The sequence below is a fragment of the Arachis hypogaea genome, chromosome 2, assembly GCF_003086295.3.
Source record: "Arachis hypogaea cultivar Tifrunner chromosome 2, arahy.Tifrunner.gnm2.J5K5, whole genome shotgun sequence".
NCBI lineage: Eukaryota > Viridiplantae > Streptophyta > Magnoliopsida > Fabales > Fabaceae > Arachis > Arachis hypogaea.
In genome coordinates, this window is record NC_092037.1 from 33,071,683 (window position 1) to 33,143,771 (window position 72,089).

A 72,089-nucleotide genomic window follows, 5' to 3' on the forward strand; every position below is an offset into this window, starting at 1 on the left:
AGTTTCTAGAGAGAGAAGCTCTCACTTCTCTCTAGAATTAGGATTAGGTTTAGGTTAATCTCTCTTCTTAGATCTAGGTTTAATTCATGCTTTGATTCAATTCTCCTCTATCAATTCTTAATCTTCTCATCTCTCTCTTTCTAGTTATGTGCTCTCGTAATTGTAATTTTCCATTTTGTTTGGATAGATTGTTGTTCCTTTGTTTCCTTTCAATAATGCAATTTGAGGTAATTCATGATAATTGTGATTTCCTCGATTGTTGTCGATTAATTCTTTGCAATAATTGTTGTTAAATTCTATTCTTGTTATGAATTTACTAAGCTTTTCTTATATGCCTCCAAGTGTTTGATGAAATGCTTGGTTGGATTTTAGTGTAGGCTTTGTTCCTCTTGGCCTTGGTAGAGTAGTTAGTAACTCTTGAGTTATCCAATTCCCTTGTTGGTTGACCCTTAGAAATTGCTAATTGATTTGAATGCCTCTAAAGCTAGTCTTTCCTTTAGAAGTTGATTAGAACTTGAGGAATCAAATTGATTCATCCACTTGACGTTCCTCCATGGTTAGAGGTTAACTAAGTGGGAGAAATGAACAATTCTCATCACAATTGAGAAGGATAACTAGGATAGGACTTCTAATTTTCATACCTTGCCAAGAGTCTTTTATAGTTGTTAGTTTATTTTCATTGCCATTTACTTTCATGCCTCTTATCAAAACCCCAAAACAACTCAAACCAATAACAAGACACTTTATTGTAATTCCTAGGGACAATGACCCGAGGTTTGAATACTTCGGTTTATAAATTTTAGGGGTTTGTACTAGTGACAAACAACTTTTTGTATGAAAGGATTATTGATTGGTTTAGAAACTATACTTGCAACGAGAATTCATTTGTGAAATTCTATACCATCAAAAATCTAATCGTCAAAATGGCGCCGTTGCCGGGGAGTTGCAATGGTGTTATGTTATTGGTTATTGTACATATGTGAATAGTGTGAATATTTTGCTTTTTGCTTCATTTGCTAGTGTAGAATTTTATTTTCTCTTTCCACCATGAATTCTCACTTTGGCTATGAGTTTGGTTCTAATTATGTTGTAGGTAATGAGAGCTTCAATGAGGATGTGTATCAAGGACGGAACAACCAAGGGTGGGAGGAGCCATATGCATATGATCAAGCCTCATGGCAACAACCTCCACCAATGCACTACGAAGAAGAGCCATTCTATGATGCATATCAATCCAATGGCTATGGTGATTCACCTTGTGACTTCCAAGCACCACCACCATATGCTTATGAACCATACCTACAACATAACTCTCAACCACTCTCACAAGCCTCTCCATATCAAGCACCTTCCTATGATCCATATCCATCATATAACCAATCATCCATACCATATGCTTATGACCATTATGAGCAAGAACCCTTAGAACCACCACAACCCTATCTAGATTACTACCAAAAACCACCTCAATACACACAATCTCCACAACCGTACCAAGAAGAACCACCTTCCCATTATGAACCCTCTCTCCAAAATAATGATCAAGCCCCACTAGATGATCCTCTCACTTTGTTACTTCAAGGACAAGAAGCCATGAAGCGGGATACACTTGAGTTTGTGACCAATTTGACCAAGGTAGTGTCTACCTTAGCCTACCAATGCTTGAACACTCAAGGTGCTTCCGTAGCCCCATGTGAAAAGTCAAAAGAAGAGCAAAGTATGAAGGAGAACTTGGAAAATTCAGTGGAGAAGGAGGAATCGAATTTTGTGTTAAAACAATTGGAGGAGCCTATGATTATTGAAGAAAGGGAAGAAGTGGTTGAAGATTTAGGAGATGTTGAAAGTCCATGGGAATGTAGCATCATGGAGCCATCTTTCAAGAAGCTTGATATTGATGTTGAAGAGGGTGCGCAACCTCCAAGGCATATCATCGTTGGAGACTTGGAAGAGGCTTATCAAAAGATGGATTCAATCATGGATGAATTTCTCTCTATAATGGAATCCTCTCCCATTGGACATGACGTTGAAACTATAAAAGAGTGTACACAACCTTCCAAGGAAAGCGAAAATGGCATGGTGTATATTGAAATTGAAGAATATGAAGAGGTTGATCAAGAGATGAACTCATTCATCAATGAATTTCTATCCCAAATTGAATTACCTCTCATTAGACAAGATGAAGTTCTTGAAGACAACACCAAGCCAGGTAGAAAAAGGGAAAAGGTTGCAATTGAAAAAGCTTGTGAAGAGGTGGAAACAATCAAAGAGGAGCACAAGGGAGTGGACCTTGCATTGTCTAAGTGTGGGGAAGCCTCCCTTCCCAAGTTACCATCCAACACAACATTAAAGTGGGTAAAATCTCTATCTCTAAGCTTTAATTTCTCACTTAAATATGGTTTGCTTGAAAATGATGGTCAACTTAGAACTCTTTGTGGAATTAAAAGTGGAAATGAGTTGTGTAGTGGTTGGAAAGTAGGTGTTAAGCTCATTAAGGTCACATGCATGTTGTGTTTAGTAGTAGATGAATAATATCAAAAATTGTATTCTTGTGAATGGTATGATGGTTGAGTGAATAAGAGCTGTGAACACTAAGGGAAGCACCCAGCAATTTGTTTTCTAAAAAAAATAATAATTGTGTGGACGCGCGCTCACCATGTACGCGCACGCGTCCCTGTGTGGATGCACCACGAGCCACACTCCCGAGAGTTGGGCCTCCCTTGGGCAAACATTATGCCTTGAGCCCAACACGATCCACGCGGACGCGCACAACGTGCGTGCGCGCCGTTTTTTTAAGAACATGGACGTTCACGCGGACGCGCACATGCCGCGTCCGCGCCGATTTGCTGCTGCAATAATTGAGCCAAACCCCAGAGAGTTGAGCCATTTATGGGCTAGCCTTAAGCCCCAGGCCCAACTCGATCTGCGCGAGCGCACGCATCACGCTAACGCACCATTTCACAACTCGACAATGTACGCGGATGCGCACTTGCTGCGCGCGCGTCCCTTGCGTGCTACCACCAATTTAGGCCACAAACCCGAGAGTTGGGCATGCCTCGGGCCCATTCTAAGCCTCAGGCCCAAATCTCATGTATGCGTGCGCGCACCGTACGCGCACGCGCCCTTACCTATTCTGCCATCCCACGCTAGAGCGCACTGCACGCTCATGCGTGGACCTCCAAATTTTCTCACTGCGCGCGGATGCGTACATACCGCGTGCGCGCCGATCTGATAGCGCGACTTCCAGGCCATTCTCCAGAGAGTTAGGCCTGCGTTGGGCCAACTCTAAGCCCCTAGCCCAACCCCATGCACGCGTGCGCGCGCTGTACGCGCACGCGTCCTTTCCTATTTTGCTCATCCACGCTTAAGCGCACTGTACGCGCACGCGTAGGGCCCACATTCTCTCAATCGACGCGGACGCGCAAGGTGCGCGCGCGCGCCGATTCAAAAATAAGGATAACCCTAATGCGCGACGCACACTACGCAGTCGCGCACTTCCCCCCAACCTCCATTTTCGTTTCTTCTTCTTCTTTCCCCCATAACCACCACCTCTGCTCTGCCGTCCACCGCGGCCGCCACTGTTCACCGCCTCACTCTCTCTCCCTCATTCATTCACCTCGTTCTCTCTCATCCACTCCCCCTCCCCTCTTTCTCTTGGCTGAACCTCCATCACCGCAGTCACCCGCCTTTCCGGCCACCGTCCACGGCGGTGCGGATTTCTGCCTCACCCATCGATTCCGATCTACTCCCCAGTTTCCTTTCCATTCTTAGTTCTTCTCTGCTCCCAGGTTCCTGCTCCATTTCTGTTATCTTTTTCTTTTTTTTTTCTTTTTTTTTCCTTTTTAGTATTCGTTTATGTTAATTTCTGCAATTGCTTGTTAGTTAGTTAGAATTAAGATTTTGTCTGTTAGGTTAGATAGATATACTTGCTGTTAGGTAGCTAGGGCTGGATAGAGGATTCTAGGTCTGATAAGTGCTCCGTTCGTGCATAATTTGCTGTCTGCTTATCTGGATGATTGTATGCTGATTTTGGACTGTTTTTGTGCATTTCCTGTTGCCTGAATGCTATACCACTGTCACTTTGCCTGATTGATGTTGTTTTCCATGCTAATTGTGCTAACTTGCTATCCGGGAACGTCCAATTTTAAGCCGGAATGCTGCCCGATTTTCAAGGAAATTAGTTTCCTTTGGGTCTTTAATTCAATTTTGGGCAAATTTCCGTTTCTTTTTGATTTCCCGGATTTGCATCATTCACTGTGAACATGAACCACAACTTTTCTTTTCATTGCGCATATATATCATCATATCACTAACCTACTTTTCTAACTTCCTAATTTCTTTAACCATTTCACTTCCACTCACCTTTAACCATCTTTAACAAACTCTTTCAAGTATATGATGATAGTATTGCCTTTTGAATATGAGTTGCTGACCTTAATGAAGTTTGCATTTTCTTTGATTTACTTGTTCGCTTTTGCATATTCATTGCAACATCATGATTGTTTTTGTTCATTATATCCTGAACATGCCTTCTTTGTTACATGCTAAATGTTCCATATATTCTACCATATTTTTCAGGATGTTGGATAAAGGCAAACCCATAGCCACTGCCTCCAAGAAGAGAAAACTCTCTACACCCTCGATTCCTGCCATCTACAAGCATTATGCCAAGAACCCTTTGAATGATGAGGAAAAGGAAAACCAGTTATTGCCTTCCACCAACCCAGACAAATTTCCCAACCTCTACTGTGAGCTTCGGTTTTCTAGATATCGAACAACAAAGCTGAATACTGAGAAGAAGTTGCTCCTACCTAATGATGTGAGACGGTCCATTACCGGTCGGATCCTTGACTTGGGTATCGACTTTGTTGACCGCGAGTTGGGGGATATCAATATATCTTGGGTGAAGGAATTCTACTGCAATTTCTTCCGCCCGACGTTGGATTCGGTTCAGGTGAGGGGTAGAGAGGTCATGGTTACTGAGACTGCTATTGAGGAGGCGCTACAGTGCCGGCATGTCCCTGATGAGCTGTGTGCCCATCAGCAGGCTGAGTTGGCCATACACAGCATGACTTTTGATTATGAGGCACTCAGGAGTGTCATTGGGTTACCAAATGCCACATGGGTTTTGGATGCAAATAATACTAAGCCGAAAGGGATGCTCTTTACTCATCTGACTCGTGAGGCCAAGACTTGGCAGATGATATTCGCATGCTATGTCCTACCCACCACCCACTTCTCTGAGATCCCCATGGAGATGCTCCTACTGATTGGATGTGTCATGGAGGGGAAGGATGTCTCTTTCCCTAGACTTATCAGACAGTGCATGTGGCGGGCGCATATTCGTGGCCTACTCCCTTTTCCTACATTGGTCACGAGTATGGCGGCCCTAGCTGAGGTCCCATGGCTGGACGATGATGTGCGACCACCGCCCCCTGATGCTGATGACAGGGAGGTTACTATCCCCTGGGGTGGTTGGGTGCATGAGAGACCACCTGCTAGACGCCGCTCTCGGGCTAGAGCTGTCATGGGGACACTTTCACCGTCAGCCCCTACAGCTGCCCCATCATCCTCTACAGCCGCAGCTCCTTCATCGTCTACAGATCCACCAGCAGCCCCTGAGCCGACCTATCTCCTGGTCCAGCGTCTTTTCCGGTTCTTAGAGCGCGAGAGACGCCATGTCAGACGCCGTTTAGACCGGATGGACCAGGCACTTATTTCTTTGGGTGCTGAGCTACCTCCGCTTCCCGCCTCTCCGGCCTCTGATGAGCAGGATCATCAGGAGGAGGATGCGGAGGCACCAGTTCAGCAGGATACCCCTGGCACTACAGAGCCACCACAGACTCATGAGGATCCGGTCCAACAGCCAGAGCCAGAGCCAGAGCCAGAGCCTATCGTTGTACCTCCCACTGATCCTCCGGTTTAGCATCGAGGACGATGCTTGGTTCGAAGTGTGGGGAGGGCACCGGTAGCATTATTTGGGGAACCGGTGAACTTTTCGGCCTAGTTATCTTATTTTGCACATCTTTGTATATATTTTGGTGCATTTTTAGTCTACTTTGGATACTTTTATTACTTATTTTGGATTTTAGATATTTTGATGCTTTTGGATATTTTTCTTTTAGATGATTTGGATGATAGATTCCGTACCTTTAGTTGGATTTTTCTTTATACATTTTTGTTTATCTTTATTTTTAGTTGTCGTTATGATTAGAAAGCATACTTTGAATTGCAAATATTTAGTCACCCTTTTTGCATAAGAAATTGATTTTAAGTGAGAAAAGGAAAAGGTGAACTAAGAAAATTTTTGGATTTTTCAATCACAACAATGCTTAGTCAAATATTGAGATCTTTCCAAGGAGTTTAAATATAGGGCATTAACCCAATTGATTGAAAGAAATTTTTTTGGTGAAACTTGCTTGAATTTCATACCTTGTGAAGCATGTATTGAATTAAGAACACAAGCTTGTGAGACTCGAGCCCATTGATGTGGTTACATTTTATAACCACTTATCTTCCATTCTTGTGTGAAATTGCTCTCTTTCTATGATTGTAATTCTCAATTTGCCTGATTCTATCTGTCCATTTATCTCTTGTATTTATGCATTCATATGATTGAGGCCATTACTTCAATAGCCACTTGCCCAAATAGCCAACCTTTTATTCTCCAATGTTAGCCAATTTTGAGCCTATGCTTAACCAACTTGTTATTTTAGCACATTACAAGCCAAGGCGGAAAACCAATGAAAAGTCCTTGTTTGGATCTTTGATTAGCCTAGGCTAGTGAGAGTGTTTATTATTCAAAGTTGGTGAGGCTTGGGAACATTGGATGGGAAAAAGGGGTAGTACACTTTCATGTTAGGAATTGGGTACATATTCATGTATTGATTAAATGTAGAGACCTTATGCAATGATGTTCTTGTATATAGTTTGAAAGAAGAAAAAAAGAAAAAAAAGAATATATAAAGAAAAAAAAATGATGATGAAAAAGAAAAAAAAAAATATATATATATATATATATATAATAAAGAGGGGACAAAATACCCCAAAGTGAGTTCAATAAAAGGGAATCAATGCATAAGTGTTGTGAATCAAATAAGAATGCATGAGTATATGAGAAAAAGTGAAGAATGGGTAGTTAGAATAGTTTGAACTTGTATAGGTCATTATATAGTTAGGTGGGGAAGTCTATGCTAATCAAAGATTCAAATCCTAGCCCACTTAACCATAAATGATCCTACCTTGACCCTAACCCCATTACAACCTAAATGAAAGACCTCATGATAAATGTATACATGCATTGAGTAAATGTTGATTGTTAGAAGAAAATCAAATTTTGGAAAGCTTGAATAGAAGAGAATTGAGTGGATTGACCCTTAAACACTTGAGTGAATAGAGCGGATACACATCTGGTGAGGGTTCAAAAGTTCAATCATATGTGCTCACCCATATTATCTATATTCTTGCAAGTTTGAACTCTTTTTAATAATTCAATACAATTGTGGTTTGGAATTAATTCCTATTGCCTAGCCCTTGTGCTTACACATGCTCTCTTGGCAATTTGAGATGTTTGAATTAAGCATTTACATTTACTTTAGGTAGTTGCATTTAGATAGGATTCATATAGTTTAGTTGCATTCAATAAATGTCATAACCTTTAGTTCCTTCTATTTTTAGCATGAGGACATGCTAAGGCTTAAGTGTGGGGAGGTTGACAAACCCCAATTTGACGGTTTATTTTCTATTGAGTTTAGAGTGTTTTGATAACCTTTTGTCACATTTAGCCTATGAATTAGCATGGTTTTGTTATCTCTCCCATATTTGTGCTTAAGTGTAAAAACATGCTTTTTAAGCCTTATTTTGATGAATTCTAGTTTCTCTTTGATTCCATAAGATGCCTTGATGTGTTTGCTAGTAATTACAGGATTGAAATAGGCTAGGCATGGATCAAAAGGAAGCAAGGAAGGAAGCATACAAGTGGAGAGAAGCATAAAAAGTCAAAGAAGCAAAGTCAGTCATGCACGCGCACGCGCACAAGGCGCTCGCGCGCACGGTGCGAAACAGGCCAAGGACGCGCACGCGTACCGTGCGCGCACGCGCCGATGATGGCACATGACCTCTCTAATGCAACACGTGCCTAGTGATTTAAGAGGGTTTCTGAACCCATTTTGGCGCCAAATGCTAAGGAGGAGGAATATAAGGATGAAGGATTAATAGGGAAAGAAGGAGGCAATAATATACTACTCACTAGGATTAGTTTTAGAGTTAGTTTCTAGAGAGAGAAGCTCTCACTTCTCTCTAGAATTAGGATTAGGTTTAGGTTAATCTCTCTTCTTAGATCTAGGTTTAATTCATGCTTTGATTCAATTCTCCTCTATCAATTCTTAATCTTCTCATCTCTCTCTTTTTAGTTATGTGCTCTCGTAATTGTAATTCTCCATTTTGTTTGGATAGATTGTTGTTCCTTTGTTTCCTTTCAATAATGCAATTTGAGGTAATTCATGATAATTATGATTTCCTCGATTGTTGTCGATTAATTCTTTGCAATAATTGTTGTTAAATTCTATTCTTGTTATGAATTTACTATGCTTTTCTTATATGCCTTCCAAGTGTTTGATGAAATGCTTGGTTGGATTTTAGTGTAGGCTTTGTTCCTCTTGGCCTAGGTAGAGTAGTTAGTAACTCTTGAGTTATCCAATTCCCTTGTTGGTTAACCCTTAGAAATTGCTAATTGATTTGAATGCCTCTAAAGCTAGTCTTTCCTTTAGGAGTTGATTAGAACTTGAGGAATCAAATTGATTCATCCACTTGACTTTCCTCCATGGTTAGAGGTTAACTAAGTGGGAGCAATGAACAATTCTCATCACAATTGAGAAGGATAACTAGGATAGGACTTCTAATTTTCATACCTTGCCAAGAGTCTTTTATAGTTGTTAGTTTATTTTCATTGCCATTTACTTTCATGCCTCTTATCAAAACCCCAAAACAACTCAAACCAATAACAAGACACTTTATTGTAATTCCTAGGGAGAACGACCCGAGGTTTGAATACTTCGGTTTATAAATTTTAGGGGTTTGTACTAGTGACAAACAACTTTTTGTATGAAAGGATTATTGATTGGTTTAGAAACTATACTTGCAACGAGAATTCATTTGTGAAATTCTATACCATCAAAAATCTAATCGTCAACCCCTTATACTTTCTATCTTATCCTTTGTATCTTTTTTCATATCTTTGATGATTAAACAAATTTTAAAACTTATCTTTTTTTATTTTTTTACCAAAGTGTGAATCATATCTTCTTTATCTTTTATCTAATTAAATTTTGAAAACCCACCCTACCCCTCCCTATATATATCATTCGCCCCAGACAATCCCCCTTGCTTATCCATCTACCATTTGAATTCTTCTCCTCCTTTTAGTCTTCTTTCTTTTATTTTTGCTCAAGGACGAGCAAATCTTTTAAGTTTTGTGTGGAAAGAGCCTTGCCTTCTCATTCCACTCAAATTCCATGGCTCCAAAAAGTGGAAAACCCATGCAAGAAGCAAGAAAGAAGATAACCCAACAACTATTTTCAAACCTTTCAGATTCTACAGCAAGCAGCATGAAGAACATTATTACAAAATAATGTGCAAGAGGGAAGTGATCCCGGAAGCCAAATTCGAATTAAAAGAAGATGAGTAGCCGGAGATCCGAAAGTAGATTCGAAAAGAGGCTGGGAAGCCCTGGCCGACCCTGTGACCAATGTTGGAATAACAATAGTCCATTAATTTTATACAAATATATGGACGACAGATAAGCAAAAGAAAGATGGACAAGGGTTCCATAGTTTTTGCACCATGGTCCAGGAAAAGACTCTTTATTTTCATCTTGATAAGGTGAGAGAGATCTTTAAATTACCTCCACAAAAGGATGATCCAAAATCCTTTAATAGGAGGGTGGTAGCTAATCTCTAGCTGGATCAGATTCTAGAAGACATATGTCTACCTGGAACTCAGTGGATAAATAAAACAAAAGGTCAACCAAACCAACTAAAAAAATTGGATCTCAAACCAGTTGTTAGGGGTTGGTTGGATTTCATTGGGCGTTTCATACTCCCCACTAGCAACCGCTCTGAAGTCACCATCAGAAGGGCTGTGATGATTCACTACATAATGATGGGGAATGAGGTGGAGGTCCACCAATTAATTCCCATTGAGTTGTACAAGGTGGCAAATAGGATGTCAACTCAAGCCAAGTTGGCTTATCTAAACCTTATCTTTCGCTTGTGTAAAGAGGCTAGAGTCCTGATTAATAGAGATTCATGCATCCTAGCAGATAGCCCAATCACCAAGCAATTGGTGGAAAGCGCCAGATTACCAGATGATCATTCTAAAAGGAAGACACCTGATCCTCTTCAAACACAAGAGATCCCTCCCATTGAATATTAGACCCAGCTGGAGGCATCTGTTACACAATTGCAAACCACCTTGGATCAATTAAGAGAGGAGCAAAAAGACCAGACTAGCATGCTTTGCAAACTAGTCAAGGAACAAGAGAAGCAGAGGCATGAACTAGAAGAGCTTAAGCATAAGAAATTATCCCCTGAAGAGCCTAATGCCAACCATGATTAAGGTGGTTGAGTTCCACCTCCCAATTCCTGTGCCTATTTTAGTTGTTGTTTATTATGTTTAGATTTACATGATCACTAGTAGCATTTAAGCTTTCATTTAAGTTTCTGTCTTTTAATTTAAGAATTGCATAAGCAATATTAGGATTTAAGATTCTGTTTTCCATTTTTTTTCAATTAGGTATAAAATATTCCTCTTCCCATCTCATTGAACTTGAATAAAATTTTGATTTTTTTTGAAGCAGTAAGGTGGTGCACGAAATTGTGATCATACTTTTCACAACTCCGCACAACTAACCAGCAAGTGCACTGGGTCATCCAAGTAATACCTTACGCGAGTAAGGGTCGATTCCATAGAGATTGTCCGCTTGAAGCAAGCTATGGTCATCCTGTAAATCTTAGTCAGGCAGATTCAAATGGTTTTGAGGTTTTGATAATCAAAAGATAAATAAACAGAAAATAACATAGAGATACTCATGTAATTCATTGGTGGGAATTTCAGATAAGCGTTTGCAGATGCTTTGTTGCTTCTGAACCTCTGCTTTCCTATTGTCTTCATCCAATCATGCATCCTCCCTTCCATTGCAAGCTGTATGATCCTCTTAGTGAAAATGGTTCGGCTACAGTTTTTGTACGGCTAATTAACTGTCAAATTTCTCGTCTCGGATGAAAAATACCAGGCACAGCTACCGTATGGCAAATCATCTGTCGGTTCCCACTTGTGTTGGAATAGGATCTCTCTATCCTTTTGCACACTGTCACTGTGCCCAACAGTCACGAGTTTGAAGCTCGTCACAGTCATCCCATCCCAGATCCTACTCGGAATACCACAGACAAGGTTTAGACTTTTCGAATCTCAGGAATGCTGCCAATTGTTTCTAGCCTATACCACGAAGGTTCTAACCTCACGGACTCGGTCCGCAGATCAGAGACCCAAGAGATGATACTCTAGCTGTCGTCCAATGACTATGTTGAACATTATGTAGACCGCTTGTGGTTGTCACGCACGCGAATCTTGGCTAAGTGAGTAATGAAGATAGTGGGTGATTGTCACGGGTCACCCCTTTCATTCTGACTTAACTGAATTAAGTACGAGAGTATATCTTGGAGAAGAAGTAGGCGTGAATTGAAAGAGAAACAATAATACTTGCATTAGTTCATGAAGAACAGTAGAGCTCCTCACCTTAATATATGAGGTGTAGAAACTCCACCGTAGAAAATACATAAGAGAAGAAGGCCTAGGCATGGCCGAATGGCCAGCCTCTCAAGTGGCATAAGATAATTCTCAAAAGCTGGTAGCCCCCAAATACAATAGTAAAAAGTCTACTTTCTAACGCAATTGAGAGGGCGCCAATTGGGCTTTTGTAGCTCAAGAAAATCTACTTCGAGTGCAAGAGGGTCAGAATCCAACAGCATCTGCAGTCCTTTCTCAGGCTCTGAATCAGATTTTTGCTCAGGTCCCTCAATTTCAGCCAGAAAATACCTGAAATCACAGAAAAACACACAAACTCATAGTAAAGTCCAAAAATGTGGTTTTTGCATAAAAACTAATAAAAATATACTAAAAAATAACTAAAACATACTAAAAACTACCTAAAAACAATGCCAAAATGCGTATAAATTATCCGCTCATCACAACACCAAACTTAAATTGTTGCTTGTCCCCAAGCAACTAAAAACAAAAAAGGATAAAAAGAAGAGAATATACAATAAATCTCAAAATATCAATGAAGCTTAGTTCTAATTAGATGAGCGGAGTTAGTAACTTTTTGCTTCTGAACAGTTTTGGCATCTCACTTTATCCTTTGAAGTTCAGAATGATTGGCATCCATAGGAACTCAAAATTCAGATAGTGTTATTGACTCTCCTAGTTTAGTATGTTGATTCTTGAACACAGCTACTTATGAGTCTTTGCCGTGACCCTAAGCATCTTATTTTCCAGTATTACCACCAGATACATAAATGCCACAGACACATAACTAGGTGAACCTTTTCAGATTGTGACTCAGCTTTGCTCGAGTCCCCAGTTAGAGGTGCCCAGAGTTCTTAAGCACACTCTTTTGCTTTGGATCACAACTTTAACCACTCAGTCCCAAGTTTTTCACTTGGACCTTCATGACACAAGCACATGGTTAGGGACAACTTGATTAAGCTGCTTAGGCCAGGATTTTATTCCTTTGAGCCCTCCTATCCACAGATGCTCAAAGCCTTGGATCCTCTTTACCTTTTTCTTTTGGTTTAAAGGGCTATTGGCTTTTTCTGCTTGCTTTTTCTTTTTCTTTCTTTTTCTTTATTTTTTTGCCCCCTTTTTTTTGCAAGCTTTGTGTTTTTCACTGCTTTTTCTTGCTTCAAGAATTAATTTTATGATTTTTCAGATTATCAATAACATTTCTCTTTTTTCATTATTCTTTCAAGAGCCAACAATTTTAACATTCATAAACTTCACTATAAAAAATATGCATTGTTTAAGCATTCATTCAGAAAAAAAAAGTATTGCCCCACATCAAAATATATAAACTAATTTCAAGATAGAATTTGAAATTCATGTACTTCTTGTTCTTTTGCAAATAGAAACATTTTTCTTTTAAGAAAGGTGAAGGATTCATAGAACATTCATAGCCTTAAGACATAAACACTAGGCACTAATGATCATGTAATAAAAACACAAACATAGACAAAACATAAATCATAAAAACCAAAAAACATGAAAAAATAAGAACAAGGAAATTAAAGAACGGGTCCACCTTAGTGACGGTGGCTAGTTCTTCCTCTTGAAGATCATATGGAGTGCTTGAGCTCCTCAATATCTCTTCCTTGCCTTTGTTGCTCCTCCCTCATGGCCTTTTGGTCCTCTCTGATTTCATGGAGGATAATGGAGTGCTTTGGTGCTCCATCCTTAGTTACTCCATGTTGGAACTCAAATCTCCTAAAGAGGTGTTGAGTTGCTCCCAATAGTTGTGTAGAAGAGAATGCATCCCTTGAGGCATCTCAGGGATTTCTTGATACGGAATTTCCTCATGCTCTTGTTGAGGTCCATGAGTGGGCTCTCTTGTCTGCTCCATCCTCTTTTTAGTGATGGGCTTGTCCTCTTCAATGAGGATGTCTTCCTCTATGACAATTCCAGCTGAATTGCATAGGTGACAGATGAGATGAGAAAAGGCTAACCTTTCCAAAGTGGAGGGCTTGTCAGCCACCTTGTATAGTTCTAGAGGTATGTCTCATGAACTACCACTTCCTCTCTACTCATGATACCATGGATCATGATAGCCCGATCCACCGTTACTTCAGATCGGTTGCTAGTAGGAATGATAGAGTGTTGGATGAACTCCAACCATCCTCTACCCATGGGTTTGAGGTCAGGCCTTCTTAGTTGAACCGGCTTGCCTTTGGAGTCTCTCTTCTATTGGGCTCCTTCCACACAGATATCCATGAGGACTTGGTCCAACCTCTAATCAAAGTTGACCCTTCTTATGAAAGGATGAAGATCTTCTTGCATCATTAGCAAGTTGAATGCCAACCTCACGGTTTCTTAACTAAAATCTAAGTATTTCCCCCGAACCACTGTGAGCCATTTCTTTGGGTTCGGGTTTACACTTTGATCATGGTTCTTAGTGATCCATGTATTAGCATAGAACTCTTAAACCATTAAGATTTCGACTTGTTGGATAGGGTTGGTGAGAGATTCCCAACCTCTTCTCCGAACCTCTCGTCGGATCTCTGGATGTTCGCTCTTTTTGAGCTTGAAGGGGACCTCGGGGATCACCTTTTCCTTGGCCACAACTTCATAGAAGTGGTCTTGATGGACCTTTGAGATGAATCTCTCCATCTCTCATGACTCAGAGGTGGAAGTAATTGCCTTCCCTTTCCTTTTTCTAGAGGTTTCTCCGGTCTTAGGTGCTATTAATGGTTATGGAAAAACAAAATAGTAATGCTTTTTCCCACACCAAACTTAAAAGGTTTGCTTATCCTCGAGCAAAAGAAGAAAGAAAGGAGGAGAAGAAGAAGAAATGGAGGAAATGGAGGTGTGTGAAGGGTTCGGCCAAGGGGGTAGGAAGTGTTGGAGATGTGTGAAAATGAAGGAGTGAAGAGGGGTATTTATAGGGTAAGGGAGAGAGGGAATCCATGTGAGAAGGGGTGGGTTTGGGAGGGAATTGGTTTTCAATTTGAATAGTAAGGTAAGTGGGGTTTATTTTGGGAAATAGTGGATGGATGTGAGTGGTGGAGAGATTATGGGGAAGATGGTAGGATTTAATAGGTGAATGGTATTTGGGAAAGAGTGTTATGAAAAGGTGTAAAGAAGGGAGAGAGTGAGTTGGGGTGGGTAGGGATCTTGTGGGGTCCACAGATCCTAAGGTGTCAAGGATTTATCATCCCTGCACCTTTCTGGCGTTTAAACGCCCACTGTGTGCCATTTCTGGTGTTAAACGTCAGTTTGCTGCCTTTCTTGGCATTAAATGCCAGTCTGGCTGCCAATTGTGTTGTTTAACGCCCAGAATGCTGCCAGACTAGGCGTTAAACGCCCATTCTGCTACCCTTATTGGCATTTAACGCCAGCCAGACACCAGACACCCTTTTCTGGCGTTAAACGCCAGTCTGTCTCCCAATTCTGGCATTTAACACCCAGAATACTGCCAGACTGGGCATTAAACACCCATTTTGCTCAGACTGGCGTTTAACGCTCAGAATACTGCCAGACTGGGCGTTAAACGCTCATTTTGCTATCCTTACTGGCGTTTAAACGCCAGTAAGTTCGTCCTCCAGGGTATGCTGTTTTTGATGTTTTTTATTCTGCTTTAATTCTGTAGCTATTTTTGTGACTTCACATGATTATCAACATAAAGAAGACATAGACTAACACTAGAAAATAAAAATGAGAAAGTAATTAATTTAGATAAATAAGATTGAGTTGCCTCCCAATAAGCGCTTCTTTAATGTCAATAGCTTGATAGTGAGCTCTTATAGAGCTTCACAGACACTCAGAGCATGATTGTGGCCTCCCAACACCAAATTTAGAGTTTGAATGTGGGGGCTCTGTTTGACTTTGTGTGGTGAGAATTGGATGAAGCTTTTCATGCTTCTTGTCCATGTTTACAGAAGAATATCCTTGAGCCTTAAACACAAGGTAGTTCTCATTCAATTGAAGGACTAACTCTCCTCTGTCTACATCAATCACAGCCCTTGCTGTGGCTAGGAAGGGTCTTCCAAGGATGATGGATTCGTCCTCATCCTTCCCAGTGTCTAGGATTATGAAGTCAGCAGGGACGTAAAGGCCTTCAACCTTCACTAAGACTTCCTCAACAAGTCCATAAGCCTGTTTCATTGATTTATCTGCCATCTCTAGTGAGATTCTAGCAGCTTGTACCTCAAAGATCACTAGTTTCTCCATTATAGAGAGTGGCATGAGGTTGATACTTGACCCCAGGTCACACAAAGCCTTTTCAAAGGTCATGGTGCCTATGGTGCAAGCTATTAAGAACTTTCCAGGATCCAGTTTCTTTTGAGGTAATGTCTGCTGAATCCAGGTATTCAGTTCATTGATGAGCAATCGAGGTTCATCCTCCCAAGTCTCATTACCAATTAACTTGGCATTCAACTTCATGATTGCTCCTAGATATTGAGCAACTTGCTCTTCAACAATATCTTCGTCCTCTTCAGAGGAAGGATACTCATCAGAGCTCATGAATGACAATAGTAAGTTTAGTGGAATTTCTATGGTCTCTGTATGAGCCTCAGATTCCTTTGGTTCCTCAATAGGGAACTCCTTATTGGTCAGTGGACGTCCCTTGAGGTCTTCCTCACTGGGAATCACTACCTTTTCACTTTCTCCTGGTTCAGCCATTTTGGTTATATTAATGGCCTTGCACTCTCTCCTTGGATTCTCTTCTGTATTGCTTGGGAGAGTACTATGAGGAGTTTTAGTAACTCTTTTACTCAGCTGACCCACTTGTGCCTCTAAATTTCTGATGGAGGTCCTTGTTTCAGTCATAAAACTGAGAGTGGCCTTGGATAGATCAGAGACTATGGTTGCTAAGCCAGAGAGGCTCTGCTCAAAATTTTCTATCTGTTGTTGGGAAGATGATGGAAAAGGTTTGCTATTGCCAAACCTATTTCTCCCACCATTATTATTATTGAAGCCTTGTTGAGGCTTCTGTTGATCATTCCATGAGAAATTTGGATGATTTCTCCATGAAGGATTATAGGTGTTTCCATAGGGTTCTCCCATGTAATTCACCTCTTCCATTTTAGGATTCTCAAGGTCATAAGCTTCTCCTTCAGAGGAGGCTTCTTTAGTACTACCGGATGCAGCTTGCAATCCAGTCATATTCTGAGAAATCATATTAACTTGTTGAGTCAATATTTTGTTCTGAGCCAATATGGCATTCAGAGTATCAATCTTAAGAACTCTTTTCTTCTGAGTCATCCCACTATTCATAGGATTTCTTTCAGAAGTGTACATGAACTGGTTATTTGCAACCATCTCAATGAGTTCTTGGGCTTCTGCAGGTGTTTTTAGATGAAGAGATCCACCAGTAGAATGGTCCAATGACATCTTGGACAATTCAGACAGATCATCATAGAATATACATTTGATGCTCCATTCTGGAAGCATGTCAGAAGGGCACCTTTTGGTTAATTGCTTGTATATTTCCCATGCTTCATAGAGAGATTCACCTTCCTTCTGTCTGAGGGTTTGGACGTCCACTCTAAGCTTGCTCAGCTTTTGAGGTGGAAAGGATTTGGTCAAGAAGGCATTGACCAACTTGTCCCAAGAGTTCATGCTTTCTCTAGGTTGTGAGTCTAACCATGTCCTAGCTTTGTCTCTTACAGCAAAAGGGAAAAGCATAAGTCTGTAGACCTCAGAATCAACTCCATTGGTCTTAATAGTATCACAGATCTGCAAGAATTTAGCTAAGAATTGATGAGGATCTTCCGATAGAAGTCCATGAAACTTGCAATTCTGCTGCATTAGAGAAACTAATTGAGGCTTAAGCTCAAAGTTGTTTGCTCCAATGGCAGGGATTTAGATGCTTCTTCCATAGAAGTTGGAAGTTAGTGCAGCATAGTCACCAAGCATCTTCCTTGCATCTCTAGCATTGTTGTTGGGTTTGGCTGCCATGTCTGCTTCTTTTTCAAAATTCTCTGTAAGGTCCTCTCCAGAGTGTTGTGCTTTAGCTTCTCTTTGCTTCTTTTTCAGAGTCCTTTCAGGTCTAGGATCAGCTTCAACAAGAATGATTTTATCCTCTATGTCACAATATAGAGATTCCTTGATGTGTCAAAAGAAAAGAAGAATAGAAGAATGAGGTAGAAAGAGAATAAGAAGAATTCAAACACAGAGGGAGAGAGATGGTTCGAATTATAAGTAGAAGAGAAGTGTTAGCAAATAAATAGAAAGAGATGAGAGAGAGAGAGTATTCGAAAATGAAAAGTGAAAAAGTGGTTAGGTGGTTTTGAAAAAGTAAACTTTTTTTAAATTAAAACAAACAAATCAAGTAGTTAGATGGAAAAGATTTGAAAATAAATTTTGAAAAGAAGGGGTAAGAAGTTAGAAAGAATTTTGAAATTAAAATTTTAAAACAAGATATGATTGAAAAAGATTTTATTGAAAAAGATATGATTTGAAAAGATATGATTGAAAAAGAAATTAAAAAGATTTGATTTTTAAAATTGATGACTTGACTAACAAGAAACTAAAAGATATAATTCTAGAATTTAAAGATTGATCCTTTCTTAACAAGAAAGTAACAAACTTGAAATTTTTGAATCAAAACATTAATTCTTAGCAAGGATTTTTTGAAAATATAACATAAAATTAAGAAAAAGATTTTTGAAAAATTAGTTTTAAAAATTTTTTTGAAAACATTAAAAGATGAAAAAGATGAACGTTTAAAATATGTTTGATGCAAAAAGTTATGAATTAAAATATGAAAATTTGAAAGAATTTGAATTGGAAAAGAAATTACCTCCCTTGTGTCATCCTGGCGTTAAACGCCCAGAATGCTATACATTCTGGCGTTTAACGCCCACTTGGTTGCCTCTTTGGGTGTTTAACGCCAGCCAGATACCCTGGCTAGCGTTAAACACCTAGAATCCTTCGTTAGGGGGCGTTTTTCTAAATGCCCAGACTGCCAGTTCTGGCGTTTAACACCCAAAGTGCCTCTTTACTGGCGTTTTAACGCCAGTGAGCTCTTTTTCTCTGTGATTCTTCTGCTTTATGTTTTGAATCTTCATTTCTCTGTATTATTTACTTGAAAAGATATATATTTTTGACTTTTTTGAATTTTTAATGAGGAGAGAGGAACACAAAATGACTCAAAACATAAGAATTTAAGATCAAACCAATAATGCATGCAAGAACACTTTGAATGTCAAGATGAACACCAAGAAAACTTTGAAGATCATGATGAACATCAAGAACATATTTTTGAAAATTTTTGACAAAAGAAAGACATGCAAGACACTAAACTTAGAAATTTTGAATGTTTAGACACTATGAAGTTGAAAATGCATATGAAAAATAACATAAATCACAAAACAAGAAAATCATGAGATTGAGCAAAGGAAATCATCAAGAACAACTTGAAGATCACAGAAGAACACAATGCATATATTTTCGAAAAGTTAAGAAAATTAAAAACATGCAATTGACACCAAACTTAAAATTTGACACTAGACTCAAACAAGAAACACAAAATTTTTTTGTTTTTTTATGATTTTATTAAATTTTTTTTGTAATTTTCGAAAATAAAAATAAAAAGCTTAAACATAAAATAAAATTACCCAATCTAAGCAACAAGATAAACCGTCAGTTGTCTAAATTCGAACAATCCCCGGCAACGGCGCCAAAAACTTGGTGCACGAAATTGTGATCACACTTTTCACAACTCCGCACAACTAACCAACAAGTGCACTGGGTCGTCCAAGTAATACCTTACGCGAGTAAAAGTCGATCCCACGGAGATTGTTGGCTGAAGCAAGCTATGGTCATCCTGTAAATCTTAGTAAGGCAGATTCAAATGGTTATGAGATTTTGATAATCAAAAGATAAATAAACAGAAACTAATATAGAGATACTTATGTAATTCATTGGTGGGAATTTCAGATAAGCGTTTGGAGATGCTTTGTTGCTTCTGAACCTCTGCTTTCCTATTGTCTTCATCCAATCATGCGTCATCCCTTCCATGGCAAGCTGTATGATCCTCTCGGTGAAAATGGTCTGGCTACGATTTTTGTACGGCTAATCAATTGTCAGATTTCTCGTATCGGATGGAAAATACCAGGCACAGCTACTGCATGGCAAATCATCTGTCGATTCCCACTTGTGTCGGAATAGGATCTCTCTATCCTTTTGCACACTGTCACTGCGCCCAAAAGTCGTGAGTTTGAAGCTCGTCACAGTCATCCTGTCCCAGATCCTACTCAGAATACCACTGACAAGGTTTAGACTTTTTGGATCTCAGGAATGCTACCAATTATTTCTAGCCTATACCACGAAGGTTCTAACCTCACGGACTTGGTCTGCAGATCAGAGACCCAAGAGATTATACTCCAGCTATCGTCTAATGACTACGTTGAACATCATGTAGACTGCTTGTGGTTGTCAGGCACGCGGATCTTGGCTAAGCGAGTAATGAAGATAGTGGGTGATTGTCATGGGTCACCCTCTTCATTCTGACTTAACGAAATTAAGTACGAGAGTATATCTTGGAGAAGAAGTAGGCGTGAATTGAAAGAGAAACAATAATATTTGCATTAGTTCATGAAGAACAACAGAGCTCCTCACCTTAATCTATGAGGTGTAGAAACTCCACCATAGAAAATACATAAGAGAAGAAGGTCTAGGCATGGCCGAATGGCCAGCCTCTCAAGTGGCATAAGATAATTCTCAAAAGCTGCCAGCCCCCCAATACAATAGTAAAAAGTGCTATATATACTAAACTAGTTACTAGGGTTTACAGAAAATGAGTAACTAAGTGCAGAAATCTACTTCCAGGGCCCACTTGGTGTGTGCTTGGGCTGAGCCTTGAAGCTTTCACGTGCATAGGCCATTCTTGGAGTTTAACTCTAGCTCCGGTGCCAGTTCTGGAAGGGTCTCTGGTGGGCGTTTAAACGCCAGTTTAGGCCATCAAATCTCGGGAAAAGTATGGACTATTATACATTGTTGAAAAGCCCAAGATGTCTACTTTTCAATGCAATGGAGAGAGAGAGCCAATTGGGCCTCTATAGCTCTAGAAAATCAACTTCAAGTGCAGGAGGGTCAGAATCCAACAGTATCTGCAGTCCTTTCTCAGCCTCTGAATCAGATTTTTGCTCAGGTCCCTCAATTTCAGCCAGAAAATACCTGAAATCATAGAAAAACACACAAACTCATAGTAAAGTCTAGAAATGTGATTTTTGCATAAAAACTAATAAAAATATACTAAAAAGTAACTAAAACATGCTAAAAACTACCTAAAAATAATGCCAAAAAGCGTATAAATTATCCGCTCATAATAAGGATGCATAAATCTCGAGTTATAGAATAAGAATAGTTCAATTATTTGATGTGGTGGCATTACTTTTATTTTCTGAATGCATGAATGAACAGTGCATGTTTGATGTTGGAGTTAAGAATGTTGGCTCTTGAAAGAATGATGAAAAAAAGAAGTATTATTGGTAATCTGAAAAATCAAAAAATTGATTCTTGAAGCAAGAAAAAGCAGCAAAAAAAAGAAATAGAAAGAAACGAAAAAAAAAAGAAGAAAAAGCCAATAGCTCTTTAAACCAAAAGGTAAGAGCGAGGTTCCAAGACTTTGAGCATCAATGGTTAGGAGGGCCTAAAAGAAACAAAATCTTAGCCTAAACAGTTCAAAATAGTTAATTCCCCTAACCATATGCTTGTGGTGTTAAGGTGTCAAGTGAAAAGCTTGAGACTGAGCAGTTAAAGTCGTAATTCAAAGCAAAAGAATGTGCTTAAGAGTTCTGGACACCACTGGCTGGGGATTCTAGCAAAGCTGAATCACAATCCTAAGGGGTTCATCCAGTTAAGTGTCTGTAGCATTTATGTATCTGGTGGTAATACTAGAAAACAAAGTGCTTAGGGTCACGACCATGACTCAAAATGAGCTGTGTTCAAAGAATAAAAAAGAACTGAACTAGGGGAGTCAACAATATTATCTGGATTCTGAGTTCCTAAGGATGCCAACTATTTTGAGCTTCAAAGGAAAGTGAGATGCCAAGACTATTCAGAAGTGAATAGCTACTAGTCCCGCTCATCTAATTGAAACTGAGCTTCATTGAAAACTCGGGAAACTATTGTATCCTTCTCTTCTTTTAATCCTACTTTGTTTTTGGTTGCTTAGGGATAAGCAACATTTAAGTTTGGTGTTCTGATGAGCGGATATTTTTTACGCTTTTTGGCATCATTTTCATATAGTTTTTGTTATATTTTGTTTAAGTTTTATTATATTTTCATAGGTTTTAGTGCAAAATTCACATTTTTGGATTCTAGTTTGAGTTGTTACGTTTTATGATAATTTTAGGTAATTTCTAGCTAAAATTGAGAAGCTTTGGAAAAGTCTGAATCAGAGACAGAGAAAGGACTGCAGATGTTGTCGGATTCTGATCTTCATGCACTCGAAGGAGCATTTTCAGAGCTCCAGAAGTTCAAATAGTGCGCTCTCAATGGCATTGGAAAGCTAACATCCAGGGCTTTTCTGCAATATATAATAGTCCATACTTTGTTCTGGAAATGAAGGTCCAAAACTGGCGTTTAATTCCAGCACTTCACCCTCTTCCTGGCGTTGGACGCCTAAAAGCGAGCAGCTGGCGTCAACGCCCAAGAAGGGTACTAGCTCATGGAGTCACCCTTAGCTCAGCCCAAACACTCACCAAGTGGGCCCCATAAGTGGATTTTTGCACTATCAACCTAGTTTATCCTATTTTTGTAATACTTAAGTTGCTAAACTAGTATATATAGAACAAAGATCACCCTTGTTAGGGATCTTTGCCCATTCGAACCTTTCATTACTTTTATGTAAGCTATGAGTCACTAACCTCCTAGGTTAAGGTTAGGAGCTCTGCTGATTCTTATGGATTAATAATATCATTGTTCTACTTCAATCTATGCTTGATTCCATTCTAAGATGTATCTTCGTTCTTCATCCTAATGAATTGGGAGTGTAACTTGACCGTCATCCCTATTCTACATGGGTTCTTGCGAGTCCTTGACGGGATAGTACCGAACCACAAGCTTGATTATACATCTCTTAGATGGCTAATCCACGACTTCGTTGGGGACTTGGAGACATCAGTTCAGCCGAGGCACGGGGCAATTAGGGCCTTTGTGGTATAGGCTAGAATTAGGAAGCAACATTCTCTAATCTGGAAGATTCGACCTTGTCTGTGGTGCTTTGAGTAGGATCACCAAGGGAATGGACTGCAGGAGCTTCACCCCTCTGTTCAGATTGGATGACCACTGACCTGGCGTTTGATCTGAAGCAGAGGAGATTAATGACCACTGACTTGGCGTTAATCACTTACAGCCTGTCATGGAATGAATCATCAGAAGTTGAAGTAGACAGTGAGAAAAGTTGATCCAGAAGAAAGAAGCATCTCCGAAGCCTCAACCATTCCTTTATTATTGATTTCACACCAATCAAGTAATTCTATCTTTATTCCGTTTTTATGCATTTTTCACAACAACTATATTTTCTATCGGCCTAACTAAGATCTACAAGATAGCCATTGCTTGTTCAAACCAACAACTTCCATGGGATTGACACTCACTCACCTGAGGTATTACTTGGACGACCCAGTGCACTTGTCGGTCTATCTGTGCGAATATTACGGAGTCAATTTCGTACACCAATTATATATATTTTTTATAATTAAGATTAACAGTTAAAATTATTAAAACAATAGTGTCTAGGAATATTTAAAACTCTGCCTAAATTATAATTGGGAATTTGAATTAAGTTAAGTTAGGAGAGGTGGTTTGAAAATTTTAAATAATTTTTTAAAATTTAGATAATTTTATCAACAATCTTTTTATAGATATAATGTCAATTTTATTATTTTGTGGATAGATTTATCCGTGCTTGATTATTTTATGATCACAAATGATTATGTATTCATATTTTCTTCACCCTATCAATATGGAGATTTTCTCTTAATAGTTTTTCAAATTATGTGTACTTCATCCGAATCAAAGAATCCACATTAAGAGTTACAAAGTTAAGTTTGTTTTGAATTAAATGATAACATCGTTAAAAAAGAAAAAAAAGATATACCTTTACATTACTATTTTAACTATCCATATCTATAGCATCCCTGACATATATCTCTAGTTTGGTTTAATACTTTAATGGGTAATAAAAAATTCGGAAGGAAAGGCTCGGATTTGAATGGATGGTGATACAAGTGGATTCTTCTTTCTTATCTTTCTTTCAGCCAACTATCACAAATAAAAACAGAATGATGCAAACCAGAAACTGCCGTAACTAACTACTCCTAGCTCTCAAACATCGCGGCTCTGCATGTACTATGTTTGCTTTTCTTGGTCGTTGGATTCAGTCCCCAAAGCGGCATTGGAAGACAAACTTTCACCGGATTCCTCAGCATTAGACTTTCCCTGTTTAATAGGATGTGTAAAGCATAATCAATAAAAAACAATTATAAGCTTCTGCTACAACAGAATGTGTGTAAGTTTTTATCAATAAGAAATGCGGAGCTTGTCAATTACTCCACCTGAAAGAATGGAAATTAGCACATATATACTAAAACTAACGATGTTACGTATACACAAAAAATCAACTACCCATATATATTGTATTCATACACAAATACTTGGTAGCTTATATGATGGCTCATATTTTTTATGCAAATATCATTTTTGATACTCAATTTGCATATTATGGCAAAAACTGAAAATTGACTCTTTAAAAATTCTAAATTTTTTAAAAGATTGATACAATATCTTTACAAGGTAAACAAAAATATAAATGAATACAGGATCAAGTAATTAACTGCATCAGTTTCTAATGCACCCAATCTTCAGATGGCTAATTCTTGCAACGCTGAATTGTAATAACTGTAGAAACGAATATTTTACCTTGTTTTTATCAAGCCAACCACGTCCAAAAAGTAGACCAAAACGTGAGTTGCTATCTGTATGTGGACTTTGACGACCACCAACCCTACAAAAGTACCGCCAATGAAATTGATCCAAATGAATGTGCTCTCAACAAACAATGGAGGTAGCAAATCTTGCATCATATGCTAACGATCTTGGTGTGGTTTGGTAACCATCTTAATGCACATAATATTGAAACAATCAAAATGTCCATATCTTAATACAAAATTTATCAATTTGTTAATTCTCAATCACTAAAATATTGGAGACAGTGGATACAACGACAGAATCACTTTTCTATTTTCTCTCTTTTTTAATATCTACATATTTTCTAACAATCTCTCTCGGAAATTTCAAAGTCAGAATTCAGATATAGAAAGGACATCACTGAGAATGAAATATATCAGAATTCAGAACTTTTACTTCCCTAATCCCTTAAAGCAAAATTATGCAATTATGGATCAATATGCTTAATAGATGATTTATGCGTGAAATATGGAGGTCTTAGTCTTCAGCATATATAGTCCAAGTGTTTCAAAGGAAAATCATAAAGTGATAAAGGCAATACTACAATTACAATAATAAAATTTTTATCCTACTAGATGAGATAGTCAACATAAATCAAACAATACCATTGCATCTTGTCATATACCATTTCTACAGTAAGCCTATTTATGCTTATCAATCTCTCTTGACCACCTCATTCAAAATCTTTCCCTGTGATCTGTCAGTTTCCATAGGACATTTTTGTCCACTAGGAGTATATTTTCCTATTTTCATATATAGAATATATAGTTGCTATAGGGAGTAAAATTAAGCTAGATATCATCCTAAAATCTCAGTAACTTAGTATGAAAACCAGTGTAAATCAGATAAAAATTCTATCCTTGATACTGTACATTTTTCTATATGTTGTATGAAAGAAATAGCAAGGGACATCTTGTCTTTCAAATCAGACTTTAACATGGTAATAGAGCTTGGGTTCTAGAGTAGTCTTAGTTCATCTTGGATTTTTTCATCTCTAGTACTTTTGGGTAGTGATTTTATTTTTGTTTAACTATTCTGTTGGTCTCTATAATTTTACCAAATCTGCAATTATATTGCTATAATCTTTTTTCTTTCAATTGAGTCTTTACATTACTTTTGATTTTATAATTGGGTCTTCCTAATATAAAAAATATTAGAGTTAACTAAATATTTCTCTGCAAATTAAAGGTATCCACAATTAAGAACTTAATTAGATCTTTGAACACAAATTTTTGAAAAAATATTCCGTTAATTTTAACGTGTTTGACATGAAAAGAATCTAATTACAAAATTAAAAATAGTGTAGGGACCTAATTGCAAAGAAAAGAAGTATAAGGATCTAGTTGTAAATTTAGTAAAACTATAGGGACAACAGAGTAATTAAATCTTTTTTTTTCTTTGGTCATTGGTACCTTCAGATGTTTCTTTCTTTTACTTGGTTTGGTTTCTTCATTTAGTATTTTTCTTTAACATGGTTGGTTTGGGAAATAACGATTCTGACTTTTGTGCCAAATTCACTAGGAAAAACTATATACCATCGGAATTTCAATTCCAATTGTTTGTTATTGGAAATAAATAATCTAGTTTTTTATCCACAAGCAGCTAAAGATGGAAGTTGGCAAAGAGCATGCAAGAGGACTTATAGCTCTTCAAGAGAAGACATTGTTCCATGTCTAGTTCACGTCGAACCTATCAGCTGTAAATGGGTTTACTGAGTTAAATTTTAATTTGACAGTTCTTTGGATCATTATATGGCTCAGTTTCTGTCTTGGGACACCAAGAAGAGTATGACATTAAGTATGAGGGAACATTTGCTCCTATAGCTAAAGTGATTACTATTCATACAATTCTCACAATTGCTACCAAACAAGGATGGTCACTTAAACACTTCGATTTAAAAGAAGCCTTTCTCCATGGTATCTCAAAGAGGAAATTTACATGAAACCTCCCACCGGTTTAATTTCCTCTTCTATTATTGAGGCTTGTAAGTTGAATCATTCGTTATATGTTATAAGCCAATCAACTTTGCCCAATTTAGATATGTGTAGAGCGAATATGACTTTTGTTTCTTTGAAAACCACTATTTGCCTTGTTCTTTATTTTGGTATACATTGATGATATTGTTGTCCCATGAACTCACTCTATTGATTAGTTAGCTACAACAACACCTTCATGATTCTTTTCAAATGAAGGATCTTGGTAACCTTTCTTACTTCATAGGATTGGAAGTACACACATGATTTGATTATCTTAGCTGGTCTTCAAGGATCTTCACCTATTGTAACTCCTCTTGAAGTGAACATCAAGTAACATTATGATGAGGGCAGCAACTTTCAGATCCTTGGCTTTATCGACAATTGGCAGCTAGCAATTAAAGGGTTGATATCTCATTTCTTGCACAACAAATTTGTCAATTTATGACTCCCTAAGATACCTCCACATAGCTGTTGTTTGTCGAATTATTAGATATCTGAAGGGCATTACTTGTCGTGGTTTATATGCTGTTTTTCCCATGAACCTAATTACTTATAATAATGCAGATTGGGCAAGTTGTCCTAATACCCATAAATTTGTCATTGGTTGGTGCATGTTCCTTGGAGATTTTTTGATATCATGGAAAAGTAAAAAAGCAAGACCGTGTCTTTAAGTAGCTCTACTAAGTCAGAATATCGTGCTATGTCTGCTGCATCATCCAAAACAACTTAGCTTCAAGGAATATTAGCTAAGTTTGGGTTACCTCAGTCTAGTTTTACTTCTCTTCACGTAGATAGCACAAGTGTAATTCAAATTGCTACTAATCTAGTCTACCATGAGTGTGCTAAACGCATGAAAGTAGAGAACTTTGATACTATTTTGCTGATCGAATGCTCTGCTGGTCTTCTCCCACATGTCTAAACCGGCCACCTAAGAAATATATAGGTTTCTAGATAGGTTCATAAACCACCTCCAATACTAATGTAAAAATCATACACTTAGAGATCAGCCTTAGTGTAATCATATACCAATAGAAAATTCCTCTACTAACCACTTTGTGTTCTCACAAGATTTATGGATCCCACCTTACATGTCTTTAATTACATTATGCTATCCTTAGTCCCTTCTTCTACAATACCTTCTATAGGACTTCCCATGGTACCATATCAATGGCCATATGTAAAATTTCCTTTTATTGCTCTGACATCTCTCTATCACTCTCTTCAACAAGTGTATAGTCTCCAAGATGGATTTACCTATCATAAAGACAAATTGATTCTCCAAAACCTAGATCTCTTTTCTCAATCTCTATTCTATTTCTATCATCCTCTAACTTTATGGTATGACTCTTTGTCTTAATCTCTATGTAGTTTCTACAATTTTGCATATCTCCATTGTTTATGAAGATAAGGACTAAGGACTATTTCTCCATTAGTTTGGCATCTTCAAGTGATAAAGGCAATAACTAAAATAATTTGTAACAAAATAGTAATAATAAAATTTGAACTTAAAAGAAAAAATGTTGCATACAAATTGTAAATTACTATAACAAATATTCTAAAATATGAAATATTTTGTACCTTGGTGAAGAAAGTGCTTTGTTTTGGCCAGATTCATATTGAAGGGTAGCCTCCAACATACTTTCTGCAACAATCACCCGTTTTTGCAACTCAGCAATTGATATCATGGCTTTCTCATACTTTTCCTGCACATTTATTATACTGGAAATAGATATATATATGTCTTACAATATCCTTGATAGTTAATATAGTGTTTTCACTTCTACTAATATGGAAAATAGACTCATCCATCTTAGAAATTAGATAGCTCTTCAATACCATAAACATGATGTAGATATTTAATTTTTTGTAAAAAAATGGACAATTTTTATTCCAAAATTTGTGGAAGCCATTGAAACTATCCACATCACATTGTAAACAAAATAAAACCAATAGCAAAATATATTAGAACTATCGGCACATTATCTATATTAGTTATCTCATCATTCTTTTTAAATATATTATAACATGCAAAAACGTCAACAATGATAGTGCTAATAGGATTACACACAAACCTTATAAATGAATATAGAAACCAATGTATTCATCAACAATCTTTAGGCACCAAGAGGGAGAAAGAGGTGTGCTTAATTTGTAGTATAACTAAAAACTTTAGTGTGATTATCTTATCTGCTAGCCTTTTAACTTTATTTAAGAATTTCGTGTTAGAGAGGGGAGCCAAAAACATGCTGCAGATAACACCTTCCTAGAGATGTGCATATCAGAATATAAGATTCCCCTATTAGGTGCATCACTTTAAATAAACTATTCCAGAGTTGAGTTATTCCAAGGAATGAAATCCCATCATTCTTAATCGCATATGAGAAAAGGGATTGTAAGATTATCTTCCTTGAAATTTTTTTTCTTAAAATTAAACTAACTATTATACCCCATTGCCATGGGATTGTTTTCCTTAAAACTAATATTGCTATTATAGCCCTGCCAATATAATTCAAATTTTCAACTGAGTGCTAACGTTTCCTTTCACTCCTCACTCAACCATTCAAACCTTCTCTTTGCATAGTGATGCACTTTCAAGCAAGTCGTCTTTGGATCGAACAGTACATCTTGACAAAAATTTTAAAGGCAAAAATGGGTCTACAAGTCTATGGTTCTCTATATTATATACTACACATAACTCATGTTTAATGGATGTGTGACTTGTCTACTGCTTAGAAATTCCAACATTTTACTGCCCCAATCTGTAAAGTACGATGTAACAAATTACAAGAATCACAGTGATATCAACAAACGGGTTACCTGAAGGATATGAACTTCTAATTTTTGAGCTGCAAGTTCTTGTTCTGCTCTTTTACGAGCATCTTCAGTATCTTTCTGATCATGCTCTAGCTTCACTAAGACCTGTGGCACGAAAAAGATTTCAATGTTTTCTATACAAATTACAAATAAATTGTTATTTGTTTCCTTTTACTTATTTATTTTAACATATAAGCTTACAAAAATAAAAATTGGAGAAAGCAGGTGCGCAAGAAAACCTGCATCATGGCAACTTCCTGTTCTTTCTTATCTGCAAGGACTTGTTGTAACTCGGCTACTTCCTGCTCCAATTCCTCAATCTAAATGATGACAAGAAATATTATAAGCATCACAAATTAAATGACTAACAAAAAGGTTTTGAACTTACTTTTCAAGTGCTTATGTCTTATATTGCATAAACAAAACTTTTCTGCTGTTTGAAACATGAAATGATATTCATATTAAGCTTATTTAGTTCTTTCACAATATTTTTGTTTCTGCTTTCTTTGTGAGAAAGTGACAAAAGTACACGTGAAAGAACTATAATTCCTCCTTCCAATACACTTAAAAGAGTTGCTTTGTTGGACACATTCACCCGAAAATGGGAATCTTTCTCAAACAAAATTATCTTTCATGCACGATTTTAGATTTTTGTTCTTTCATGGGTAATTTTACTACATGATTTTTCGTAAGTAATTTTTAAAACTTTCGTAGTATAAAGCTTAACTGAAAAAACTATGTAGTAAAATCTAGTCTTTGTTACAAAATGTTTATACCATATCCTATACTCTAAATTAAAGTGCAAATTGGAAGGAAATGAATTCAAAGGACACCACCACCACAACAACAAACATATCCTATTCTACTAGGTGGGCTCAATTAATGGAATATAATGGTCTCTCCAAAACTTCTCTTCATTCTTCTTTATCCTTTTCAAAGAGATTCATGTTATCTTCCAATTGAACCACTTTCCACACAAGGAAAAATAGAAAAATTAAGTTAATGAGAAAACAAATTTCCATTCTCATTAATTTAGTAATTGCAAGTATGTCAAGGTATCTAAATAAAAATTGAAAAAAATATAATATAGTAACTTCAATCATCCAAATATTGGATTTACCCTTGCACTCAATTGCAGTCGATTATCCTGCTTTACCATATCCATTAAAGCTGTTTCTAGCTCCTCAGCTCTGTTCAAAGATGAAATCCCATGTATGGAGAAAAATTATTTTCATAGGAATCATAAAAGAAAGTATATTTTTTTTATATAGTTTTCCATATCTTGTTGCATATTCATGCAAATGAAAAATTACAAGTGTATAAATCTTTTACACTATTAATGCATCACAAGTAAACTAATCATAATATCTAACAATAATTGAAGGGATGCACATTAATCTCCTCAACTATAAGTCATGTGCACATTATCTACAAACTTTTAAGAAAGTGCAAATCAACTTGAAATTAAACTTTCTTGAAGTACACTTTAATCGTTTCATTAAATTTACGGTTTTGCGAAGAAGTGGCCTATCCTTGGGGAAATTGGGAAGAATACAAAAGGGGAAGCCTTTTCTTTTTTTTAACGGAAATGTTTGGTAACCAAAGAAAATCAGCCAAAATCAGTAATAACTTGCCTTATTTAGCAATTATTAATTGTTGCGACAACTAATGAATGCTAAATAAGGCAAGTTCTGGCTGTTTTTTTTTTTTTTGTCTACCTAGTATTACCCTTTTTTTTAAATGGAAAAGTAACGTTTTGCTTTAAATATAATTGGAAACTTCAAAATCTTATCTTTTTCTACAAAATCCTTTCACTTTGTATTTTTAACAAGTGCCCTTAGTAAAACCCTTAAATTTATGCAATAAGCATGTAACCCCTTATACTTTAGCCATTTTATTCCCATAAATCAAATCACAAGATGTATTATGATGCCTTAAAGTTTCTTAAACTTGTTTGACTTATGTTTTAACAATGGAATAAGACAATAAGTGTCAATTAACACAAGTAGAAAATGCTAGGAGTCAATTCATATATTTTCAGTTATAGAGATAAAGTTCAATTTTCCCATAATTGAATCACGTTGTCATATTAATAAAGAAACATGGAAGTAACGGAATAGAAATTGAAAATCAAAAGTGCCAAAATAGAACACCATATACAACCCTATCAAATGATTTAATATACTAATACAAGCCATATGACCTAGATAGAATATAAAGTGATTATGCAAACAAAATAAATAATTCATGTTGTTCAATGACATTTCACAGTGAAGGTTTTAGGAATATGCATATATTGTTCCTTAAGAAACATTTCCAGAACCATCAATGGACAATATTTGAACATGATCACTAAAAGATCTAGAATGACTTTCTTGGGCAAATCACCAAATTGCATCCGAAATCAACATTATCAATATTCCAGTGGTAGTAATTGCATTGAACTGATAAATTTCCTCCCTAATGAAATTTATCTTGTAATTATATTCTAGAAACATACTCTAAGCCTTACTTTATAAGCAACATGCTTTAGGTCATAATAAAAAACTTTCAATAAAAGCAAGAAGAAGACAGAGAAGAACCTCAGTATTGCATTTCTTTTCTCCTCCAGCAATCGGCATAACTCAACCTTCAACCAAACCACCTGCACAGTAGCTGTTAATGATTGAAATTTAAAAGGTGTTGTAAAGCTTATATAGTTTTATCACCAATGAGTAATATTCTCATATTTTCTATCATGTTTTGCTAATAAGAAAACAAATTTGTACCAAACATCTAATCCCTTTAATTGTCAAGTACAGGGATAGAAGTTTTAATAAATACCATGTAGCTAGTAGATAGATCTTAGATGTATTTTTTATTGCTAATGAATAGAAGAATATCTTATTTTAAAATAGAGTTTGAGAAACCCCATACAAGAAAGTCAACTAGGATTTTTTGGACAGGATGTTAAAGTAAAAAGGATTTGGCTTTAAATGGTGGGAATTGGATTTCATGTTGCCTTGTTGTAAGTACTTTCTTAGTTGTTGTTAATGGTGAGCCAAATACATGGTTCCATGGTGAGAGGGGCTTAAGGCAAGGTAAATCTCTATCCCCCTTCTTATTCAATTTAGTGATGGATGCTTAGTGGATATGAAGCGATTATGGTTTCTCATTTGCAGTTTGCTGATTGTACCAATCTGATTTTGAAAAATGATAAGGATATATCTTATAAAATTCTCTCTCTATCTTTCATATTTTTGAGCTAGGCTTCGATTTGAGGACCAATATGTCTAAGAGTGGTTTAGCAAGGATTATTGACCTAACAAAAAACTCTCAAACATAATATTTTGGCCAGATGTCCAATTCTAGAATGGATTCTTGTTTATATGGGAATCCCTTTGGGTGACAACCTTACCTGAACCTCTTTTTGGGATTCTATTGTGAAAATTATTTGAGTCTCTCGAGGTATGGAAAGGGATTTATTTTTCTCTTGAAGGCAGGATCACCCTAATTCAATGTTGCTTGATCCAACATACTTTATTTATTTTTTTAAGTTTCGCATACTAAGGGAATAGTCAATACCAATGAGCAGATTACGAGGGATTTCCTTGGGTTCGGTGCTTTAGAATGTTCAATTATTTGGTGAGTTGGGAGATCTGTTGTCAATCAAACAAGCAAGGAGGATTAGTTCTTGATACAATCTGGGTATCAAAAACATTAGCTTGGAAACAAAATAATTAGCGTTTCCCTTTAGAGCCCTCATTCCTGTTGGCATAGGCTATTTGAAGTATGGCATGAACAAAAATGGACGTGACATAATCATGCTTACATATACTGCTCACTTTAGCATCGTAAAGTTATTTCCAACAGTTATGCTACCTTCAATTGTTTGCTTTCTTTGAAAATAGATGGTTCTCATTTTCTATTGTGTAGGCAATGCTCCTTTTTATCTAGTTTTTCCTCATCTTTATTGCCTAACCTCTTTACATAACTTTCCTATCATGGATTTTTATTCTATTGAGAGCTCTTCCAGTTCTTGGAACTTCCAATTCTTAACGAACCTTAGTGATAAAGAGTCCACTAAGGAAACTTAATACATCTGATTAGTATATATACTTGCAATCTCATTGTTATGGATACCTAACTTAATTAGTTAGCAATTAATTAGTCATTCTTTCTACTGTATAGCAGTTAGTTAGGCTCCTAACTCACTTTTATATATATATATATATATATATATATATATATATATATATATATATATATATATATATATATATATATATATATATATATATATACCTTACTTGTAATTACTCACTTAGTCAATGAAATCATTCTTTTCTCTTCATTCCCTTTCACATTCCAAATATGGTATCAGATGTAATTCTTCTTCACACTTTCGCATTATTCTCTCCCTTCATTCTTTGATTTTTCTCGGGAAAATTTCTTGATTTTCCATTCCTCTTTCTCGTTTCGACAAGAACCTTCTTGCTCTTTCTCTATTCTTCTACTCATCAATCAGAATGTCTGCGATTTCTATATCCACAGTTCCTCATGGAGATTCCAATACACTTCGAGCTCCGGCACCGCCCTCGCCGATTCCTGATGCGTATCTACTTTAGTCTGGCAATCACCTAGGGCTCGTGCTTGTTTCACAACCCCTACAAGAAGACAACTACGCTTCTTGGTGCAGATCGATGAGGCTTGCGTTGAGTGGAAAATGCAAAATCTGCTTCATCGATGGCTCCCTCCCGAAGCCAGATCCAGTTCTTGACCCTGCGCTCGCTGAATCGTGGCAGTACACGAACAATATCGTCACTACATGGTTGCTGAATGCGATCTCCAAGGATATTGTGGCAAGATTTGGAGACTCGCTTCTCTCAGAACAATGCACCTCGCATCTTTGAGCTAAAGAGGTCACTCATGTCTCTGACTCAAGGCTCTCTCTCGGTCTCACAGTATTTCACAAAGTTGAAGATACTTTGGGAAGAACTCAACACCTTCAAGCCAGTGGTATCTTGTTCCTGTGGTGGCGTTAAGCCGATTCAAGCCTTTCTTGATCAAGAATATGTGATGCTGTTCTTTATGGATCTCAATGAGAATTTGGCAAGTGTTCGAAGCCAGATTTTATTGTCAGATCCACTACCTCCGATTGAAAAAGTCTTTTCCCTTGTGTTGCAAGAGGAGAAGCAGAAAGCATTCATCTCTCCAAGCCAACATATGGCTTTTGCTGTTAAACAGTCTCCAAGACCCACCGCTCCTTCTGGACCCAAGGTGAAAGGGAGGAAAGATCGTCCACTCTGTGCTCATTGTGGGTTGCTGGGACATACTGAAGATAAATGTTATCGTCTCCATGGATATCCTCCTAGATATTCCCAGAACAAGCCTGTGAATGTCAAATCCCAAGTGCATCATGTTGCCAAGGTCGCTCATGATCAAGAAAGTCAAGATCCATCTCCAACATCTACCTTTTCACTTACAACGGCTCAGTACAACCAATTGATGACTCTCTTGCAAACTCAGTAAGCTCTTCAGGACATTGAACTTGAAATTTGTGCAGGTAAAGTGTTTTCCTCATGTTATTCGAATCAAATGGCAGAGGTTAGTTATTGGATAGTTGATTCCGGAGCCACCACTCACATCACTAATTCCTTTAATTTTTTGGAAAATCCCAAACCTCTTACAAATCATTTTGTTGTTTTACCTGACCATACCAAAATTCATGCCTTAGCTATTGGTAATGTTGTTCTTAATTCTTCTTTAATCCTTTACAATGTCATATTCATTCCCTCTTTCCGAGTTAATTTGATTTCTGTTAGTTCTTTATTGAAATTGTCTAACTGCATAGTCCTCTTTTCTGACTTAGCCTTCATCATATAGGACAGGACCTCCAAGAAGGTGATTGGCAGAGGTGATGAAACTGATGACCTGTTTCTGCTACAATCACCCTTCACAGTCCATACCAGGAGTTCTGTTCATAGTTGTCAATCAGTAACGAATGTTAATAGCACTATTTGGCATGCTCGTTTAGGTCACACTTCAAAAAACGTCTTTAACAAATTGAGTCCTTTTTTATCCAATAAAACTCTTAAATACAATCATTCTACTTGTGAAGTTTGTCCCTTAGCTAAACTCAAGCGTTTGTCTTTTCAATCCAATAATCATTTTTGTAAGAATGCCTTTGATTTGGTTGACTGTGATATTTGGGGCCCTTATAGAGCTCCAACTTATAATAACATGAGATATTTTCTTACTATTGTGGATGATTATTCCAGATTCACTTGGACTTTTTTGCTAAAATACAAATCTAATGCTTCTCACACTCTCATCAATTTCTTTAATATGATTGAAACTCAATTTAATACTAGGGTAAAGCAGGTGAGATCAGACAATGCTGGTGAATTAATGCTCCTTGATTACCTGAATTCCAAGGGCATGCTTCATCAATTCTCCTGTGTGGAGCGGCCAGAACAAAATTCCGTTGTTGAAAGAAAGCACCAGCATCTACTCAATGTGGCCAGAGCATTGTTCTTTCAGTCCAAGGCCCTAATAGCCTTTTAGGGAGATTGTGTCTTGACTGTTACTTTCCTCATCAATCGCTTACCAAGTCCAGCACTTCAACACTGCTCTCCATATGAGAAACTCTTCCTTAAGCAACCTGACTATCAGTCTTTGTGAGTCTTTGGCTGCTTGACTCATGCGTCTTCTCTTCTATCTCAGAGACACAAGTTCTCCCCGAGAGCAGCGCGTGCAATCTTCATTGACTATCCTTCTGGTTACAAAGGACACAAGTTGTATGACCCAGTGAACAAGAAAATTTTCATCTCCAGAGATGTTTCCTTTATCAGAACTGAATTTCCTTTTCGACAATTAACCGATACTTCCAGGCCCATGGTGGACAATTTCCCTGACATAGTTATCCTAGCATCCATCACTGATGCAGTCCCTCTAGTCACACTTACCATCCCTCCTTCTGCCCAACCACCATCTCACCATCTGTGGATATGCTAGTCACTGAACCTACCTCACAACATCAGTCTAATATTCCAAACTCACCAATTAACTTGAGAAAATCGTACAGACAACACAGACCACCATCTTACCTCAAGGATTATCAATGCAATATTGTCTCTCATGGGACTCTAGATCGGTTTCAACACATCTCACACCATCACTCTCATTTCATAGCTAATGTTGCTGTAATTCCTGAGCCCTCCTTCTTCCATCAAGCTATGAAATACCTTGAGTGGAGGCAGGCTATGGATGAGGAGTTCCAAGCCATGGAGGCCACTAATACTTGGGCTTTAGTTCCTCTTCCACCAGGAAAACACACCATTGGATGTTGTTGGGTGTACAAAGTCAAGTGTAAGGCAGATGGCTCAATAGAGCGCTATAAGGCCCGTTTGGTTGCAAAGGGCTATACGCAGCAGGCAGGTATTGACTTTAAGGACACCTTCTCTCCTGTGGCCAAACTCACCATTGTCAGGGTTCTCCTTTCTTTGGCAGCCATCAACAATTGGTTTTTGTTGCAACTAGATGTGAACAACGCCTTCTTGAACGGTGACTTGTTCGAAGAAGTTTATATGGACCTGCCTCTTGGTTACAAGTCCAAGAGCCCTGGACTCGTATGCAAGTTGAACAAGTCCATCTATGGTTTGAGACAAGCCTCAAGACAATGGTTCCATAAATTCACTTCAGCGCTGCTCACTCACAAGTTCAAACAGTCCAAGCATGATTACTCCCTCTTCTCTTATGGTAGTGGCGACAAGATTGTTTACTTGCTGGTTTATGTAGATGATATCATACTATCTAGTCCTTCCAAGGATATGATGCATAAGGTACAGAAACTGTTGGAGGCCTCCTTCAAATTGAAGATTTTGGGTGATTTGAAGTATTTCTTAGGCTTGGAACTAGCAAGGTCCAGTGATGGAATTGTCCTTAGCCAAAGAAAGTACACCTTAAGCATCTTGGAGGATACTAATTTTACAGATTCCAAGTCTATTTCTCTGCCTATGGAGGCTAACCTCAGGCTGAGCGACTCCGATGGTGATTTGCTTGCAGACTCCTCCATCTACCGGAGAATAATAGGGAGGTTAATGTACCTCACCATATCCCGTCCGGACATTACCTATGCGGTGTCTACCCTTAGTAAATTCTCGCCTAAGCCTAGAACTACTCACATGAATTCACTTCACCATCTCTTGCGATACTTGAAAGGAACCGTGAGTCAAGGGTTATTATTTTCTGCAAAATCAGAAAAGAGGCTAATGGCTTATGCGGATGCAGATTGGGCGGGATGCTCCAACACTAGGAGAAGCGTTTCAGGTTACTGTGTATTCATTGGAGACTCTCTGATTTCCTGGAGATCAAAAAAATAACAAATGGTTTCCCAATCATCTGTTGAATCTAAATATAGAGCTATGGCAGCTGTGGCTGCTGAATTGACTTGGTTGACAGGATTCTTATCTGATTTTCAAATCAAGGCACCATCTTCCGTGCTGTTTTGTGACTCTATGTCAGCCATCCACATTGCATCAAATCTCACATTCCACGAGAGGACCAAGCATATTGAGATAGACTGCCATTTCGTTCGAGAGAAAGTTGTGGCAGGATTCATCAAACTGATCCATGTTTGAACTCAGCATCAGCTTGCCGATGTCTTCACGAAGCCGGTAACTCCAACCCAGTTCCACAGTCTCATCTCCAAGTTTGTCATGATCAACATATACCTGCCAACTTGAGGGGGGATGTTATGGATACCCAACTTAATTAGTTAGCAATTAATTAGTCATTCTTCCTACTGTATAGCAGTTAGTTAGATTCTTAACTCACTTATATATATACACTACTTGTAATTACTCACTTAGTCAATGAAATCATTATTTTCTCTTCATTCCCTTTCACATTCCAAATACTCATCTTTATTTTGTATCATAATCCTTGAACAATGCACCTTTCCTCCTTGATAATGGAATCACATAAGCCCAGTTCAGAAATATTCTCAAATCTATTTCCCCGCTGCCATATGGATAATTCCTTAATGTCTTTGGTAAATTTTGGGTGTACCCCTCATCACTAGATCAGCTTTTATCGACGAGGTTTGCATGTTTTGGAAGAAAGAGGCAAAATCTTTGTGGCAATGCACAATGTATGCCATTATTTGGAGTGGAGTATTTGGTTAGATTACAATTTACACACCTTTAATGGTAGATTCTTAGAAAATGTTGTTTAGGATGGTATTAGGGATCGAGCATATATGGTGTAAATCATTTTGACTCTTCTAGGGGCTTTCCTGGCTTTCCCTCTTAGACATGTTGAGAGATTCGGAAGTCGTTATTTACTCATGTTATGGTTTTCTCTGGATTCTGTTATTTCAGGAAGATTTCTCTTTTGGCATTATATATATATATATATATATATATATGAGAAGTTTTGATAAAAGAGTTCTTAAGTTTGTTATATTTTATTATAAATACTTTTATATTTTAAGTTCTTTAAAAGTTTGGATGTTGTTGTAAACATTGAATTTAAAATATTGCGTACAAGTAGTTTTCTTCTTTAATAGTTTTTAACATCTCAAGCTTAGTACTCGAAAAATAGTCTATGAGAGAAAGTGTGCTAGTTAGCTACATTGTAGATTTGACCTATTAAAGGTGAAGCCTAACCTAACTCCATATGTTTCCACCCTTACCTTAGGAGGAAGGGAGAGGACAATTGTAAAGATAAAACTAATTATCGGATGAAATAAAATAATCTTATCATAATAAACAAAACATAAATTATTCTAGGATCTTTGAGATACTCTATATAATCTTATAAGGTGTTATAGAGATGCTAATAAAAGCACACTTTATCTTAAACATGTTGGTTTTTAGATAATTTTCAATCCATATTTTTATTTTTTATGTAATCTTGAAAATTCATTCTTTGATCGAATAAATGATCAAATTAGTTCTAAAAGATCATTTGTTTTTTAGTCCCTGAAAAAATTTTTAATCAAATTTGTCCTTTAAAAATTTTAAATTAGTCATATTAATTCTTCTGCCACTTTCTTTATTAATGGTGTTAAAATTTACTAATGTAGCATGTTAAGTGACACCATAACATACTTTTAGGAGTTTCAATTGACTATTAACATAATAAATTTATAAAATTATATAAAATCAAAACTTAATTGAAGGAAGAACTTCAGGTATTGGAATTTCTCAATTTAGATTTGATTTGATCTAATTTCATAAATTAATCATGTTAAAAATCAATTAGGACTGCTATGTGTGTGTTGTAATGTTATTTAACATACCACGTCAACAAACTTTGACGCTGTTAGCAATGTAAAATCTTTCGGTAACCAATTTGGAGAATGAGTGATCTTCCAATGACTTATTTGACCATTTACTCTTCTTTGAGCATTTCAAAATTTGGGAGAGAAAAAAAAAAGTGAATATTTATTTCCTGAATTAAATAAATTTAAAATCACCTTCTGTAAGCACTATTATTCAATCAAGTCACTCTCACTACTGAGCTTTTTCTCAACATCTCTGAACTTGTGGGTTATTTTAGAAACAACAAAGTTTAGACATTAAAAGCAGTTAAAAGATGGAATTCTTTTTATTGCTATTATAGATTAAGTTTATATTTGAGTGTAGTCCGAGATCGGTTACCATCATTATTTCATATTTAAGGGCCTATTTTGTTACTTTTTAAAACATATTTTACTAGTGTCCAGTTTAGCTTCCAAAGACATGTCTTAAGACATGAACATATTAAGGTGAATTAATAAGTCAAAATAATGGTCATGTTCCGTTGTAAATAAATTTCAATCTACTACACAAACATAGCCATTTTACAAGGTAACAGAGGAAAGATGTATATCTTATGGGATGCAGAAGATTACCTGTTCCTGGAGATCCGGTAGAGAATCCACTTCAGAATCAACATTAAGACTGTGAAGTAGTTCATCCAAATCAGAGGAATGAGACTCTAATCGTGGTATTTCCTCATTAGCGGCCATATCATCTCCTTTACTAACCTTCTTTTCTTCTACTAACGGTTCTTGGTCATGCTTGAAACTATATAGTTTAGAAGCAATCCCTTTGGAATCCTTCCAAAGTCTTCCTTTCCTTGCCCTTTCTTCTACTACTTCTAATACAGATGGTCTATGCTTTTCTCTTAGTTCATGTAATTTTTCCTCTGTCACAGCTAGAAAACCCATGCAAGCTGTTAAGACAAGTTGACTGCTGTCAAATGTTGAACCAGCAAGTGATTGCAATAGAGTAATCGCATCACCTGCATCCTTTGTAGTGACTAATGCAGGACCTACAATGATACATGCAAATTTCGTTATAACCTCAGAGTGTGCAAAGAAAATGTTTACCAATAAATCAACCATATTGCACACATCAGACAACAGCACAAGATAACATTCAATACCATATAGTTCCATAAGGGCCAGTGCAGTTCGAAATAGCATAACACGGTTCCCTTCAAATAGAAGCACATCCCAAACTCGAAGTACTACAAACATAGAAATGAATCATAAAAGGAAACATATTAAAGTCAATGCCATGGTATCAAAAGACCATCACCCAAAACAAAAGATAAAATCCATGTAAATTTCACCGCTTTCCCATGGAATCATGTTCACAAATATTGATAGGAACCAAGGTCCAGATATCCATGTAACTTGCACTCCCAAGTATTCCAGATGATTAACTGCACCCAAAGCATCGAAAGAATGAACAAAGATATCCCAATCGACTCATGGAGACAATTAGAAGAAGAATAACAAAGAGAAAATAAATAAACACAAACCCAGTTTTGGAAATCTTTCACGCATTAATTCTTCAAAGACAAGCTGGTCCACCTAACAAGTTTAAAAGTTATCACTATCCAAAGAGGACTACTACAAGTCTCTCAATATCACATGTGCAATCAAGACCCATTGATCAAGATAAAGGTATTTTGTCTACATAGTACAATTTATAAGTCATACCTGGGATTCTATCATTTCCTCTGTATAACAACCTCCAAAATAATCATCAATGATGCCAACAAAAGTCCTGAGATGTCCCAGAGAAAGGAGAAAAAAGAAACAAATTAGTTCATAAACCTAATACAGGCCAAAACTCTTATGTGCAAAAGTCTCCAAGATAAAATCGTGATTTAAGTATACAATTTTATAAGCAACTATAAAAAGATAGAACCCGTAGAAGTTTACTTCTTGTAACATTAAGTTTTCCTAACCTACCAAAAGGCATTTTCTTCCGGCATAAGAAGCAGCAATAAACCTGCAAAGAAGTTCATTGCCTGCATGTAAATTCAATAACAAAAACTTTAATGACAATGAACACAACGATGAACATAATAATGATTATCACTCACAAAGAATAAAACATGACACCCCTTGAAAAAAGAAATTAAAGGAATAAGAAAAGTATTTAAAAAATCCAAGGCAATATATCACATCTCTTATTTCATAGGATACACGTCATCTTTCAATTGGTTTACATTTTTGGATCTAAACATGTTATGTTTTTCCACTAAATGTTTAGGTTTGACGGACGTGCTAACAGAACCTTAAAAGATCTTGTAGAAGATACAATACAAATAGAAATGCATTAATGTATTTAAGCTTTTAAGGTTTGTGAAAAATTAATGCGAATAGCCAAATCAATATTCGAAAAAAAAGGCTCTAATTGACGCGAATTACCTGACAATACCCCACAGAGGGGTTATGTCTAGCATATGCTAGGAGTAAACGCCTCAAGGAATTTCTACCATGTTCATCCAAAGCAGGGTGTCCTGGGAAAGTTCTTGTAATGTCCTGAAAATGAAAAGTATGATTTATTCTAAGAAGAGAGCCAACTTCTAATATGAAGCAAAAGAAGCAGCACCTACAAATCAAAATAAAGTCCAAGGCGCATGCAGCTAATGACCTTCTCAATCTGCTTTCTCCACTTCCCAGATGCAGTAGATGTATCATTTTGCTCATTGCTTTCAGCATTGATAGTTTCTTTTGCTAACAGATCCTCATAATAGCTCTTAACCCGCCTTGTCTTTACACCTACAAAGGCTTGCCAAACCTGTAACAAGAACATTGTGGCAAAGACAAGGCTGTACTATTTTTCCTCGACAAAATTATGAATTCTTGTGAATTTGAATGCCGAAAAGTATAAGGAGATAATGAGAATACTAAACAATGTGAACAATGGATATATCGGATGTTCAATTGAATAGGTATGCATTATGTTGATCTTAGTTGTTTGGTGGTTATTCCTTTTAATTCGGTTTACTCATGCACAGCTAACAATAGCTTGGATGTTCAATTCATTAGGTGTGCGGATGGTTATCCTAATGTTAGGATTTAGGAGATAATTTGGGAATGGAGTATTTTTTTACTTTATAGGGTTAATTCTAGAGCCCATTGTTCACATTGTTTACAAAAGTCATTGTCTACCTTACAAAACCATTTGAATGCATCAATGTACCTCTCCTCTAAGATCCTTTGGGATGCCTCCCTGAACAAGAAACTCCAGTTCTTTCCATAGAGAGAATTGTTGAAGTGAATCTTCAACCACTAACGCAGCACTTGACTTATTAACATCCGTTGCAGAAACCCCTCCTCCAAGTTTAGATTTTTCTATATATGGAAGATGGTCATTATTACCATTTCTTATCTCGCCTTTCACATCATTTCCCTTTTTGAAACGAGAACTCATCAATTTTTCAATGGCACTAAGAGATGGCCTAATTTCAGCCCAGCGTTGAACTTTACGTGTCTTTCTTTCTTCTGAATAGTGCAAATCCTTTTCTGAACTGTTTTCTATTGAGCTATCAAAAACAACCTTTCTGCCACTTGAATTACCCCCTTCACAAACCCTTCCTGCACTAGTGCCTTCTTTTATCTCATTAACTCCAGAAGACTTATTGCCACTTAAGTCACCTCCTTCACTAACACCCCCTACACCAACCTCTTTAGTGCCTTCAGAAATATTCTTACTGCTTAAATCATCTTCTTTGCATACTTTATTTGAACTACTCTCTTCTTTTACCTCATTACATTCAACTTCCGATGTTTCTTTGTGTTTGTTCTCTGGAGAACTTGGTTTTGCTGAGTTGGGTGCCTCTCCAAGGAAGCTTCTCCATTTATATGATCTTTCACCTTCTTCCTCCTAACATGTTAATAAATCAATTTAAGGTTGATTAAGTTAAACTTGTCCTACGTATAAGGAAAAACAACTAATAGTTGCAAAGCATAAATCATTTCCTAAGGCTGCAATATTTGAAGTATAAAAAAGGTTAAAATACAATGCTTTCAGTGGTTATTTAGGGACAAGTTGTTACTTGAAATTATAAGGAGAAATGAAAAAGTTTCATACAAATGCATTAATTTTTTATTATATTGTGCAAGGAACTAGCGAGAAGCTTTTTGCAACTATAAATCTACTCCTTAGCACTAAGATGCATCATGCACAATTTATCACCCATTAGAAAAACTTTCTAAGATGATGTAATAATAATGAATGATGCATGCCATTTTTGTTTTCTCTTGTTCTTGTTGCATCAGCTATTAGTACCATAACCATCATTCAGAGAGAACCAAAGGTTTACCTAATCTAAATTTTTATGGATAATAGGGAATCCTGTTTATTTTTACCAGTGAAAGAATATTGCTCTTTTCCCAAAACAATTGAACAAATACATGTGTAGTAGAATGAAATTGAAATATTAACAAGAATCACCATAATCATAAATTAAAAAAAAATAAATAATTATCTCATACCTTGTAGATTGAAGAATACTCTCTGTATCTTTGTGCGTATTGAGGCCTCAATGCAAATCCATAAGAATCCCTATAAACATTGACATGAATTATTGTTCCGGAGTATGCATAACCAAATCCATAACAGAAAAGAACAAAACTCAAAATCATGACACCAAAAAGAAGAAGAACAACGGTTACTTTTATAAATAAGATGAATTTAATGCATGCAACAGACGCCCTCGTATGTTAAGAATTCTTTTTAATTATATATATTATAATACGTATGATTATGATATGATAATTTACCTGGAATCAACCTCTAATGAGCGCTTACTCAGTAAGGACAACAACATACTTCAAGAAAATCTGCAATTCTACTGCCCATATCTTTTAAGTTTGAATTTGGAACTCACATCACAACACTAACGCTACCATATTTCACATTTCATACTTCAACAATAATCACATCCAATTCAGGGTCAACCACAAACTCTATCTAAAATCGATTCCTTTTTCTTTATTATTATTATTATTGTTATTATTATTATTGGAGTTTAATTTTGATACAATGTTTTACACCACCGCGTGAAGAAAATTGGCTGTGATTGCACGTGTGACATTGCATGTAAAAGATAATTATTTTTGTTATCACGTTAACAAAAATAACTGTTTTTTACATTGATCGTCTTAATAAAACCGGCTATAATTGCACATCTTAAACACTGATCGTGCATCATATTATTAGTAGAGTTACATCTGTTTTTTTTTTATGACCATTCTTTTTTTATTATTATTATTATAGAGAAATACTAAAATTCCACTTCAGTAATATTAAAAAAAAAATATTTGAAATGCAAGCTTTATGTTTGAAAATGGACTAGATTCGATTTCAGTTGGTATGAAGAGTAACTGCTATGAAGAAACATTCTAAATTAGATCCAAGAATTTGCAACAAGCTAGGGTTCAATGGCACGTGGATATGGCAATTTAATGGTTGATTATGTATACATGAATTTGTGAGTGCATATTAATCATGATATATTATGATAATGACGACGTGTACTTCTTCGGATGAAAAACTTGGAGGAGGTTGAAACCAAAATTCTCTATGTGCGCAAAGAAAAAGAAGGAGGATTAGTAGGCTTGTAATGAAGAATGATTCGGAGGAGGATCAAAGGGCTGTGCATGTTTTTCTCTATCGTAACCAAGAGAAAAGATGTTTATGTGTATGTGTCAACATCAATTTTAGGCAACTGTGATTTGTGACAATGGGCGGCTAATCTATTTTTTATCTATAGAAAAGTAGTTGATACACAAGTTTTAGATTCTATTTAGGAGATAGCAAAAAAAAAATTTTTTTTTTGGAATGATGAAAAGTTTTGTTATAGTTATTTGATATCATTTTTGGTAAATATTTTTAACTTTTTAAGGAGTTAATTTAAAACTTTAGAAAAGATAGAATAATACGAATTCATTTTTAAAAAGTCATTTTATTATTTTTATTAAAAAAAATTTTGACTTTAAAATAAAAAGGATCATTGTGCTATTTTTATTTTTTTTCTATGAAAAAATATTTTTTGTTTTCTCACGCAATCTTCTATTTTCTATAAGTACTAATTTTTCACCACTATTTTCACACAATGTTCCATCTGCTAAAAGTATTGATCCTCCATCACGATTTTCACCCAATGTTTCATCTCTTAAAAATACTGACTTCCACCACTATTTTTACACAATGTTCCATCTAAATTGCTGCATGCATATGTTTCTTTCATGTATTTTTTTTTTTATCATTCTACTACTCTATTTTTATTATTAAATTTATATTTAACATTGTATAATATAAAATCTCAATTTTAATTTTATTTGACATGTAATTTTGTTTTTATATAAATTCTTATTTTTTGTATAGTTGTCAGAGCAAATTCTCGATCCCAATAAATGAAGAGGGAGTTCTAATAGGAATAGCAAAAATAAAAAACAACAAAATATACATGACACGTATTTTATATTTGTTTTTTATTTTCACCTACCAAATCATACATAATAAAACACCTGTCATGACCCGAACTAAGCCACGACTAACGCTCAAAGGACAAGTCTCAGTTAAAAGGGCTTTTGTATTTCGATTCATGAATTTTTAAAGAAAAGTCGATGATGGATAATCAATTATTATTTTTTAAATATAAACACTTACACATAATAGATGAGTAAAATAAAATTTAGGAATTTTAATATTAACTTCAACGTAAATTTATTATTTAAATTTGATTCAAGATTTTATTCTATATATTCGAATTTATTTGTTTTAGTATTTTATATTTAATTATTATTTTAACTTTATTTTATTACAAAATTTTTCTAATATTAAATTTTGTTTGTACTTAAAGGATTTTAATTTGTTAAAAAATTTATTTTTGCTGAAAATAAATATTTTTCTATCTTTTTATTTAAAATATTATTATTTATATGTTAATATTAAAAATATAAAAAATAAACATACTTTAAAAAAAATACTTTATGTTGTTTGATCTATATAAAATTAAAATAATTAACTAATTATTGATTTTTAAATTGTAACTATTTTTTTAATAAAAAATAATTTATAAATCGTGTTTAAAATTTTATGAATTTTTTTATTTTTAAATTTTAAAATATAAAATATATATGTATATAGCTTGGTTTAATTTTTTTTGTTATTTTTTAAGTTGTAATTAGTTTTTTTAATATAAACACCTACACATATTAGATGAGTAAAATGAAATTTAGGAATTTTAGTATTGACTTCAATATAAATTTATTTATTTAGATTTATTTCAAAATTTTATTCTATAAATTTAAATTTATTTATTTTAGTATTTTTTTATTTAGATTGTTATTTTAATTTTATTTTATTATAAATATTTTTGTAGTATTAAATTTTTTTGTGTTTGAAGAATTTTAATTTGTTGAGAAAAATTATTTTCGATAAATAAATATTTTTCTCTCTTTTTATTTAAAATGTAATTATTGGTATGTTAGTATTAAAAATTTAAAAGATAAAGCATATTTAAAAAAATGTTTTATGAGATCAAACAATTTTATGATTATGGGTATTTGTCTACGCGGGAGACTGTGTGGGCAGCTTTGACTTATGATATTCATCGGAGATGTCCTTCAGTGATGAGATTAGCCTTTTTATTTACCTGGAAATCAAAATATCATCTTTAAAGACGACGACAATCTTGAAAAAAGCATGAATTAAGAGAAAGAAAAAGGTACGATGTTCTTAGCATGGATGGAGGCCAACAAAGAATTTGAAGCATGTCAAATTTTAATGTATGATGAGTTTCCAAATCAATTTATTTATGATAGAAAAGAAAGGGAATGATATCCACTTAAGAGGGAGTATTCTATCAAGAAGTTAAATTATGTTCCACCGGGTATATGTGATATCTACTATATGAGAATTTTGTTAATTATTCAAAAAGGTTACACAACATATGAGTCTATTAGGACAATTAATGGAATTACATATCCTAACTTCCAAGATGCTTTCTATTTTATGGAACTACTGTGTGACGATAAAAAATTCATTGCAGCTATTAACGAGGTCTGGTTATCAATTGAAAAAACTATTTGTGATACTATTTGATGAGTTTGGAAAACTCTTATTTAATTTTGATGATGAACAAACATTATTAAATATTTAATTACAAAATTATTAACTTGATCTTAATTCATATTTGCTTAATTAATAATTTTGTTGTGCGGATTTTGTGTTGGGTCGAAAATGAAATTCTGGTCTAAGCCCAATTATAAGCCTTGCTACATGTTTCTCATGCTATGAAGCTGAATTATTAATTGGGCCAGAATGAATGTTATTGATGCAAGCCCAAAATGAATGCTTTCTTATGTGCTCAATGCTTGATCCAAAAATTTACTAGGAAAGCAAATGTTATAAGTGGGCCAAAATTCAATCGCCCAATTTGTTTTATGCATGCCATGATCCGAAAGAAAAATGAAATTGGGGCACAATGGTTAAAATAATAAAAACCCAAGACATTGAATCTTGGTTGTATGCTTCCAACGGACTTTACACTTTAACTTGTGAAGGAACTCAAATTTTATCAAGTTAAGTTAATGCAGTCCTTGGAAATATGAGAGAGAAAAGGTTAAAGTGATTTGATGGCAATTAATGGTAGCTTACACGCTACTACACAAAGCATGGAGAAGTGCACCTAATTACTTTATTCATCATAACACTCATAGCTTTGCTTTTATTTTCTCTTTCTTCTCTCTCTCTTTCTCTTCTCTTCGGTCATTAACCAGGAATCCATGGAAGCTACATTAAGCTACTATCACCGAAAAGAAGGAGTTGCATGCATAAAAGCCATCAAGTTAATGATGGCAAGAAAAAGAAAACCAAAAGTATGTTGTGGCTGAGATAATCACCAAATATGGTTAGATTTGGTGAGGTAATCTCGGATCCTTCATACTCAAAAAGAAGGAAGAAGATTCGGCCAGCAGGGGAGATTCTTGAAGCATGGCTTGTCTTTGATTCTGCTCAACCACCACAGGAAGTAGCTAGAGTGGCGAAGTGATGGTTGAGGCAGAGATTGAAGCAGATGAAGTCATCATCATCATGAAGCATCAAGGGCCAGAAATTCATCTTGGAGAGGAAGCCAAGGATGGAGCGCTCGGATTGATGAAGAGTGATGATCAATAAAGGACTAGAGGTAATTGCATGTTGGGTTTTGCATGGTTATCTCTTCTCTCACTATGTGGCCGAACCGGTTCTGTTTCTTGAAGGAGGAAGAAGTTGGTTTGGGTGTTGGCTTCAAGTGTGGAGGCTTCCCTCTTCTTTAAAAAGAGAGAACAACCACTGTTTGGAGCAAGGAGTAAGATTTGAGAGTGCAAGGCACAGAGTTCTCAGAGCTACCTAAGCTAGCAATTCTTCTTCTCCTTCAATGTTTTCTGTTTAATATTTTTCTGTTTAATTTTGTCATGTCTTGAGTCTCATGGAAAAAGGCAAACAGTGAGGTTTGTATGAAAAAGCCATAGAGCGAAAAAAGGCAGAGAGTGCAAAATTAAAAGAAAAAGCCATAGATGTCTTAGAGTTCCTTTGTACATCTGTGTTATTTTTCATGATTCTGTGGGAATCTCCTTGTAAGTTGGGTTAGCACTTTACAATTTGTAATCTGGATGATTATAGTGAAATTCCATCATTGTTGTGATGGAGACTGGATGTAGGCTGCACTACACTTAGCAGCTGAACCAGGATATATCTGGGTGTAATCTTCTCTCTCTTCCTACTTCAATTCTGTTTTTACTGTTCAGATGAAAAATAAAAAATGTCTCGTGTCAAGCGACGAGACAAAATGAAAATGTTTCGTGGTTAGGGACGAGCTAAAAACAGAAAAGTTTCCTTTAAGTCCAGCAAGTGTTAGCAAGAAAAAAGGGGGCTAAGATTCAACCACCCTTCTCTTAGCCACTGAAACCATCACTATTGATATCTAATAGTGTTAACAAACTAAATCGTATTTGGAATGCAACTTAGATATTATTGGCTGACAGGATACTATATATGAGGAGAAGAACATTGAAAAACTAAGGTATTTCACTATGTGGTAAATCAATATCACATGCAGGACTTTACTTGGCAAAATTAGTGTTCACCAATGGACAATTTTACGTTGCTTTATCAAGAATTAAGAGTTGCAATGCCCTAAACTTTCTAATTTTAGATAAAGATAGCAATCCAAACTCATCAACAGCAAATGTCGTGTTCAACGAAGTTTTTAATAATATTTAGGTAAGAAAATAGTATTTTCATTTTAGTAATGTGTTATCATTTATACTTTTGTACAAATATTTGTCGTAGATATAACTAATTTATTAACTATAGTTCAAACTCAAAATAAAATGTGTAATATAAAGCACAACATCATATGCCAATTATTTTTTTAATGAGATTAGTAAAATATTAGATTGTTGATAAATTTTTATTTGCCTTATAATATAAAATTTAGTGTAAAATTGACATGCTACTATTACAGTTATATATACTTTTATTTTCTCAAGTCTCTTTTCTCATGGTTCAAAAATATTATAAACTTCAAATGGTTCTATTTACATTTTATTTTTTAAAATAAAGATAAAATTATACATTCAATATGTTTATTAAATAATAATGATGATAGTATTATACTAAATTTAAAAATTTATAATTATAAAATATTATTTTCAATTTACTATGTAAAATTAAAACGTAAACCATGCCTAAAATATCAAATTTTAATGTATGATGAGTTTTCAAATCAATTTATTTATGATAAAAAAGAAAGGGAATGATATCCACTTAAGAGAGAGTATTCTATCAAGAAGTTAAATTATGTTCTACCGAGTATATGTGATATCTACTATATAAGAATTTTGTTAATTATTCAAAAAGGTTACACAACATATGAGTCTATTAGGACAATTAATGGAATTACATATCCTAACTTCCAAGATGCTTTCTATTTTATGGAACTACTGTGTGACGATAAAAAATTCATTGCAACTATTAACGAGGTCTGGTTATCAATTGAAAAAACTATTTGTGATACTATTGATATCTAATAGTGTTAACAAACTAAATCGTATTTGGATTGCAACTTAGACATTATTGGCTGACAGGATACTATATATGAGGAGAAAAATATTGAAAAACTAAGGTATTTCACTATGTGGTAAATCAATATCACATGCAGGACTTTACTTGGCAAAATTAGTGTTCACCAATGAGCAATTTTACGTTGCTTTATCAAGAATTAAGAGTTGCAATACCCTAAACTTTCTAATTTTAGATGAAGATAGCAATCCAAACTCATCAACAGCAAATGTCGTGTTCAACGAAGTTTTTAATAATATTTAGGTAAGAAAATAGTATTTTCATTTTAGTAACGTGTTATTATTTATAATTTTGTACAAATATTTGTCGTAGATATAACTAATTTATTAACTATAGTTCAAACTCGAAATAAAATGTATAATATAAAGCACAACATCATATGCCAATTATTTTTTTAATGAGATTAGTAAAATATTAGATTGTTGATAAATTTTTATTCGCCTTATAATATAAAATTTAGTGTAAAATTGACATGCTACTATTACAGTTATATATACTTTTATTTTCTCAAGTCTCTTTTCTCATGGATCAAAAATATTATAAACTTCAAATGGTTATATTTACATTTTATCTTTTAAAATAAAGATAAAATTATACATTCAATATATTTATTAAATAATAATGATGATAGTATTATACTAAATTTAAAAAATTTATAATTATAAAATATTATTTTCAATTTATTATGTAAAATTAAAATGTAAACCATGCATTGCACAAATTTAACACTGATTAGGCTACAAAACACACATGGTTCGCCTCATCGCATGGTTGAAGAACAGTTCGGCTAACCATTGGCTACATGCAACGTAAATAAAAAAAAAAAATTAATTTCATAAAAAATGCTCTCTAATTTTGTTTTCTTAGATAAAAAAAGCCGTTGAAAGGAATAATTTCATACTTGTTCTTATTACTCTTCTCATTTGATCTAACATATTTCACTTTCATGTTCTCTAATATCGTAAGAACTCCCGTTCACTATAACTTCAAAAATGTATAATATATAAAACAAAAAATAAATATATAATAAAACACAAATAAATTTTTAATTTTTATTATTTTAAATATAGAATATAAATACCAAATAAATAACAATATATTAATATATTAATATATTAATATTATTTGTGTTATCTTTTATTTTTCTTTTCTGTTTATTTAAATTAAAAAAATATTTTATACTAATAACTAATTTTATTATCTCTTTTTATACTGTTGGATGATAAGGCTATACAGTTAATATAGCTAATTAGTTCTATCTTTAAAATTAGTAGAGTTGTTACTTAAGTTTGTTAGAGTCTAAAATTTGTTAGAGGCTCCTAACTCATAGCATTTAGTTAGCAGAGTGCTGAATTAGTGTGATTCAGTTTTTTCTAGCATCTATAAGTATAGAACTAGTCATTTGCAAGTAAATAAGATTAACCATAATCACAATTCCATTTTTGAATCTCTCTCAAGTTCATTCTGCACTTTCATTCTGTTCTCATCCCCTGATTCAAATTCTGCAATACTATTGCAGATTTTATCATGGTGCGGTGAGCGTGGATGTGCAAACGGTGACACCTTGGTGGATCTCCTCCATTGCAAGGTCGAGAGATCGTGGAATTGAAAATCTGCAATTCTGTCCAACTTTGACAAATTAGCAGAAAGTATGGTTGATCCAGAGCAAGGCCCATGTCAAAACGTGGAAACTCAAGTTTTCTCAGCCTCGGATCTTCAAAATTTGGCTCAATTGATGAACCAGCTAGCAACGATGCAAGGGCAGATCGCTCAATCTGCCAAACCAAGCACGAATTTGATGCAAGATCGTGCATCTCCATACTACCTTCATCCGAGTGAAAATCCAGGTATTTCACTCACTCCAAATCCTCTAACTACACTGAATTATCACTCATGGTCCCGATCGGTTTGGATATCACTGAAGACGAAAAACAAGCTTAGTTTCATAGACGGATCTTTACCAAAACCCGAGAAATCTGATTGCACATTTGAAGCTTGGGATAGATGCAACACTTTTGTTCTGTCTTGGTTGCATGCTTCCCTAAGTAGTGAGATTTTGCAAAGTGTGATGTGGTGTAATGTGGCATCAGAGTTGTGGAAAGATCTTAAGCACAGATTCTACGAAGGAGATTTGTTCAGAATAGTTGAGTTGGAAGAAGAAATGTACTCAGCAAGACAAGGAGATTTATCAATCACTTCATTTTTTACAAAGATGAAAGGACTATGGGAAGAATTAGAAGAGTTTCAACCGATTCCATCATGCAATTGCACAGGATCATGCACATGTGGATTAGAGATTGTTAGAGGATACAGAAAGCAGTCGCAAGTGGTTAGATTCTTAAGAGGCTTGAATGATGAGTTCGGAAATGTGAGATCACAAATAATCCTAATGAGACCCCTCCCTGATGTCAATACTGTTTTTTCGCTATTATTGCAACAAGAAAGGCAAATGTCAAGTTCAGATCATGCAGAAAGTAAGGTATTAGTAAATGCTGCAATTGACAACAACTTCAACACTAATAGAGGCAACATGAGCGTACGAGGAAGAGGGAGAGGGCGTGGAGGTAGAGGCCGTGGCTTCGGAGGAAGAAGAATGATCAAGAAATGCTCTCATTGTGGCAAAACTGGCCACTTGGTTGACACATGTTATTACAAGCATGGTTTTCCTCCACACTACCAACAAGATTCAAGCTCAAAAACCATAAATCATGTCACTACTGATGATGAAATTGAGAAAATCAATAACTCTCCTTCAGGAAAGAATAGTAACAGCTTAAGTTCTTTATTTTCCAAAGAGCAGAAACAAGCTCTCATTGCTTTATTCCAGGATCATGAAGAGGATCTTGTTCATAACTCAACATTAGCAATTGAGGCACAAGTCCCATCCCTAGGTATATACCACATTCTTTCTTTTGCCAAACATAAATTGAAACCAAATGATTGGATTTTGGACAGTGGTGCTACTGCACATGTCTCTTTTTCATTAAAATTCTTCAAAAATTATCATAAAATAAATCCAATTATGCTTCAATTACCAGATGGTTCAAAGGTTGTTTCCTCTATTTGTGGAACAGTCTGTTTTTCAAATAATATACTCCTCACAAATGTCTTTTATGCTCCATCATTTTCTTTCAACATAATTTCAATTTCCAAAGCCACAAAACACTTACCATATAAATTCTTGTTTGACGAGATGCATTGTGAGATACAGGATCGGAAGAGCTTGAAGATGATTGGCATTGCTGAAGCCAAGGCTGGATTGTATACACTGGAATTCAAGACTCACACCGATTTGGATTTGCATTCCTTCACTAATAAATCTGTACCTGCACTCACAGCAGCACTCACAGCAGATTCTGCTTTTAGAGATATTTGGCACAGTAGGTTAGGACACATCTCTTCTGAGAGATTAGACATAATAAAGAAAGCTTATGACTTTTCTATTTCTGATAATGCAAGCATTCCTTGTGCACCTTGTCATTTTGCAAAACAGAAACGTATTCCTTTTCCTACAAGCATTAATAAATCTGAAAATTGTTTTGATTTGATGCATGTTGACATTTGGGGACCTTTAGCAATTCAATCTATCAAAGGTCATAAATATTTTCTCACTATAGTAGATGATTATAGTAGATTTACTTGGGCTTATTTTATGAAAACCAAAGGAGAAACCTCTGATTTGCTTCGAAACTTTATCACAATGATTGAAACTCAATTTCAAAAGAAAGTGAAATGTATAAGATCAGATAATGGTAAGGAGTTTATCATGCATGATTTTTACAATTCAAAAGGTATTTTACATCAAACCACCTGTGTGGAATCCCCACAACAAAATGGTATAGTAGAGAGGAAGCACCAGGATATCTTAAACATGACAAGAGCTTTTCTATTTGAAAGTAATGTTCCTAAAAAATTTTGGCATTTAGCTACTGCTCATGCCATTCATGTCATTAATAGAATTCCTAGCTCCTCTCTCAATTTAAAAAGCCCCTATCAAGTCATGTTTAATAAACTCCCTTGCATCAAACATTTTAAAATTTTTGGCTGTTTGGCATTTGCCTCGACTTTGGCTGCTCATAGAACTAAATTAGAAAAAAGAGCCAAACAAGCTGTATTTTTGGGTTTTAAGTCTGGCACTAAAGGATATCTTCTTATGGATTTGCAAACTAATGAATTTTTTTTATCACGAAATGTCATTTTCTATGAAAGAAATTTTCCTTTTCACACTAAAGATGCCCCTGACTCCTCTATAAATTATATCTAAAAATTAATATTTAATTATTATTAATATATATTTTAAAAAATATGTATTTAATTTTTAATTTTAATTTTTTTATATTTTTATTTAATTACGACAAAATCAACCGAGTAAATTAGTAACTCGCCAAATTGATCTAATGACCCATTTGTATGACCGAGTCCATTATCGGTTCTGAAAACTATGCCTGATAGGGAACAAGCCACAGACTAACATCAAATTTTAACATACATTGATATTGCATCATCACAAGCCCTGACATAAACATCATTGTGATTTATTAACAAACAAGTTACACCAATATTTTGCTGAATATGCATCCCTTGAACACAAATGACACTTATTGAATGGATGCCTCGCTGAAATCCAATGTTCACTGCTGAGGCTGCAAAGAAGAGTGAAACAATCAGAAATCAATCAGAACTGTTGAAACTCATAGTGATAGATCAAGTGTGGATATAACATTTTGGACTACCAAGAAACGTTTCTTGAAAAGCTCAACTATTTCCTTTGGATCAGTCCTTGTTTGTGCATAAGCATCAATCTTGTTTACCTCCTGCAGTATTCATGTTCACAAAGGCATCAGATTGAGGGTTACGTAGTTCATTTTTCGATACTTCAATTTTTTCACTTTTATAATTAAACTACAATTACTTTTTTCAGAGGAGATTCATCGTGTGTATGAAGAATTCAGTACTACGCAGATAAATAAGAGAACTTGCTACTGTGCTTTAGAAAGAAGTGATTATGGCATACCTCAATCCAAGCTCTAAGTTTAGGTCTTCCTTCAGTGATGTCATGCTTGAACACGTCAGCAAGGACAACTTGGAATCTTTCAATAAATGGGATATAAGCAATATCCACCTGATTGTCACATGCATTTACAAATTAATAAGAAAAAAAATAATGCTATTGCCGTCGATATATAATCTATCAGTGACTTTGCACTCGGTCGGTTTCATCAGATGCAAAAAAATAATGAACATTAGCATCAAGTCCAACTTCTTGCAGGGTAAGTTAAACAATCTTTGTAAGGCAACAAATTAGGAAGGAAAAAATAAGGACTAAAATGGTTAATTACAAAACATTTGTATTTTTTTGTCCAACGTTTATTACTTTTATAGGGGTTTTATAAGTCTTATTTTATCTGCGAATAGAATATTTTAAATACCATTATATTTTAGTAGTTTATTAAGAAGGAAGACTATTTGAATTGATTAGTACTTACCCAACTGAATTGACCAAGAAAGAATGGACCGTCATCAAATTTACCAAGAGCATTCTCCAAGGAATCAAAAACAGAACCTGATTAAAACAAACAATTTTAAGAGCCACTTTAAATTTGAAAACTCTTTTCCTCTATCAAACAAACTTGTTATACACTTACTTGTTTGTTGTATAGCATCCCCTTTCAAGGCAGAGTACAACTCTCTGGTGACTGAATCAACTTCAGACACCAGCTTCTCACCAAACTCCTTCTTTGCAGGATCCTACAAAACACATCTTGACATCATTAGTTCACTAACATATGATGCATAAATACTGCAAAATTGGCCCATATTCGTATCAATACTCTTATTATAACTGTAAAATCTCGAAGAATTTAAGATAAAAAAAATTTGTAAATATCACATTTTTTCTATGATTGTATTATCAATATCATTATCATTTTACTTCAAATTGGCACCATATTCGTATCAACACCTGTAATACAACTATCAAAACTTGAAGAATTTAATATTAAAAAAAACAAAATTTTGTAAATATCAAGTAACTTTCTATAATTGTATTATCATTATCATTATCATTTTATATAGCACCTTATTATATAAAATATGAAAGTTTATGCAAAAATACTATATGCACAACAAAAAACAATCACCAACTCAGCCACCATATATTTGTATATAAATACATGTGGTGTTGAGCTCATCTTCAATGTGTATTTTGTATTTCTAACATATATTTTTGTATTTCTAACATATATTTTATGCGGGTGGCCAATTTGGTGACTGATTTTTGTTGTATACTAAATATAATTGAATTTTATTAATATACGATACCCTTGTGTCTTATTGTTCATCAAATAATGACATTTGTGTACCTTTTGATCTCGCCCGTTTATACACAACAGTAGTCACTAATATAGAGTGACTTGGAGTGAGAAAATAAAATCAAAAGGATATTTGCAACTCATTCTTACACTGGGAACCAGAGAGGGGCCTTCGAAGTTTGCATCTACGTATTTGATCAAATCAAGGCTTTCTCCAATGACCTTACCGTTGTGCTCCAATGATGGCACCTCCATATATATACCGGTAGCAGAAAGTCAATATATATAAATTGGGTTAATTAAACTAGCTAAGCAAAATCCCCAACCAATTTATATTAGTTAAATTATCTTGTAACTAATTGGGTTACTTGGTTACAGACCTTATTTTCAGGGTAAACTTTCTCCTTGTACCAAGCAGGCCTGTCCCCAAGGTCAATAGCAACCAATTTGATCTTCTCTTGTAGTCCCTGTAACCAATGGAAGAAAAAAAATTAAACAAATAATAATAATAAAAGTAGATCAAACAAAATACATACAAACTTATAAGACTCAACGAATAATAATGGTATATAATAAATGTAAGGCTTTTTGTGAAAAAAAAAAAATTTAGAACAACAAAGTATTGATCTATTAAATGATATCAAATTGCGTCATCACATTACACTCACTTGGACTCAACTTATTATGAGATCACTCCTAATCAATTTGTTTAGTGTCTGTTGAGGCTATCTGGTGATTGAATAATGCTCTTTTCGACTTCTGTAGACTTCTTTTTTTTTTTCTCTAAATAATGTTTTATTTATGTCATGCAAAGGGTCAAATGGAATGATACATCCTCTCAATTTTTTTTCCTCTTAATTAGGTGTACTCAATTAGAGCTAACTAGTTAAAAAACAGGTTTATTACCCAAAAAATAAAATAATAACTCCTCACTCTCTTAATTTATCAAATTTCAAAATTAGAAATAAAAAGGGGTTAACTTGAGTTGGGTAGTGGGCTCTTTGGAATTTTTCTTAATGTAAGTGCAATTTTTTACCCGTAACTCTTTAACCGACCAAGCGAAAACATGTGAGAAAAGAAGTTGAATGAAGAAAGATCACACTTAACAACTTCACTTGAAAGAAAAAATAAAAATCAAAATTCCATTAGATGAACGGTGAATAGGGTCATGAAACACATGATTAAATGATTATACAAAGAGAATAAAACAACCTTGTAGTTTCTAGTGATCCATACACGTTGTGCAAAGGGACAAGTATAACTGGTGTACAACCTTCAAAACATAAAAATTTATAAAATGGCAAGTTAACGACAATATGAACCAAAACAAAAATTAAATTAAATTAAAAATTGGAGAATGAGAAACGGACCTGGTGGTTCCATCAAAAAGAGGAGGTTGTTCGGATACTGAAGTCAAAGACGGTGGAAGAATCTCTTTCAGAGCACTAGGTTAGAGAGAGAGAAGCTAGAACATTAGATAAAAAGGAACATAAAGATATAGAGGAAAATGAGAGAATTACTGAGAATTTTAAACATACGCAGTTGCCATTGAGAGAGAAAATACTTGGCGGTGAAACACTGATTCTGATGGGAAGATTCCAGAATGAGGTGTGTGTGTCAGTAAAATTGAAGGGGTGGGTTCAGGTATTTATAGTGAGCTTGTATTTCTGATTCTGACGCAGTATTGTGTCTACATTCAAAATGTGGATTAACATGTGTCATCAATGACGATAAAGGGAAGTTAGAATTTATTATTTATTATTATTACTATTTTTAATTAATATATTTTTAATTTAATAATTTAATAATATATTTTATTTTTTATTTTTAAATATTAATAATTAATTAATAATAAAAAATAATAAATTTTGATAATTTTATAATATATTTTTTTTTAATTTCTACCATGCATTATCCTACAAAATCGACATATTTCGAGTATAAAATGCCAATTGAACAAGTTTCACACTTTGAAGTCAACATATCTGTTTTGTATTTATTTAGAAAAATAAATACTTTTACTAATAATTTTATTATACATTCTTAAAACATTTATACAAATAAGTTAATTAAAAACAGACGAGTAATTTCAACGAAAATTTGGAGCAAGTTAGTAAAATAAATTGTTGGAAAATTAATATTATTAAAATATAATTTTTAAATATTGCATACGTAAATATAATATTTATATCTATAAAAATTGTAAGAGGAGTATAACAGATTAAATAATACACGTAAATTGTGAGAGGAGTATAACAATTTATGTTATAATACACCAAAAAAAAATCGTAGCACCTTTTTAATATTTTTTTACAAATTTTTAAACTGCATAGATAAAAGTAGAGTGGTTTATACAGTTGTCGTTATTCTCTTTCTACCACTCTACTGCTTTATATAAAACTTTTATGAAATACGTGTATCTGCCAATTTTATATAGTAGCACTAATCATTTATCGAAATTGTTTTGTCACTGTCTTTCTGGTATGTCTGATATTCTTTGTCACTTTCTATCTGCTGTGCTTTGTTATTGTCATTTTCATTGGAGGAAAAGTTAATAAAAAGCTCCTATACAAGAGTCTTTGAAAAATTCTCCATGCTAAGATCTAATCATTATAAAGGAATTCAAAAGTGTCCACAACATCTGCACACATATATATTAAATATGACATTAGAAGAAAACGGTAGTACACTCTAATTTATCTTTTGTATTAAACTGGTGTCAGGCAATAACTAATAATGAGACTTGAGTATTAAACATGAAAAATTAAAGTTCACATATAAAAAGATACTAAAATGACTCACAATCTCTAACCTGTAATAAGAGTCAACAGTATAAATTAAATGTCAAAAGCCATTGATGATATAATCTATTGAGAAAAACTTAAAAATTATAGAGAGTATAAATAATAATTACCAGATCAAGTTCTTAATAAGCATCCCATTCTTCATCACTATTATTAGCCTCAATTGTTGTCATTTTTTCATCATCAACATTGTTAGCCTCACTTTTCTCTTCCAAACCTATATGTTTCACACAAAAAATTATAATAATCTCTCTTAAAAAATATCAATAATTTCTCAATCAATCTGAAGATTTTGTGGCAATTTATTGTAGTCCCATTTTATTTTTTCAAACTTTGCAGTGGCAGATCTGAGTAAAATCTTTGCACCAGGCTTTGATTCATCTTGATAAGGATAAGAAGATGGTGTATATTGAGGTGGTGGTTCTTGGGAGTAATTGTGCTGGAATGGGGTGGTTCTAAGTATGGTTCATAAGGTGGATAAGGGTCAGGGTCATATGGGGGTGAATGGTGAAAAAAGGCTTGTGAGTATGGTGGTTCAAAGCTATGCTGAGGAAAGGATTCATAGGCGTATGGTGGTGGTTGTTGATAATCAAAAGAGTGCTCACCATAGCCGTCATCTTGGTATGCCTCTTGGAAGGGCTCTTGGTCACAGTATGTTGGTGGAGGTTGTTGCCAAGAGGGTTGATCAAATCCTTGTGGCTCCTCCCATCTTTGGTTGTCCCATCCTTGATGCATGTTCTTATTGTAATCTCCTCTCCTTGCAACATAATTGTAACCAGACTCATAGCCAAAGTTGTGAGAGTTCATAGTAGTGAGAGGAAATAAAAACAAAAACTAATAAAAAGCAAATATTTACAATAACCAATAATAAGGCACACGTTTGTAATTCCCCAGCAGCGGCGCCATTTTGACGAACGGATTCTTGCGTGGTCTAGAATTTTATAAATAAGCTCTCGTTGTAAGTATAGCTTCTAAACCAACAAATATTCTTTCATACAAAAAACTTGTTTGTCACTAAAGCAAACCCAGTAAAATTTATAACCGAAGTATTTAAATCTCGAGTCGTCTCTCAAGGAATTGCAGGGAGGTATGATTTATTATTGGTTATGGAAAAGTATCTTTTGGGTGTTTTGAAAGGTTTGAACAAGGAATTTAGATGGCAAGAAAATAAATTAATAACTAGAAAAACTCTTGGCAAGGTATGAGAACTGGAAATTCCATCCTAGTTATCCTTATCAAGTGTGATGAAAATTGTTTATTGCTCCCACTTAGTTAACCCTTACTAAATAAAGGAAAGTCAAGTGGACTAATCAGTTTGATTCCTCAAATCCTAGTCAACTCCTATGGAAAGATTAACGTTAGAGGAATCCAAATCAATCAGTAAATTCTAATTTTCAATAAGCACCGAGTTTGATAATTCAAGTGTCCCCATTTACTCAACCAAAGCCAAAAGGAGAAAAATCTAAATTATTTATATCATAAATAAAAGAAAGCAATCATAAATCTGAAATACCTCAATGTGTATTAAATAAGAAAATCAAATTCAACATAGAGTTCATAAACCACATTGAAAAAATAAACAACTAAAGTAATAGAATAAATAAAAGTAGAAGAGAACATAAATTAAAGGAACATTGAACCTGGAATGAAGAAATAATCCTAAAACTAAGAGAAATCCTAAATCCTAAAATCTAGAGAGAGGCTCGCCTCTCTCTCTAGAAAACTACATCTAAAACCTAAAATTATGTGAATGAATGTTGTATGATGAATTGATACATTCCCCCACTTTATAGCCTCTAATCTATATTTTCTGGGCCAAAAAAGGGTCAAAAACAGCCCAAAAATCCCCCCAGCAATTTCTGATACGTCCAGCACGCGGCACTGTCACGCCTACGCGTCCTCTATGCGTACACGTGGATTGAATTTTCTCCAGGTCACGCGTGTGCGTGATCCACGCGTGCGCATCACCTATCTTTGGAGCAGATATGACAAATTATATATCGTTGCGAAGCCCCAGATGTTAGCTTTCCAACGCAACTAAAACCGCCTCATTTGAATCTTTGTAGCTCAAGTTATAACTGTTTGAGTGTGAAGAGGTCAGGCTGGACAACTTTAGCAGTACTTCAGTTTCTTGCATTCCTTCCACTTTTGCATGCTTCCTTTCCATTCTCTAAGCCATTCCTGTCCTGTAATCCCTGAAATCACTTAACGCACATATCACGGTATCAAATGGTAATAAGAGGGGATTAAACTTAGCAAATTTAAGGCCAAAGAAGCATGTTTTCAATCATAGCACAAAATCAGGAAGAAAAACGTAAAACATGCGATTTCTATGAATAAGTGATGAGCGGATATTTTATACACTTTTTGGTGGTATTTTCATGTAATTTTTAGTATGCTTTAGTTACTTTTAGTATATTTTTATTAGTTTTATGAAAAAAATCACATTTTTGGACTTTACTATGAGTTTGTGTGTTTTTCTGTAATTTTAGGTATTTTCTGGCTGAAATTGAGGGACCTGAGCAAAAATCTGATTCAGAGGCTGAAAAAGGACTGCAGATGTTGTTTGATTCTAACCCTCCTGCACGCGAAATAGATTTTCTGGAGCTACAGAAGCCCAATTGGCGCGCTCTTACTTGCGTTGGAAAGTTAACATCTTGGGCTTTCCATCAATGTATAATAGTCCATACTTTGACCGAGATTTGATAGCACAAACTAACGTTTTAACGCCAACTTTCTACCCTTTTCTAGCGTTAAACGCCAGAACTGGCATAAAAACTGGAGTTAAATGCCCAAACTGGCACCAAAGCTGGCGTTTAATGTCAGGAATAGCCTATGCACGTGAAAGCTTCAATGCTCAGCCCAAACACACACCAAGTGGGCCCCGGAAGTGGATTTCTGCACTATCTATCTTAGTTTATCCATTTTTTGTAAACCTAGGTTACTAGTTTAGTATAAAAACTACTTTTAGAGATTCATTTTGTACCTCATGACATTTTACATTTGAATTTGTATCTTCTATGGCATGAGTCTCTAAACCCCATGGTTGGGGGTGAGGAGATCTGCTGTGTCTCGATGGATTAATGCAATTATTTCTATTTTCCATTCAATCACGCTTGTTTCTATTCTAAGATATTCATTTGCACTTCAACATGATGAATGTGTTGATCCATGACACTCATCACTATTTTCAACTTATGAATGCGTGCCTGACAACCACCTCCGTTCTACCTTAGATTGAGTGTGTATCTCTTGGGTTCCTAGTTCACGAGCTTGATTGCTTCTCCTGACAACAGAGTGTTCAAATCCCTGAAACCAGAGTCTTCGTGGTATAAGCTAGAATCAATTGGCAGCACTCTTAAGATTCGGAAAGTATAAACCTTGTCTGTAGTATTCCGAGTAGGATCTGGAAAGGGTGACTGTGACGAGCTTCAAACTCACAAATGTTGGGCGTAGTGACAGTGTGCAAAAGGATCAATGGATCCTATTCCAGCACGAGTGAGAACTGACAGATGATTAGCCCTACGTAACCCATAGTAGGACCATTTTCACTGAGAGGACGAATGGTAGCCATTGACAACGGTGATCCACCAACATACAGCTTGCCATGGAAGGAGCCTTGCGTGCGTGAAGAACACAACAGTAGGAAAGCAGAAATTCAGAAGACAGAGCATCTCCAAACCTCAACATGTTCCTCATTACTGAATCACAAGTACTTTTTATTTCATGTTATTTATTCTTCATAAACAAAAATCATTTTTATCATTAATCCCCTGACTAAGAGTTACAAGATAACCATAGCTTGCTTCAAGCCGGCAATCTCCGTGGGATCGACCCTTGCTCACGTAAGGTATTACTTGGATGACCCAGTGCACTTGCTGGTTAGTTGTATCAGAGTTGTGTGGTCACAATTCTGTGCACCAAGTTTTTGGCCCCGTTGCCGGGGATTGTTCGAGTTTGGACAATTGACGGTTTATCTTGTTGCTTAGATTAGGAATAATTTATTTTTGTTGGTTTAGAGTCACTAAATTTGAGTCTTTTGTTTGAGTTTAGTTTCATGTTTTAAGTTTGGTGTCCTTTTTGTGTTTTTCCTTTTAATTTTAAAAAAAATTGTGTTTGGTTTTCTAAAAATTCTAAGTTTGGTGTCTTTTGTTGCTTATTATCTTATACATTTTCGAGTTATTAGTGTTCCAAGTATAAAAATTTTTAAGTTTGGTGTCCTTTGTGTTCTTATTTTCTTAAAAATTTTCAAAAAGTGTTCTTGGTGTTCATCTTGACATTCAAAATTTTCTTGTTTGTTTCTATTGTTTTAATCTAAAAATTTCAAGTTTGGTATCACTTCGTTGTTTTTCTCTCTCCACATTAAATTTAAAAATAAAAAATATCTTTTCCTTTAAATCCTCATAAAATTTTGAATCCCTTGTGTTGACTTGGTCAAAATTTTTAAAATCATATGTTTTTCAAAACTTCCCAACCACTTTCTCTCTCTTCATTTTTCGAAAATCCTCACCCAAAATCTTTCATTTATTTTATTTTATTTTATTTTATCTTCTCTTATTTTCGGTTTTCAAATTTTTTTAAATAATAAATATAATATTTCTATCTCCAATCCACATCATCTCCCTTTCGCCATCATGGACTTAAGTGGAAATGAACAGTCTAGAAGGACTCTGGGGTCATATGCTAACCCTACTACTACTTCATATGGAAGTAGTATTTGTATACCCCCCATAAGAGCTAACACTTTTGAGCTAAATCCTCAGTTCATTATCATGGTGCAGCAAAATTGTCAGTATTCCAGTCTTCCACAAGAAGAACCTACTGAGTTTCTGGCACAGTTCTTACAAATTGCTAACACAATACATGATAAGGAAGTAGATTAGGATGTCTACAGATTATTACTGTTTCCATTTGCTGTAAAAGATCAAGCTAAGAGGTGGCTAAATAACCAACCCACAGCAAGCATAAGAACATGGAAACAGTTATCAGACAATTCATGAATCAATATTTCCCTCCAAAAAGGATGACACAACTAAGGCTGGACATCCAAGGCTTTAAACAAGAGGATCATGAATCTCTTTATGATGCCTGGGAGAGGTACAAAGAGATGCTAAGGAAATGTCCCTCTGAATTATTTTCAGAGTGGGTGCAATTAGACATCTTCTACTATGGGCTTATAGAAAAAGCCTAGATATCTCTAGACCACTCAGCTGGTGGATCTATATACATGAGAAAAACAATTGAAGAAGCTCAAGAGCTCATAGGCACAGTTGCTAAAAATCAGCATCTGTACTTAAGTAGTGAGTCTTCCATGAAAGAAGAGGCTAAGGCAGAATCCACTGAACTTAATCCTCCAAAACAAGCTGTTGAACTCAATCAGGAATTGTGTTTTCTAACAAAACAGATAGCAAAATTCAAAGAAATGCTACAAGAAACAAAAAATGCCAAGCAGAATATGGAAAAACAATTGAAGCAGACAAAACAACAGTTATCCAGACAATTAACAGAAGAATGCCAAGCTGTTCAATTAAGGAGTGGAAAGACATTAAATGTCTCAACTCAAGGCAACAGAAAGTCAAGGAAAGAACAACTGACAGAGGATGAGCAAACCACTGTCCAAAATCCCTCTGAGGATAGTAAGAGCCCAAAGAGGAATAATTCTGGCATTCAAACGCCAGAAAAGGATGAAAAATTGGCGTTAAACGCCCAGTGGATGCCCACTTCTGGCGTTCAAATGCTAGAAAAGAGTGAAAAACTGGCGTTAAACACCCAATCTATGTCCAGTTCTGGCGTTCAAATGCCAGAAAAGGGTGGAAAATTGGCGTTAAACGCCCATCCAACCTCTAATCCTGGCGGTCAAACGCCAATGAGGGATCAGACACCTGCAAGTGCTGATAGTAACCGTCCTAAGAAGGCTTCTCCAACCACTTCTGTAGGAAATAAACCTGCAGCAACTAAGGTTGAGGAATATAAAGCCAAGATGCCTTATCCTCAGAAACTCTGCCAAGCGGAACAGGATAAACAATTTTCCCGCTTTGCAGACTACCTCAGGACTCTTGAAATAAAGATTCCGTTTGCAGAGGCACTTGAGCAAATACCCTCTTATACTAAGTTCATGAAAGAGATCTTAAGTCATAAGAAGGATTGGAGAGAAATTGAAAAGGTTTTCCTCACTGAAGAATGCAATGTAGTCATTCTGAAAAGCTTACCAGAGAAGCTTAAAGACTCCGGAAGCTTTATGATACCATGCACATTAGAGGGTACTTGTACCAAGACAGCTCTATGTGATCTAGGAAAAAGTATCAACCTGATACCTGCATCCACTATCAGAAAGCTTGGTTTGACTGAGGAAGTCAAACCAACCCGGATATGTCTCCAACTTGCTGATGGCTCTATTAAAATGCCATCAGGCGTGATTGAGGACATGATTGTCAAGGTTGGGCCATTCGCCTTTCCCACTGACTTTGTAGTGCTGGAAATGGAGGAGCACAAGAGTGCAACTCTCATTCTAGGAAGACCTTTCTTAGCAACTGGACGAACTCTCATTGACATCCAAAAAGGAGAAGTGACCCTGAGAGTCAATGAGGATAAGTTTAAGTTGAATGTTGTCAAAGCTATGCAGCATCCAGACACTTCAAGAGATTGCATGAGCATTGATATTATTGACTCCTTGGTGAAGGAGATCAATATGACTGAGAGTCTCGAATAAGAGCTAGAAGATATCTTTAATGATGTTCAGCCTGACTTGGAGGAATCAGAGAAAATAGAAGAACCTTTGATAACTCCTCATAATGAGGAAAAGCCTCCTAAACCCGAGCTCAAACCACTACCACCATCCCTAAAATATGCATTTCGGGAGGAGATGACACTTTTCCAATGATCATAAGCTCTGCTTTAGTTCCACAGGAAGAGGAAGCACTAATTCAGGTGCTAAGGACACATAAGACAGCTCTTGGGTGGTCCATAAGTGATCTTAAGGGCATTAGCCCAGCCAGATGCATGCACAAGATCCTATTGGAGGATGATGCCAACCTAGTGGTTCCGCCACAGAGGCGAATGAATCCAGCCATGAAGGAGGTGGTGCAGAAAGAGGTCACTAAATTACTAGAGGCTGGGATCATTTATCCTATTTCTGATAGTCCCTGGGTGAGCCCTGTCCAAGTTGTCCCCAAGAAGGGAGGTATGACAGTGGTGCATAATGAAAAGAATGAACTAGTTCCTACAAGAACAGTTACAGGGTGGCTGGTGCACGAAATTGTGATCATCAATGGCGCCATCAACATGGTACGCTCAATTGCAATCTCAACTCTTTATCACAACTTCGCACAACTAACCAGCAAGTGCACTGGGTCGTCCAAGTAATAAACCTTACACGAGTAAAGTTCGATCCCACGGAGATTGTTGGTATGAAGCAAGCTGTGGTCATCTTGTAAATCTCAGTCAGGCGGATTCAAATGGTTATGGAGGATTAATGATTAAAAGATAAATAAAACATAAAATAAAGATAGAGATACTTATGTAATTCATTGGTGAGAATTTCAGATAAGCGTATGGAGATGCTTTGTCCCTTCCGTCTCTCTGCTTTCCTACTGTCTTCATCCAATCCTTCTTACTCCTTTCCATGGCAAGCTGTATGTTGGGCATCACCGTTGTCAATGGCTACGGTCCCGTCCTCTCAGTGAAAATGTTCAATGCGCTCTGTCACAGCACGGCTATTCATCTGTCGGTTCTCGATCATGTCGGAATAGAATCCAGTGATTCTTTTGTGTCTGTCACTAACGCCCCACAATCGCAAGTTTGAAGCTCATCACAGTCATTTAATCCTTGAATTCTACTCGGAATACCACAGACAAGGTTTAGACTCTCCGGATTCTCAAGAATGCCGCCATCAATTCTAGCTTATACCACGAAGATTCTGATTATCCTCAATGTCTCTTCCTTTCCTTTGTTGCTATTCTCTCATGATTCTTTGATCTTCTTTAATTTCATGGAGGATGGAATGTTCTTGGTGCTCCACCCTTAGTTGTCCTATGTTGGAACTCAATTCTCCTAGGGAGGTGTTGATTTGCTCCCAATAGTTTTGTGGAGGAAAGTGCATCCCTTGATGCTTCTCAGGGATTTCATGATGAGGAATTTCCTCATGTCCATGAGTGGGATCTCTTGTTGGATCTTCGGATATTCACTCTTTTTGAGTTTGAAAGGGACCTCAGGGATCACCTCCTTCATGGCCAAAACTTCATAGAAGTGGTCTTGATGCACCCTTGAGATGAATCTCTCCATCTCCCATGACTCGGAGGTGGAAGCTTTTGCCTTCCCTTTCCTTTTTCTAGAGGTTTCTTCGGCCTTGGGTGCCATAAATGGTTATGGAAAAACAAAAAGCAACACTTTTACCACACCAAACTTAGAAGGTTTGCTCGTCCTCGAGTAAAAGAAGAAAGAAGGGAGTAGAAGAAGAAGAAAATGGAGGAGATGGAGGGGGCTTTGTGGTTCGGCCAAGGGGGAGAAGTAGTGTTTAGGTTGTGTGAAAATGAAGAAGTGAAGAAGGGTTTATATAGGGGTGGAGAGGGGGTAGGATTCGGCCATTATGGGTGGGTTTGGGAGGGAAAGTGGTTTGAATTTGAATGGTGAGGTAGGTGAGGTTTTATGAAGGATGGATGTGAGTGGTAAAGAGAATGGTGGGATTTGATAGGTGAGGGGTTTTTGGGGAAGAGGTATTAAGGTGATTGGTGAGTGGGTGAAGAAGAGAGAGAGTGGTGGGGTAGGTGGGGATCCTGTGGGGTCCACAGATCCTGAGGTGTCAAGGATAGCTCATCCCTGCACCAAGTGGCGTGCAAAAATGCCCTTTCTGCCAATCCTGGCGTTAAACGCCGGGCTGCTGCCCCTTTCTGGCGTTTAACGCCAGCTTCTTGCCCATTCCTGGCGTTAAACGCCAGTCTGGTGCCCCTTTCTGGCATTAAACGCCCAGAATGGTTCCAGACTGGGCGTTAAACGCCCATTTTGCTGTCTTCACTGGCGTTTAAACGCCAGCAAGTTTTACTCCAGGGTGTGCTATTTTTCTTTCTATTTTTCATTCTATTTTTGCTTTTTCAATTGATTTTGTGACTTCACATGATCATCAATCTACATAAAACATAAAATAACAAAAGGAAAATAGATAAATATAACATTGGGTTGCCTCCCAACAAGTGCTTCTTTAATGTCAGTAGCTTGACAGTGGGCTCTCATGGAGCCTCACAGATACTTAGAGCAATGTTGGAACCTCCCAACACCAAGCTTAGAGTTTGACTGTGGGGGTTCAACACCAAACTTAGAATTTGGTTGTGGCCTCCCAACACCAAACTTAGAGTTTGACTGTGGGGGCTCTGTTTGACTTTGTTTTGAGAGAAGCTCTTCACGCTTCCTCTCCATGGTTACAGAGGGATATCCTTGAGCCTTAAACACAAAGGATTCTTCATTCACTTGAATGATCAATTCTCCTCTGTCAACATCAATCACAGCCTTTGCTGTGGCTAAGAAGGGTCTGCCAAGGATGATGGATTCATCCATGCACTTCCCAATCTCTAGGACTATGAAATCAGCAGGGATGTAATGGTCTTCAATCTTTACCAGAACATCCTCTACAAGTCCATAAGCTTGTTTTCTTGAATTATCTGCCATCTCTAGTGAGATTCTTGCAGCTTATACCTCAAAGATCCCTAGCTTCTCCATTACAGAGAGAGGCATGAGGTTTATGCTTGACCCTAGGTGGTGCACGAATTTGCAATCCGTACAACTAACCAGCAAGTGCACTGGGTCGTCCAAGTAATACCTTACATGAGTAAGGGTCGATCCCACGGAGATTATTGGTTTGAAGCAAGCTATGTTTATTTTATTAATCTTAGTCAGGATGCCAATAAGATTATTTGGATTTAATTGTAAGAAGTAAAAGTGTTTGGAATAAGTAATTGTTAGTTTATTAATGGAGGATATGTTGGAGTTTTGGAGATGCTTTGTCCTCTGAATTTCTGCAATGTAATATTCAACTCAATTGTTTGTAAAGTTCCATCCATGGCAAGCTGTATGTAGGGTGTCACCATTGTCAGTGGCTACTTCCCATCCTCTCAGTGAAAACGGTCCAGATGCTCTGTCATAGCACGACTAATCAGCTGTTGGTTCTCGATCATGTTGGAATAGGATCCATTGATCCTTTTGCGTTTGTCATCACGCCCAGCAATCGCGAGTTTGAAGTGCATCACAGCCATTCAATCCTTGAATCCTACTCGGAATACCACAGACAAGGTTTAGACTTTCCAGATCCTCAAGAGTGGCCGCCATCAGTTCTAGCTTATACCACGAAGATTCTGATTAAGGAAGCTAAGAGATGCTCATTCAATCTGATGTAGAACGGAGGTGTTTGTCAGGCACACGTTCATGGATTGAGGAAGGTGATGAGTGTCACGGATCATCACCTCCTTCACAATTAAGCGCGAATGAACATCTTAGATAGGAACACACACACGTTTGAATGGAGAAATAGAAACAATTGCATTAATTCATTGAGACGCTGCAGAGCTCCTCACCCCCAACAATGAAGTTTAGAGACTCATGCCGTCAAAGTGTATAAAATTCAGATCTGAAAACGTCATGAGATACAAATTAAGTCTCTAAAAGTTGTTTAAATAGTAAACTAATAACCTAGGTTTACAGAAAATGAGTAAACTATGATAGATAGTGCAGAAATCCATTTCTGGGGCCCACTTGGTGTGTGCTGGGGCTGAGACTTAAGCTTCTCACGTGCCTGGGCTGTTTTGGGCGTTCAACGCCAGGTTGTAACCTGTTTCTGGCGTTGAACTCCAACTTGTAACTTGTTTCTGGCGCTGGACGCTAGACTGCAACATGGAACTGGCATTGAACACCAGTTTACGTCGTCTATCTTCGCGTAAAGTATGGACTACTTTTCAACCCAATTGAGAGCGCGTCAATTGGACTCCTGTAGCTCCAAAAATTGCATTCCGAGTGCAGGGACGTCAGGATCCAACAGCATCAGCAGTCCTTTTTCAGCCTAACTCAGATTTTTGCTCAGCTCCCTCAATTTCAGCCAGAAAATACCTGAAATCACAGAAAAACACACAAACTCATAGTAAAGTCCAGAAATATGATTTTTGCCTAAAAACTAATAATATTCTACTAAAAACTAATTAAAACATGCTAAAATCTACATGAAATTACCCCCAAAAAGCGTATAAAATATCCGCTCATCACAACACCAAACTTAAACTGTTGCTTGTCCCCAAGCAACTAGATGATCAAAATAGGATAAAAAGAATTTAAGAGTAATAAAATCTCCGAGTTTTAAGTGAAGCTCAGATTCTAATTTAGATGAGCGGGGCTAGTAGCTTTTTGTTTCTGAACAGTTTTGGCATCTCCCTTTATCCTTTGAAATTCAGAATGATTGGCATCCATAGGAACTCAGAATTTAGATAGTATTATTGATTCTCCTAGTGTAGTATGTTGATTCTTGAACACAGTTACTTTATGAGTCTTGCCCGTGGCTCTAAGCACTTTATTTTCCAGTATTACCACCGGATACATAAATGCCACAGACACATGACTGGGTGAACCTTTTCAGATTGTGACTCAGCTTTGCTAAAGTCCCCAGTTAGAGGTGTCCAGAGCTCTTAAGCACACTTTTTTTGCTTTGGATCACGACTTTAACCACTCAGTCTCAAGCGTTTCACTTGGACCTGCATGCCACAAGCACATGGTTAGGGACAGCTTGATTTAGCCGCTTAGGCCTGGAATTACTTCCTTAGGCCCTCCTATCCACTGATGCTCAAAGCCTTGGATCCTTTTCACCCTTGCCTTTTGGTTTTAAGGGCTATTGGCTTTTTCTTTTTCTTGATCCAATGATTTCTTGTACAAGTTTTTTTTTCACTGCTTTTTCTTTCTTCAAGAATCAAATTCATGACTTTTCAGATCATCAATAATATTTTTCGTGTTCCTCATTCTTTCAGGAGCCAACATTCGTAAAATTCAGGATAAAATATGCACTGTTCA

The 72,089-nt window shown here is 35.8% G+C and overlaps 3 protein-coding genes across 3 annotated transcripts; 1 reads left to right on the forward strand and 2 right to left on the reverse strand.

The window, feature by feature from the left end:
- Positions 1-23,741: 23,741 nt before the first annotated feature.
- Positions 23,742-44,451, reverse strand: LOC112742527 (uncharacterized). Its single transcript, XM_025791769.3, has 17 exons — positions 44,302-44,451; positions 43,007-43,690; positions 42,455-42,601; positions 42,229-42,342; positions 41,767-41,825; positions 41,512-41,578; positions 41,331-41,382; positions 41,139-41,231; positions 40,950-41,033; positions 40,414-40,835; positions 32,117-32,178; positions 30,655-30,724; positions 29,774-29,854; positions 29,538-29,639; positions 28,299-28,423; positions 24,697-24,781; positions 23,742-24,216 (listed from the first exon to the last, which is right to left on the reverse strand). Exons 1-17 carry the CDS (start codon positions 44,449-44,451, stop codon positions 24,127-24,129), a joined length of 2,487 nt encoding a protein of 828 aa, XP_025647554.2. The 3' UTR covers positions 23,742-24,126.
- Positions 44,452-52,267: 7,816 nt separating this feature from the next.
- On the forward strand, positions 52,268-54,483 carry LOC140178968 (uncharacterized). The gene is made up of 2 exons (XM_072216735.1): positions 52,268-53,829; positions 54,150-54,483. The coding sequence occupies exons 1-2, from the start codon at positions 52,590-52,592 to the stop codon at positions 54,182-54,184; spliced, it is 1,275 nt and encodes a 424-aa protein (XP_072072836.1). The 5' UTR covers positions 52,268-52,589; the 3' UTR covers positions 54,185-54,483.
- A 923-nt stretch (positions 54,484-55,406) lies between these two features.
- Positions 55,407-58,978, reverse strand: LOC112742516 (glutathione S-transferase L3). The gene is made up of 10 exons (XM_025791759.3): positions 58,788-58,978; positions 58,620-58,694; positions 58,462-58,522; positions 57,630-57,716; positions 57,400-57,498; positions 56,584-56,686; positions 56,425-56,501; positions 55,953-56,060; positions 55,672-55,752; positions 55,407-55,581 (listed from the first exon to the last, which is right to left on the reverse strand). Exons 1-10 carry the CDS (start codon positions 58,796-58,798, stop codon positions 55,570-55,572), a joined length of 714 nt encoding a protein of 237 aa, XP_025647544.1. The 5' UTR covers positions 58,799-58,978; the 3' UTR covers positions 55,407-55,569.
- Between the last annotated feature and the right edge of the window lie 13,111 nt (positions 58,979-72,089).

Excerpts from the sequence above, each read along its gene's own strand:
- LOC112742527 (XM_025791769.3), bottom strand. The coding sequence starts at position 44,451 with ATGATTTTGAGTTTTGTTCTTTTCTGTTATGGATTTGGTTATGCATAC. Across the intron at positions 42,602-43,006 it reads CAAAGGATCTTAGAGGAGAG|GTTTGGCAAGCCTTTGTAGG; the intron begins GTACATTGATGC and ends TTCTTGTTACAG. Across the intron at positions 42,343-42,454 it reads GGAGAAAGCAGATTGAGAAG|GACATTACAAGAACTTTCCC; the intron begins GTCATTAGCTGC and ends TTTCATTTTCAG.
- LOC140178968 (XM_072216735.1), top strand. The coding sequence starts at position 52,590 with ATGGTTGATCCAGAGCAAGGCCCATGTCAAAACGTGGAAACTCAAGTT. Across the intron at positions 53,830-54,149 it reads GGCACAAGTCCCATCCCTAG|GATCGGAAGAGCTTGAAGAT; the intron begins GTATATACCACA and ends TGTGAGATACAG.
- LOC112742516 (XM_025791759.3), bottom strand. Across the intron at positions 57,717-58,461 it reads GGATCACTAGAAACTACAAG|GGACTACAAGAGAAGATCAA; the intron begins GTTGTTTTATTC and ends CATTGGTTACAG. Across the intron at positions 56,502-56,583 it reads GGATGCTATACAACAAACAA|GTTCTGTTTTTGATTCCTTG; the intron begins GTAAGTGTATAA and ends TGTTTTAATCAG.